This window comes from Carassius carassius, chromosome 17, assembly GCF_963082965.1.
Source record: "Carassius carassius chromosome 17, fCarCar2.1, whole genome shotgun sequence".
In the NCBI taxonomy this organism is placed as follows: Eukaryota; Metazoa; Chordata; class Actinopteri; order Cypriniformes; family Cyprinidae; genus Carassius; species Carassius carassius.
The window spans coordinates 17,876,124-17,948,212 of NC_081771.1; the positions used below are offsets into that span (position 1 = coordinate 17,876,124).

Genomic DNA, 72,089 nt, shown 5'->3' on the forward strand with positions numbered 1-72,089 from the left:
GGGCCGAATTGGCGCGAAAATTCACAGAATGTGACGTCATGCTCGTTCTCGTCTACTTGGGCTTACAACCGTACGGCACGCCAGCCATTATAGTAAGCAGTGGCAATAGTGTTTTCAAATGGACTCTGCGGATGGAAAGAAGCGACCAGCCTCCAGCACAATTCAGACACCCACGAACACTCCTCGTAAGTAAAAAAAAAAAAGAGCGTGCGCACTGAGAACAAGCATGAGACTGGCTGCAGTTCCTCTAACCGCCACTGGTGTCAGTAACGGTTAGAAATTTCAGAACCTACGCAGTGCTCCTTTAAATATAACTGAAATTTTATTCGTCTGAAAAAAGAAAGTCACATACACCTAGGATGGCTTGAGGGTGAGTAAATCATGGGGTAATATTCATTTTTTGGGTGAACCATCCCTTTAAGGCTACATATTTCATTTTATTATACTGTAGCTGCAACACCATTTATCTACTGGTCGAGAGACTTTTTTAAATGAATAAAAACATGATATTAAAGGAGGTGCAAGCTATAGAGAATTGTGAAAAGAATCCTCTCGTTGTGTCTTGCAGCAGTATGAAGAACATGTGCTCCATAGGAATCAAGAGCATCTGGCAGTTCTGCTCACTTCATTAATTAACTTTCCATTGATCTGGCATTCTGTGCTTTCAAGTCATTGTTTTCATGCACACTGTTTGCAGTGTCTTTCCTTTGCCATGGTCAAGTTCAGCATCACCATGGTTACAGCACTATATGGACATGAATGCATTCACCAATTCACAACTGACATTTGAATTATGCAATTGATGTATAAAATATAAGGTAGTATACATATATAAAATGTTTTAAATAAAATCATTTTTATTGTTTTAAGAATAAAGTTGTATGCATCTTTAATCAAATCTGTTGACAACAAATGAGGAAATTCAGGCCAGTTGGCCTCATCATATTCCTGTCCCACCAAACTTTCAACCACCTGCAAAAACTTCTAATGAAACCATCGCCAGTCTGGCAGAGTTTATGAGGGAGGGGAGGAATTGGGGGGGAAATGTTAACACAGATGTCCAAATAAGAGCGTGAATGATTCATTCTGCCGAGATTAGCCTCTGTCTCCAACAGCAACTTTCCCAGGACTCAGGAACTCTCTGCCTTTCAGTGCAGCACACAGGATTGTCATCAGAAATTGATTTTCCTCCTGAAAGACAAATTGAATCGTATATGAAATTCAACAGAAAGAACAAGAAAGTGCCTGTCTCCACGTCCTGTCCCCCCGTCCCCCTATGCCTCATTCCCAGTATACCTCTCACCTCCTCTCGCGCCCTTGTTCCTTTCTGTCCATCCCCCTCGTTTCTTGTATCTAAGTGATCTGGAGTGTTCAAACCTAAATTAAGATCTGCGGCGAGATACACGGTTCCCATAGCTACCTCTCAAACAGTGTTGTGATTGCATTATAATCCGACAGTAATCAAATCTAAATGAAACAGGGATGATAAGGATGCTATTTTCAGTCTGTGTTTGTGAGAGCGAGTGTGTGCATTGCCTTTTCACTTTGTCCTTTTTCACTTTTTATTACCTTCCAATCAGCTCAGCCTCGCAGCGGCTTTTTTCATTACTTTGGGCCATTGTTTTGGACAAACATAGTTGTAATGAGCTGTAAGAAGTGGAGATTAGCCTGGTCAAATGATACGGTCTGACTGAAGGGATTTCACACAAAAACACACCAAACGCACCACATCCTCTGAAATCCAACTCTTCTACTAGAACTTTACCACATTAACTGCACATTTCATACTGGCACCCAGGAAAACTTTGGGATATGTGAAAATATAACCTTTCAAATGTTTGCTTCACTGAATAGTGTTGTTGGGGATGGCAAACGAATATTCAGAAAAAAAAAGACAAAAGTAAAAATGAAACTGAATTTAAACCGTTAAAATTTGTAGTTTTGTTTATCATTTGTGTAGTTACTAAACATTGCCTTTACTGTAGGCAAACAGCAGTATCAGTTTCGTGGATTCATCCCTAGCCCGGCCTTGACAGAGCTACCTTGTAACTGGAGTCCTTTGAGCTCTGACTGCATTGTTTCTCATGAATTCATTTTTTCAAACCATTCATCTCATCAACTCTGTCCTCTTTTTCTCTGTTGTTCATGCACAAAATGTAATATACACATTATACTTTTTAAAAGTACACTCAACAGGCCTAAGTTTTTATTTATGTTTCCCAGGCGTTCCTTATGCCCATCATTTGGACTTTATGCTGACACCTACTGGTGTGGATATATGAAGTTAGTTCATGCTGCCACATGACACAACCTGTTTGTTTTGTAATATACAGGTTCATCTCAATAAATTAGAATGTTTTGGAAAAGTTCATTTATTTCAGTAATTCAACTCAAATTGTGGAACTTGTGCATTAAATAAATTCAATGCACATAGACTGAAGTAGTTTAAGTCTTTGATTCTTTAAATTGTGATGATTTTGGCTCACATTTAACAAAAACCCACCAATTTACTATCTCAACAAATTAGAATATGGTGACATGCCAATCAGCTAATCAACTCAAAACACCTGCAAATGTTTCCCGAGCCTTCAAAATGGTCTTTTTTAGTTTGGTCAATCATGGGGAAGTCTCCCGATCTGACAGTTGTCCACAAGACAATTATTGACATCTTTCACAAGGAATGGTAAGCCACAAACATTTATTGCCAAAGAAGCTGGCTGTTCACAGAGTGCTGTATCCAAGCATGTTAACAGAAAGTTGAGTGGAAGGAAAAAGTGTGGAAGAAAAAGATGCACAACCAACCAAGAGAACCGCAGCGCTTATGAGGATTGTCAAGCAAAATCGATTCAAGAATTTGAGTGAACTCCACAAGGAATGCCACTCAGGCTGGGGTCAAGGCATCAATAGCCACCACACACAGACGTGTCAAAGAATTTGTTGAACCACAGACAAGATCAGAGGCATCTTACCTGGGCTAAGGAGAAGAAGAACTGGACTGTTGCCCAGTGGTCCAAAGTCCTCTTTTCAGATGAAAGCAAGTTTTGTATTTCATTTGGAAACCAAGGTTCTAGAGTCTGGAGGAAGGGTGGAGAAGCTCATAGTCCAAGTTTCTTGAAGTCCAGTATTAAGTTTCCACAGTCTGCGGTGATTTGGAGTGCAATGTCATCTGCTGATGTTGGTTCATTGTGTTTTTTGAAAACCAAAGTCACTGCTCCCATTTACCAAGAAATTATGGAGCACTTCATGCTTTCTTCTGCTGGCCAGCTTTTTAAAGATGCAGACTTCATTTTCCAGCAGGCTTTGAAACTATTTAGGAGCCCCTACCAAGTACTGAGTACATGTACAGTAAATTAACATATTTTTTAGAAGGCCAGCAATTCACTAAAATTTTTTTATTTTTTAATTTTTTTATTGCTCTTATGAAGTATTCTAATTTGTTTAGTTAGTGAATTGGTGGGTTTTTGTTAAATGTGAAAATGTGAAAATGTGAAAAATCAGAATCAGAATGAGAATCAGAAAGAGCTTTATTGCCAAGTATGCTTGCGCATACAAGGAATTTGTTTTAGTGGCATAAGCTTCCAGTACAGAGAGACAACAACACAGACACACACACACACACACACACACACACACACACACACACACACACACACACACACACAAAAAAAACTTGCAAATAAATAAGTGTATAAACAATTGTGCTATAAATGATAATGGAATAGGATTAAGTAAGATGCAGGGATGTACTAGGATGAAGGGGTAACAAATAAATATAAGGATATTGCACATTATTATTGCATAAGTGGGGAACATTTAACTGTTTGTGAAGTAGATTGCCTGTGGGAAGAAACTGTTCTTGTGCCTGACTGTTCTGGTATTTGCAGCTCTGAAGCGCCGGCCATATCGCAAAAGTTCAAAGATGGGGTAACTTGGATGTGAGGGATCCAGAGTGATTCCACTGCAGCCACAGTGCTGTTCATGATGGTGAGTGGGCAGAGTGCAGGGGGGTTTCTTCTAAAGTCCACGATCATCTCCACTGTTTTGAGCGTATTCAGCTCCAGGTTGTTAAGACTGCACCAGACAGCCAGCTGCTCAACCTCCTGTCTGTAAGCAGACTCGTCACCATCCTGGATGAGGCCGATGACTGTAGTATCGTCTGCAAACTTCAGGAGCTTGACAGAAGGGTCTTTAGAGGCGCAGTCGTTGGTGTACAGGGAGAAGAGCAGTGGGGAGAGAACACATCCCTGAGGGGCACCAGTGTTGGTGGAGCAGCTGTTTGACATGAATTTCCCCAGTCTCACTAACTGTTGCCTATCTGTCAGAAAGCTGGTGATCCACTGACAGATAGATCTAGGAACAGAGAGCTGGGTCAGTTTGGTCTGCAGGGCTGTTGGGATGATGTTGTTAAAAGCCGAACTAAAGTCCACAAATAGGATTCTCACATAAGTCCCTGTTTTGTCCAGATGTTGCAGGATGAAGTGCAATCCCATATTGATTGCATCATCCCCGGACCTGTTTGCTCGGTAAGCAACCTGCAGGGGGTCCAGTAAGGGTCCAGTGATGTCCTTCAGATAAGCCAGAACCAATTTTTCAAATGACTTCATGACGACAGACGTTAGAGCCACAAATCATCACATTTAAAAGAACCAAAGACTTAAACTACTTCAGTCTGTGTGCATTCAATTTATTTAATACACGATTTTCACAATTTTAGTTGAATTATTGAAATAAATGAACTTTTCCACAACATTCTAATTTAATGAGAAGCTGTATATAAACATAATATATGTATTTGTAATATATATAAATGGTTTATTTTGAACTGTAATAATATTTTTACTGTATTTTTGTTCAAATAAATGCAGTCTTGGTGAGCATAAGAGATTCCTTTTTAAAAACGTTTTAAAAAGTTGTTAAGCACCTTAAGCATTTAAAAACATGTTAACTGGTTTTCATTATTACAATAAGTAGGTGTGTCAGTTGCGTCACAAATTCATGTGATATCACCATGGATGGCACCCGTTTAGTGTACACTAAAACAGCATTTTCAAGACCTCTAGAGTCTTCATCTCATTCGAGTGCACATCATGTTAATCATATTTACCAAAAGTATTTTTTCACACCTGAATGAACAACATGGTAGTGCTGATTCTGAAAGGCCCTTTTTTTGTAAATATGAGCTCTAGTGGTTTATGGACTAATGTGTGAGTGACTCAGTAAGTCGGGTTCTGTTCATTTGACATGTCTGCAGGTTGTGTGCATGAGTGGGAGAGGAATCCCGCCGAGCACACGCCCTTAGGCAGTCAAAGAACAAACAAGGCTGGTGTGTGTGAGGGGCGCCCTAATGTCCATCATCCTGGCAAAATTATCCCTCCTGTTGCAGCCACTGATCTACAGACACATGCGCTTGCAGCTAAACCCCCCTCACCCCACACGCACACAATGAGACAATACCCTCTTTCATACTGTCCTCGTTTTAATCAGCATTAGAGAACTGGGGAGATCACATTTTCTCATCTTTTCCTGAGGTAGAAGCTCCTAATGACAGAAAGAATGGTAATTAGAGTGGATGAGAGGTGAAGCCTGTTGAAGATGTCTTACATGAAAAGGAAGAGAATAGTCATGAATAATACTTGATACTTGATACTTTGAGCTTGTTTTAGATTATTATTATTTTTAATCACCCTAATGTTCTGTTGTGATTGACTGTGACTTTTGAGAATGAATTTACTTGAATCCACTTTTTTTGTTTTATCTTTTTAAATATTAAAATATTACAATTAATAGTGTTATAATTTGTAAAGCATGCCCCCAAAAACAAAATTAGTGTTTTCAATCGATTAAAAAAATGTTATTAATGAAATTAATTATGATTAATTGCAATTAATCCCACCATACATTAATGTTTTTAAATATACTTTTATATTGCAATAATTTCAAATTCAATCTTCAGATTAATGTAGAAACAACATAAAGATTAATATTTGTTCAATTGTATCTTTTTATGATTTCATTCATAATTCATAATGCAACCTTATACTTTAATGACACACCATTTTTGTTTTTAAATGAGTACTATTTATTTATCTTTGGGCTACTCAATCCCAAACAAAGGAAAATTATATAATTATTTTATTTACTTACTTTTATTTATAATTTATTTCTTATTAGAAATGTATTGTTGATTTTAAATCATTGTATTTACCTTGCATTTTAAACCCTTAAAAAACTGTACAGTACATATCAGAAAACATTGTACTGATCTGAACTTTATTGTTTTTTAATACATATGTACATTTCAGACGCTTGATTTAGGTCTTTCTATGCCAGCCTATAAGTACGATGGGAACATGACAAAAATGTGATAACCAAGTAAGGTTTCAGAAGTAACCCTGCTGATATACAAGCTTTGACTGCTTTTCTCCTCTTAAAAACTGTGAAATACTCAGATTCTTGCAGGTATGAGCTGCAAAACATTTTAGAAAGGGAGTCCGCGTAAATAAAAAGATAAAAGCAGTCCTTGAATGAAGTGGGGCTACAGCCAAGTGAAATATCCTCCCAATTACTGCGATGGCTGTAGAGGCCTAATAAAGTGAACGTCTCTACAAGACGCTGCACTATAATGGAGCCGGGCTAATTTGCTTTGACTGATGAATTTTCGTCTCCCGTCGTGCTGGGTTGAATAATTATGAAATTTATCACAAGACATAGCGACTCATTAAGGATTAGCGAGCTTTCATTAGAGTGATGTTGTTTGAGGGCCGTGGCTGTTCTGATCAGCATAATTATGGGTCCTACAGAGGGAGGGCCAGGCAATGTGTCATTGTGTGTGTGGTCAAGAGGACGTGAAAAAGGTGCACCTATACTACACTGTATGGCTCATAATAAAATATTTTCCAAATAGTAATTAAACATCCTAAAATTATCTTCATTTGTTCGTTTTGTGAGAGGAGTACCTTTTCTCTGCTCACTTCTCATGATGTCTGTCATCCAAAGCACACTCATAAAGGATTTTGCATTACATGATCCTGGTAAATATATACTGTACGTTTACACAGAATTACAGTTTTAAGTATTCACGCAAAGATAATCTGTTATGCCTTAAAGGAATAGTTCACCAAAAATGAAAAATCAGCCATCAGTTACTTACCTTTATGTTGTTCCAATCCTGTAAGGCCTTTGTTCATCTTCGGAACACAAATTAAGATATTTTCGAAGAAACCCAAGAGCTCTCAGACCCTCAATTGACAGGAACACAACTGCAATGTTCGCAGGTCCAGAAACATAATACAATAAGGACATTGGTAAAACTGTCCATGTCACATCAGGGGTTCAACTGTAATTTTACAGAGCTATGAGAATACTTTTTTTGTGTGCAAAAAAAAACAGAAATAATGACCTTATTCAACAATTCTTTTCTCCTCATCCCATCTGCAGCGGTGCACAGCCATTGCGGAAAGAGTATCACATTGCATACGCTTGCTTCTGCTTCATGAAAACAACGCATGCGACATAGGTACAAATACAGCAATCTGTAATACAGAAAGAAAAAATTTTTTAACTGTAATTTACCTCAATATATATTTAATAGATATTTTGGTAAATAGAAATGTGTTATAGATATGTGGGAAAATGTAACTTATAGACTTACCTCATGTCAAATTTGGTTCTCAAAATGGCAATGGTACTCTTATCAATCAACCTTTTGTATACACATACTATGTCATAGCAAAATACACCATTATTTACACCATTTAAAACAATGAAAATATGGTAGATCTGTGTCCCAGTGTTGCCAAATCTGTGGTTTTTCTGCAGAATTGGGCTACTACTAGGCACTTTTCCATTACAGATTTTCACAAAACTTGTTTTATAAATAATATATTTTATAAATGTCAATAAAAAAGTATTGCGAAATTACGGCATTTCCATTAACCAATGTTATGTCACTAAAATGTAACCTTTTGCCTCTCACGATAAGTCATGGCAACAGATTTTGGCTATATTTATTGAAAGGAGGCATATGCGTGTATCTTTACAGAAGCAGCACAGAAAGCCACTTCAGAAACTTGCGTGGTGCGCCTAGATTCTGGAATAAACACAAACATTGACTAGAGTGGCCGCAATCACCTTCAGTGGCCGTGTCAGAGCCACACTGCACCGCAGACGTGTGCAGTGCAAATTGTCTAAGCATTTATGGCAGGGAAAGCCCCTTAAACTGGAGAGCAGCCATGTATGAAGTGTTTCTTGGAGATATAGTACACTGAAGAATGATCATATGATTTTTTACATATGCTATGTGACCTGTAAATGCTAAAAAAAAAAAAAAAATTATTTCTTTTTCGCATTGCCTGAAAAACCACCTCATGCAATATATGGGCATTTTTGCGAAATTGACGCGTTTCCATTAGGCGTATTTTCAGTTAGCAATTTCAATTTAGGTAGGTAAAGGGTAATGGAAACATGCCGACTGGTACCGCGGGTTGTTTTTCATGTCCATGGGTTGAAGCAACCCCATTAATGTGATATTTAACCCCTGAAATGCAAATTTTACCAGGGGAACCCCACCAAAAAACTTGTATTTTAACCACCCCGCCATCCATTTTACAAAAGGACCTCCCTTGAAACGTGATTGGGCTTATTTTGAGTAGCAATTGGGTGGGTTTTGTTATGAAAACCTGGCAACCCTGCTGTGGCCTAGCAGTTAGCAACACTAGTTAAGCTGTTGTGCTCATACGGGAGTTTGAGTCTCGGGCCCCTGAATTTCCTGTCTGTGCAAATAAAAAAGAATAAAATTAAAACCCACACACACACTACATTATAAATCACCCATAAGTATGTGTTTCTCCATTGCATCAGCTACCAATGACTGGAAATTAAGACACAGTGGGCATCTTACAGCCAGTTTCCCAGATATGATTGTATAATAGTTTTAGTCTAATCTACTAAATGTGTTGTGAGTAGCCAATTATCCAATTGCATGCATGAGGACACAGTTTTATCATTGTTTACAACAATGTAATTACAAAAAAGCTTTGCCAAATAAATTAAAGAGATTAACATATTAGGACCTCTAATTGCATTTAAATGACATGCATAATGTATAAATGTTCACCAAAGATGGAGAGCTGAATTCTTGATGAAGTTTCCCAAACGTTTAGCTACACAAATGCTCCCCAATTAATTCAGCTGGGTCTGTTTCTCAAGTCCACGCCATTTGTTAAGGAATTATCGATTTGTATTTAATTAAGCTCACTTACTTGCTCGCTGCTGAAACAAGATTGATCAAAGCAGTCAATAACAGCATATTAAAGAAATGACTTTGAGATTTGTTTTCTCCATGTTTATGAGCGTATAGAGCAAACAATCTGTCTTGAAATATGCAATTCAATATTTCTCAGTGTCACGCCACCCATTTAGGTGCTGCAGGCATGCTACACTCACCTGGGTAAAGTACACATAATGGAAAACGGAGAAGGGTTAGCAACATATCCTCACATTGAAGATATAAGAGCAAAGACCTCAGGCACCACTGAATTCACATTTTAAAAAACCTTTTCTAGCCAATTGACTTTTCATTTCATTTGGCCGTAGATCAGCCCTCAGGAACTCAGTGCTGTAATGCTGAATTCACTGAAAAGTATCAATGTTCAGCCACTACTTTCCAACATTTTATAAAAGACATTTGTATTAACCAATCAATAATCCATTATCTCTGTATTAATGCAAGGCCTTGACACGAACACGGCTATATTGTAACAGCCGCATGTGTGGGAATGTTGTCTTAGAACGGGAATTACACAGTGTTTTGTCCTATTCCGGTTCCTGTTTCATATCTGAATCATATCATGTTGTGTTTTATGGATCTAAAATTTCTTTAAGGCCTTTTTTAGCCTTTTCCCATTGCTGCATGATGGAGAGCCACTCGGTTTAACAGCATAATAATGTAATATCTTGAGGAGTAAATTTCTTATTTGAAATGAAGCATCATGGTGAATACTCTATATCTCTTACCGGCTTCAATTGGTTTCCCCCAGAGGACACAAACTTCATTATGAGCTCTTTTCTCTTCCTCTATGGGGGTATCAGTACTTTATACCATCACTTCCTCTCTCTTGCTGCTGTTTAAACAGTGCTGTTCATCTATTCTATTTGTGCTGTTTGTAATCACAACATAGATGCGGAGGATTCGCAACAGGACATCAGGGGATCAGAAAAAGGGGCTTGGTGTTGCTCTTTTTCATGGGATCCCCTAATCACCTCCTCCTCATTATTGTGTGTGACTATCATATTGCAAAAGGAGACGAGAAAGAAGTATTTTTTCTTGGTCATTTGTGAAAAGCTCATTAAAACAGCCCAAGAACAAACAAAGCTTTTCCTCTGAGGCCCCCATTCAGAGTCATCCCATAATTTCCCACTAGTTTTAATAGTTGAGATAAATTAATTATTCCTTCGTGGAAAATACATTCTTTGCCATCTTTGGCTCATTGTTCTTGTTGGAGAGAATTGAGCCCAATCCTGGGAGAAATAGAGTTGCCTTTCCTGCAGGGAAATCAAATTGCTCGCTGCAATCAGGACCAACGACAATTAAACCATTAGTATCCGGTATAGGAGACTCTTTACACAATGTACATCTTACTAATGAATCCAGAGGCAACTCATAATTACACAGTTTTGTCTCGTAAAGATTAGCTGCCCACTGAAACTCAGTCGAACATCACATAATGTTTCACTTCTTGCTCCTTCCGACTGGGACGTTGAACGAATTTTCAGAGTGACAAACGAAAACCAATTGGAAGCTATTATGAAGATATCATTAAAAAAAATAAAAAATAAAAAACGAATGGCAGTGCGGTTATTTTCTTAAATTATTAAATGTGTTCATTTCATGACAGAAAAACAATGACACATTGCCTTTACACACTGAGAGTTACTGTGAAATTAAGTAAGTAAATATTAAATAATTTTAGTCTCGCTGAGATGAATAAGCCATTTTGCAAAAAAATAAAATAAATAATTAATTAAAAAAAGGCTGTTATGGGGTTTCAGGTTCTTTAATTGTGAAATGACAAACATTTAATCACTTCTATGCAGGAACAAGAGCAATATTCAGCCAAAGATGAGTAATTGCCTTAGAAAACAATTAATCTCTGGGTATCTGTGCCTACAGAAATATACAAACAGTCATTTCTCTTATATGCCTTACTTGAAAATATTTTTTTATTTTACTTTTTTATTTTTATTTTTATGGTAAATCTGTGGATGTTGGTGAATTTAGGAAAACTGTAGTAGCCCAAACAGAATATCTCTTTTGTGTTTTAAAATATTGTGACATATTGCGATGTCTTATCAATCAGTTAAATTAATGACATTCTTGTAGATTATTTTCAGAATTTATTCTCTTTATGTGCATCAAGTCTCAGTGCAGGAGAAAAATCTATTAGTTGTACCAACAAAATCTATTATTGTAGTTCATCTTTCTACCAGTGGATGGCGCCACTGTAATAAGGAACATAAGCGTGACTTGGTATACGGAAATTTTACCTTGTCTATGAAACCAAACAGACTTTTGTACAGTTAGTGCAATCACTGTAGTCAGTAGTATAGTTTTTGCACCATAGTAAATATAGAGGGTTATAATTATTATTATTAGTAGTAGTATTTCCCAATGGAAAATCTTTGCCATTTTCAGAAAAATTTACGGAATGCTGCTTACTTGTAATACATAAACAGTTTGTGCCATTTCCTTATTTCAATAATTCTGTGGCCCCCCACTTTTACACATACACAGCCTTGGTTTTTTTCCTCCTGTACATCTGCTGTTATGATAATAAAAACCACAAGCTTGTTTTCATACTTGTATTAACAGAGCCAAGGACTGTCAGTACATAAAAATAAATAAATAAATAAAACAAAAAGATAACCCCTCAGGACCTGTCCACTTAATATAAAGTGTAACATTCTGGACACCAACCACAATTTATATGTAAAGCCTAACTTACTGGCCGCTGCTGTATAACAGAGTAATTACATGATAAATCTAATATAAAGTGTAACACTTTCTATACCAAAAAAAAGTGTTAGTCCTGCTACACATTTGTATTTCATAACCAAAAAGTGTTGCCAATGTCCTGTTACACATTTGTACTTACACATACCATTCAGTGGGTTGTTACATATGTGTAGTTACACAGACATTATAATGCTGTTGATACTATGTAACAATGTGTACTTACACTGTGGTTACATACTATGTACACATCTAGTTACTATGTAAGTACACAGGTATTAGGGACAATATAAAGTGGGACATACAAATCATATTTACTCTCAAGATTTCCCTGTAATATGAGACAACAATGTCAGTAACAAATCTGTTTTTTAGATACTAGAGAAATTCTCCAGATGCAGAATTTGTTTCTGCAGAAATTCTTCATTATCTGCTCAAATAGCTTACAGTTTAAAGTTGCTTTTTATCCAAAGTGAGAAATATGACGAACATATATTTCTAGCAGATTTTGCGTTTAATTGCGTTATTTTTCTTTGTAGTAATAAAGGCATTTAGTGATCTTTTGAAAGTTTACTGAGGCCCCCTAGTTGGTCCCGGCCCTCCGGGTTGAGAACCACGGTCCTGTCTAACCATAAAAAATAAAAAAAAATGCAAAAAGAGCCCACTCAACCTCAATCTTTCTTCCTTTGAACAGTGTGTGTCTAAGTCAATCTCGCCTTTTTCTGATTGGCTGGACTTGTCATTCCGCTTGAATGGGCTGCTTCGTGATTGGCCGCAGCCTGATTGACGTCATCCTGTGAGAGGAGGTTTACTCTGGGCTTTTTCTGTCACCGACACATGTAGAGCACAAGCGACGAGCGACGGCGAGACATCAGCGCGGAGGACGGTGACGAACAGAGGCGCTCTCCTTCATCTATGGAAATTACGGAAGACATTCCCGAACGCTTGTTTAACAAAACCGCTGCCCATCTTTCCAGTGAAAACCAGAACATCTGAAAAGGTGACGGCAAACGTGGAAATACAATCTGAAAACTCCATTTGCTCCACTCTTTCGCAGCAGTGAGAAGTAACGCACGCGCTCCGTCTGTGAGTTTGTTGGACTGTGCGCGTTATTTTTATTGTCTACTGACAAAACAGACTGCTATAAATTTTTCATTAACCTTTCAACCATTGCATTTCAAATAGGTAAGTAAATTTCTCAACAACACTTTTTACTTTATGAGTAATAGTAGTTTCATGTCGCGAGAAGGAGAAGCATTTGAGACGGATCGACACTATGTTCCAGATTAGTGAAATGCATGCATAAATATGTCAGTTATTATTTTGTAGAAGTTTTTATTCTAAATGTGATTTGTGTTGCATGTCACGAGCTTAATAAATAACGTCATAACTAGAGATCGTAATGTCGTGTATCTGTTTGTGTGTTTACGTTATTCGTATCAAGACCACAAAAATAGAGGCTCGATGGTAATAGCAGGCGTTTTGAGTTTATAGTATCAAAATCGTTTAGCAGAAGTGCTCGCGTGCTGTACAGATGATCAACGAACCATAACATAAGTGCTATTCTGTATCTTTTGCTGTGCTTTGTGCATTGTAGTAGGAGCAGCTGTATTTAGGTTCCAGGACTGCGATCTGTATTACTGGCCATGGGCTGCTGATCTGTTTTATATTTCTGCACATCCCCTCGCTTAAATTGCTTGTCCGTGTAATTACTTGACTTTGCCCATTTGACTTAAAAGCCACCCCCTCCCTCTCTTCAAATCTCCCCTCTTTCCTCTTACTGGGAATGAAACTTGACGATGGTCCGATCTTATTTATCTGGGGGAGTCACTTTCAGTCTCTGATTCATCTCCCTTTAGATTTAATCGGCACTAAGGTATTGCTTGTCCCTAAGAGCCTCCACTAATGGGGTTACTGAATGCCTCTCTCTCTCTCTCAATGCAATGTTTTCTGCCCCCCGCCTCCCTCTTCTCCTCTAATTACCTTTCAACAAAGATTTGGCTTACAGCCTTCCACGAATATATCTTAAATTTTAATCTTTCCCACTTCGGTCCAGCAATCCTCCTTATGAAACCTGGGAAAGATTAAAATTTCAGATGTATTAGTAGAAGGATGGAGCAGAAGTGCACGCATGCGGTACTGATGGATCAACAGACCAAAGTACAGAACTGCAACCGTAAATGAGGGTTTGTGGTTAATGTGATTTCTGTCGGAAGCAGATATTTCTGTGGGTCGGCATTAACTGATTCTCGCATATGCTGAATGATCCAGCATACCCGGGGTAATTTCACGCGGCAGTGACCAGTCTCCAAAGAAAACGCTGCTGAATGTTCTTCATGATGTTGGCTGGAAATCCGTCATCTGATAACCTTAGTGAAAGCAAGTGGAATATGTCGACCTTTGAATGGTTCTCACAACTTCAAGGTTCCCCAATTAACTGCCCCAGTTCTGGCCACAGTAGCGCTTTGGCTTCTCATGTTAGCCATCATGAAGGTTGAGGTAAATATAGTTTAAAAGCAATGTAGACAACCTAACAAAAGCCAGCACCTCTTTAATTGTTCCAGAGACTCTAATGTTATCAGCGAACAGACATTTATCACAAATGGACCAAAGGAGCTGACTGCAGCACTTAGATTAAGATCAAGGACAGCCTGCCACTTAAAACAATTCTCAGACTTGCTTGGAGGCATTATATGCATTTCAATTATTTCAAAAGAGCTTTTAGGAAGCGTGCCTCTGAAAACATTCAATGTTTTGGGTCACTGTTCAAGCTCCAGGTGTTTTAGATATTGCAAGGACAAAACTCCTGTCAGAGAAATTGTAATGTAATGCTGATAGTATCTGAATACTTTTAGGAACACTGTTCTTATTTGTTTTCATTTTATATATGCAGTTTATAGTTATATAATTTATTTTTGAAGGGGTTTTTCCAAAGAAAAGAATAAACACCTTAACTCCCGATTGACCATCAGTTCTAACCATGTATCCTGGCTGTCTCTTTATGTTTCTGCAGACACAATGGTGAATCCTGGAGGAAGTGCCCAGCCCCCACCTGTTGGAGCGGGATCTCTGTCGTGGAAGCGCTGTGCGGGATGTGGGGGAAAGATCGCTGACCGTTTTCTCCTGTATGCCATGGACAGCTATTGGCACAGCCGCTGTCTGAAATGTTCCTGCTGCCAGGCCCAGCTCGGAGAGATCGGCACATCCTGCTACACCAAGAGTGGCATGATCCTATGTAGAAACGACTACATCAGGTTAGCTGCATTTATTATTTTGAAAGTCACAATCGGAACCACATTGACATGTTTAAGGGATGTCTTTTTATGATTATAAAGACATTCTTTGACGTTCCTTCAGATTTCTGTTGCGCTTGTGAAATTCATTTTAAAAGGGGTCTTCAGTAATGTGTTTTGAGGATAGTGAAGTTTTGCTCAGCTCCTTTTTCATGGTCTTTGAAGCCAAACTTCAGATATTTCATACATCTGGATATTATGACAGTCCGAAGACCACATGAAATTACATTAGGCATGTAATGATTAGATGAAGTGATGGTTGTCAAGAAAAAATAAAAAGACATTAAGGAAAAAGTTACAAGCCATCAAGCTTCTCACGGAGCGGAGCGTATTTTCCATTGAGAACATGTGTCTCAGATTGTACCGTCAGCGGCCCTCGTTAAAGCTCGCTGGTTAAACCCTCAACGGGACACTCTTAAAAAAGAGGTCAAGCCACTGACATGTTGACAGAGCAGAAGACGAAGGAGATTCTTTCTCCAGAACATCTGCAAGTCTGTGGCTCTCTCCATATTTCATCCTTAAGCAAAAGAAGCCGCGCTGCTAGGACTGTGTGTGTGTTTTCTTTACGAGATGCTAGAAAACTCGATTGGTAAGGCAGAGCTGACCTTCGACTCTGCAGGAATTTAAAAGAGTTTTCACATCCTCTCCAGCATGTTTTGTTTATCACAAAGAGACCATTTAATTAGCAAAAAGACCCTTTTTAAATATTTATGCAAGTAAGTCTGACACCCAAAGCGGTGGCGGGGTGACGGCACGGCAGTCACACTCAGCTGATGTGGATGGCCTGATTTGACAGGCTGATCCTTCAACGCCTTGATTTCTGCAAGGGCAAACAGAAAGCCCTCCAGAACTTCTTGCATTGAGAAGTTTGCAGTCTTCTTGCATTATTTTGTTTGGTTTTGAGGAATGGAAAAACACTATGTGAGGGCCACCGATAATGGAACAACTGTATTTATCTTATTAAATCAGGCAGAGCAATTTAAAAATTCATTCATAAAATGAAGTATCCATGATATATTCAGCTCTTCCTGCCGGAAAAAAAAAGTTTTTTGGCAGAAGTGCAGTTGTTAGTGAGCATTTACCTTGGCATGTGCTTCGCCCTGGATAATTCAGCAAAGCCTCGCACTGACACTGCTGCTGGCAGGCTGGATCAACAGGTGTCAACCAGAGCAAACCTGAGACGACCAGTCCAAATGTGAAGAGTGCCTTCACTCTTTCCACTCCACCTGATCTGAAGGGATCAAGTCTACAAGACTGGCCTCTAGAATCAGGCCTGTAAGCCTAATTAAAACGAGCGGGGAGGGAAAAGTAGCTACACCTTTCTCCATGTAATGAGAGCACGTCGGGCTGGAGAACGGAGCTAAAACACAGCTCGCGCGAGCCTGTGATCTGAGGAGAGATAAGAGAGAGGGGAAAAATAACATCTGACAGTGAGTCCACACAATTAAAAGCTTTAATTAGAGTCCCCCTCCATTTTCCTTTAGTCCTGATGGGTTTTATCTAATGAGATCTAGTGGCTGGCTCCTATCCGCTTCCAATGACGTGTCCGAAATGAATGAGAGCCACATTGCAAACAAAACATTTAATTAACCAAATTGGCTTTTGAGAGAGCGGGAGAGCAAAGGAGAGAGAGAGAGAGAGAGAAGAGGGGATTATTGCGAAGGCCAGTCCCCTTAGGGGATTTTCAAGGGGCCTCCCTTATTTTTGTAATGGATTATTAAATTGCCCTTGCTGTGTAAATAATGAAGTTACATATCCAGAATTATATTAATACCACTGATGCAAAAAGGCTTAGCGATTGATTGGGATGGCGCGAGCGAAAACGCATCCCATTTTCCCTAATGGCAGATGGGGGAAATGACATGGGATGATAGGCTTCTGATACTACTCTGCTCGAGGCCACCAGCGCCGAGGGCGACCGCCCCGAGTTGTAGATAGAGGGACTCATTGGAAATCATGGTGTCCCTAAGCCATCGCTGATATTTGTGTGAGCCGGAGAGAACCGAGACCGAGAGAGAGAGAGGGGGAATTAATTTGGGGAGAGAGCAATCATGTGACCATTAGGTCGGGGGAAAAAACACTGTCATTTTAATTGAATAGAGCCAGGTAATTAAATGGCACTTTTCCAATAGAATGTGCTAGGTAAATCTAATAGTTGGTTATTTAATATCACTTTGAAGTCTGCCCACTCAAGCACTATGACAGCGCGGGAGCATGTGAACTATTAAGCCAGGAAATACTTGGATCTCAGAAATTAATTAAATCGCATGCAATTTAGGGGAAACGTTTATCTTGATTTGTCATAACAGAATTAATTCAAGGCCTTCAATCCACTTGGGACTAGATCTGTTACTCTGAATTAACCGAGTGTCATTTGGCTGCTCTCAGCCCCCTCCGCCCGCTCTCCCGCCGCTCTCTTTCCCGTGAAATCTCCCCCTACTCTCGCCTTCCACCCCACCCACCTTCTCTCTCTCCCTCTCTCTCTCTCCCTAATGTAACATTGCCATTATGCAAAGCCCTGCTTAAGTATCAATATGGCTCGGTGCTTTTAAGGTGCTTTGGCTGCTAATGTTGAGAGGCATTTTTCTAATGGACTGTGTTGCAGAAATCATTGTTGTACCAACTTACATCACTCCACTCAAAAGGTTCCGCTTAAGAGGCCGAGCTTCTGCCAGATGGCCTAAAACAGCCCTGCTAGGTTGTATTTTACCTCACAGCCGGTATCCAAATTAAATCCTCTAGACATCGCCTATGGAGCACAGACAGATTTCTTGTCTTACTTTCGTAATGAAAGACAGCCGTAGATTGTAGCCCCTCTTTATTCAGCTTGTTCCAAAATGGAGCAAGTCAATAAATCAGCATTCCGCGAAGTTTCCGCTGACAAAATCCTCCTCCTCTGATTGATCAAAGGGCTGAATACCGTATTTTTCGGACTGTAAGTCGCACCTGAGTATAAGTCGCATCAGTCCAAAAATACGTCATGATGAGGGGAAAAAACATATATAAGTCGCACTGGACTATAAGTCGCATTTATTTAGAACCAGGAACCAAAAGGAAACATTACCGTCTACAGCCGCGAGAGGTAATGTTTTCTCTTGGATCATGTCTCTTAGTTCATCATGTCAAATTAATTTTGATAAATAAGTCGCACCTGACTATAAGTCGCAGGACCAGCCAAACTATGAAACTATGACTTATAGTCCGGAAAATACGGTACCTAGAAAGTGAGAAAACAACAAAAGAGAGGGCTGGTTTAAGCAGAAGGAAGCCAAAACTGTTGGTGTCATTTCAATTTAAGAGTCCCTTGGCCTTAATTACGGTGACCCGTGATTACACTCCTCTACACTCCCCTCGTCAGCACAGAAGTTCAATGGCGATAGAGACCATTAAAGGTAAGGGAGAAGACTGATAGCAATTTAATTGAGCACCTAAAGTCTTCAGGCCTTTAAATCAAATGCTATCAGCAGCCATGCCCTGCTCAAATAATTAACCTGCTATGCTTCGTATAGAGAGGCAAGAAAATAAAAAGATTTTGCCTGGAGATTCTTCATGCTTTTCCTCTGAAAGACACCGGGACAATTAAAAGGGGAGCACACTCTGAGCCCAGATTCAAAATAATGTGCGCTTGTAAGCGAATTTAGGTGCGAGTGCTCAGGGATTGTCGAATCAAGCGCATGTTGTGGCGAGGCAGATTGCTTTCTCAAGGCCGGGGCAAGATGTCATTTTACAGGTGAATCAAACTGCAGCGTTTAAAGACCTTCCCCCCTGACATTTGCCTAGCATGACTGGCCCATCGACGCCATTGAAGCTGCACTGTTGTCACAAGCCTACAGCTAATTACGTTTGAAATTGAGTTTTGATTGAGCTGCTCCAATCGATGCCACAGCCAAATTTGTTTTCCCCTCCTCCCCCTACCTCACCCTGCAGCCGCCGCCGCTGAAGAGAAACTCTAAAGCTTCACTCGCTCGTCATGTAGCTCCCTCTATAAACACCACACGTGTATGCAAAATGTCGCAGGTGACAGCTGTTTCGATGTCAGAACGCAGAACTTCACATGCATCCCATGATGTTATATCAGAATCTGCACAATGCGCGTTTATCGTTTTACGAGTTGGAAATATCTTGGTGGACGAAATTAATCCGTGAACTCTGGAGTTAATCTGTTACTGTGTACACGAGGAACACCCAACGTATCCTTCATCACTTTCCTCTATATCCTTTTGTGGTCATTCCCCATTTCCCTCCCTCTATCCTTCTGACGGTCTCTTTCTTTCTTGCTTTCTTCCTCATATTTCCCTCTCTCTCTCTCTCTCTCTCTCTCTGGAGCTTGTCAGATGCTGTGGTCTTATTTGATTGCATAGGAAAAGTGCAGTGATAGAGCAAACAGCCAGTGAGATATGATGACAAATGGGTCCAGATCCCAGTAAATTACTTTCTGCTCAAATCGAAATTTCATTCAGTTTGTTGCTCGGCAAGATGAAGTAATCTAAATTGTGGACTCAGAAGGCAGATAGAAAGGAAGCAGGAGCAAGCATTTCATTATCAAGAGACTGAGAGAGCGAGGGAGAGAGAGGGAAGGTTAGAGACGAAAGAGATGAGCAGAAGCAAATCTAAAATGTTGACACCATGATTGAAAAGGTTAACCCATGCACATTATATATCAACCCGGGTAGCCAGGGGTTTCTAATGGAAAGGCGGCAGTGACTGAGCACTCGCTTGAGTCCTAATGGCAAAAGCGCTGTGTCTCCGCCTAGATGTACAATCAAATATTCTTAGTCTCTGATTGCTTATGTTCTAGGTTATTATTAGGTTGCAAAAAATGAACACCAAAGGTAATACTTAGTCCCAGTGGTAGAGGCTTTTGGAGGACAGGATGCAGGATTTTTTCATTTTGGTTTGCCGATATTACTGTGATTTTATTTTTCCTACATCAGAATATTGAAGATGTAATTTGTTCTGCATGTGTGCACTTGAGAGAAAGAGAGAGAGAGAGAGAGGGACTGCGAGAGGGAGAAAAGGAGTCCCGGGCATGGGATTGAAATTATTTAACCTGTCCTTGCAAGGATTTCATTGTTACAGTAAAACAAGACCAAACAGGTTAACGAACCTTTTTAATGCACACAGAAGTATTCGTTAGTGTCAGTGTTGATAAGGACCTGGTGTTATTCATGTCTCAAACTCATTTACTGGCATTTACTCACCCCTAGTTCTAAACCTTTACTTTCAAACCTAGAACACAAATTGAGTTTGAAGTTTTGAAAAATGTTAAGGCTGCTCACTTCCATACAATGAGATTGGATGGTGACCATGACTGTCAAGCTCCAGAAAGTGCAATAAAGTGCTACAAAGTATTTTAATGTCTCTGTATCTTAATGAATAATTTTCTTTGTAGCTGATATTTTATATTTTTGTTCATGATATTTTCGGCCGCTTTTCACTGATGGTAATTTCTGTCATGCTGTGGCATTCACAATGTTCTGTTTTAGGCTTTGCCTTAGATTCAGCTCTCACACTTTATCTCTTATTTTGACAATACTAACATGCCTCTGTTTCTTTTCACAGGTTATTTGGGAACAGTGGGGCGTGCAGCGCATGTGGTCAGTCCATCCCAGCCAGTGAACTGGTTATGAGGGCACAGGGAAACGTGTACCATCTCAAGGTAACCTTTAATCTTCAAGTGACCACGGCTGCTCTAGAATTAAATGCTTCATTGCACTACAGAATCCTTTCACACTCCATAGAGTCTGCTTTTCAATGATTGTTTGATGGGGTTCTCTATAAAAATAGTCTATTATTGATACCAAATTCAGTACCAGAAATATTGCGTTTCAATTTTAGTTAGTCTTTTCATCTGTGTTAAATGCCCATGTAGAATCTCTGTATGAAATAAAGATATTGGATATTAATGATTCAACTTGTCCAAAGATTGATCAGACATGGGATGTAATGTGCTGAGAACTGTGGGTAATTGAGTCCTTTTCATTGTCTCCTGCAGTGTTTCACATGTTCTACCTGCCGGAACCGGCTGGTCCCTGGTGACAGGTTTCACTACATCAACGGCAGCTTGTTCTGCGAACACGACAGACCCACAGCACTCATCAACGGCCATTTGAGTTCACTGCAGACCAATCCTCTACTGCCTGACCAGAAAGTGAGAGCCGCTATCTGTCTGCTATCAAAACATCTCACTTAAAATACTCTACTATAGGTTCAGGATCACTTATGTATCTTTTTATTTCTATTTTATTTATTTATTTAAGCAATAAACACCATTCAGTGTTCCTAACACATAACATGGTGTAGAGGACAAGTGTAATTCTTCCTGGCTGGAAGCTATATATCACAATTAATCTTAACTTCAATCACAACTATCGCAAGCTTTTAAGTTACAGGATGGGTAAGGAACGTGAAAATGATTTCCTTCTTCCAAACCCTGACACATTCACATTCAATACTGATTATGTATAGTTCATTCGCCATCCATAAGATCACAAAACAGGAAACCCTGGCATCCACTTTGCTCAACAACAAAAGGCATGTTTTCATTTCTTAGTCTGGTTTGGTTTAAAATTTAGTTTTTTATAAAATGAGTCAAGCATTCTGTCCCATTTTCATCTCTGTTTTCACTGCCACAGTTCTGTCTGACTATTTGCTCCTCCGACGCTGCGCAGCGAGCTTTAAATAAACAAAACCAGATGCCAAGCAGGCAAATTATTTACCTAATTCCCCTTCTCGCCTTTGGGACCGTCTGCAATAAGACTTCATTGTGTAGTCAGCCTCCAGCCGATTGTATCACTCGGCAGCACTGGAAATAACAGCTCAGTGACACATAATCAGTATTGATATGGAGACGATATACGAGAGAGATCGGACAGTTGTCGGGTTCCTAGTGAACATTTATTTCGCCTTCAATGGGAAAAAATAGTTCGAGGAGAGACGTAGTGAGCGGGGAAACAGCTCCATTAAGCTCTGTGCTCCGTTAGAGGCCTTTTAAGGCATCGTCACTTTTACAAATTAGCTCCAAGAGCATGTTGCGTTTCAAATTGAAAGCCTTTGCATTATCAAGCTTAATTTTAAATGTCTGTTTAAGCCATTCCTCCTCCTTCCTCTCCCCTGCTCTCGCTCGGCGGCTGCCGCTGTGTAAATATGAGGCCTCATTGTTTATTTATATGCCGACATCAATTGTAGTGAAAACAGCTGAATTATTAATGCTAAAATGCAATCTGAATATTGGCCTCGCTGCTTTAATTATAGCGGAGAGAGTTCTTAAATACACCCAGAGACCCCTCTCCACCAGCAGGAACAGAGAAGGTCCACGTGTCCTCAGGAGATACTTAAACAGTCATGTTTTCGCTTGGTACAGAGAGAATCAGATCTAATCAGATTATTAAATAATTATGAGATTGCGGTGCATTTTCTTTGCTCAAATTTGGAAGTTTGCTGTTATTCTGAACCTTTAGAAATAAGCTGGGAGCTGAAACAAGCTAGTAGAGAAAGGAGAAATGAGCGAGAGAGAGAGAACCGACTGAGCGCTTCCCTAGACAGATAGGAGGCCTCGTCCGGCAGCCATTGTTTTTATTATGTGCAATTTCATGGTGACATAATTGGTGCTGTCCGTGTCCACGGCTGAGGACATTTGATGCTCATTTATTAAGTAGCTCCCCGGCTTCTCCCTAATCTCTTTGTTCAGGACAGACAAATTACCTTTCTCATGCTGAGCCTGAACCCAGGGGATCCAAACCTTCACAGCCTCCATCTCTTTAATTAGCCCTCCAATGTGGGGTGGCGTGGGGGGCTCGCAATTACTATTACAGTAGCCTGAAACCCCTTAGTAACTTGAGGTAAGACGGGAAAAGCAAATTGCCCCCTAGAATGTTTAAAAAACAAAAGGAAGGAGAATGTTAGGGGGTAAAAAGTTTGCCGTGACTGTCTGTGAAAGCGGAATGCTGCGCTTGGATATTGGGATAATTGTCTCTGCTGCGCAAGAACTTAGCTCCCTGGGGACTGTGGCACATCATTGTTAAAAATGAGACAAAAAGAGACTAACTTTACAATATGCACTTAAAATGCAGAGGAAATAGGGCGGCAGATGGATTTGAAAGCTTTACTGATCAATAAGTTAAGCAGGGGGCTTTAGCAGAGCTGGCGGTCTTCATTTGACAATAGAAATGGAGTATGCTATTTAAGAGAACGTGCAATTTTTATGACTCCCATTGGAAGACGTTACTATATTAAATGACAAGTTGTTAGAGTTACTACTACTACAGTTTATTTTAATCGCTTTTATGTTTAAGAATTTGATTTTCAAAACTTGCTGACTGTAGTTTATAGCAAAATGGACATTTAGTTAATTTGGGTCAATGACATTCATACTTCCAGTTATTTGAATACACCTCTGTAGAAGCTGAACATGATTAAGGTCTGTAATTAGATTCATTTATCTATTTCATGTATTAATACTCGTCGTGTGACCAGAGTGCAAAGAGAAAAAAAAAATATATATTTGGATATGAAACCATAGACGGAACCAAAAAGGTCAATAAGTCTCTTAAAATATCAGCTAATTAGACCTTTTCAAGACAGGGCAAGTGAGAATATATATTGTATTATATTTATATTTGTAAAAAAAAAAAACTGATATGAAACCATAGACAGAACCAAAAAGGTCAATACGTCTCTGAAAATATCATATAATTAGACATTTTCAAGACAGGGCAAGTAAGAATATACATCGTATTATATTTATATTCGTACATTTTTTTTTTATTAGATAAGGTTTGATAGTTAAACCACATGACTTTTTCAATAATTGTAGTCAATAAATGTTTTTTCTTTAAATAGTGTATAAATGTTTTAAAAGCCATTTCATAATCATATATAATATAATTGACTTTTTATGTTTTAAAGTATATTTGTAAAAGATTTTTAAAAAATTCAGCTTTGTCAATTTTGGATGTAATTCTCTTTTTCTGTTTAAGTGTGTCTAACCGGTTTTCTCTCTTTGCCCTCCAGGTGTGTTAGGATGCCGGTGTTGCTCAAAACAGGATGTGTGCCTTCATTTCAGCCCCTCGCTCATTGTCACCGAAAACCTTTTCAGAACGGACCCCCATCCCACTCCTTTTCTTGAAGTTCCACCACCCCGAACCAGAGCGCCAATCTCAGGCTTGAGCTCCACCTTGACCTGCAATAGCCAGAGCCCCCCTTTCCCGCCCTTCACTCCAAACTCCTGAATCATGGATGGAAAATACCCATGAGGCCCTGGAGGGGGAATACTGAGGACTCTATGAACTGACCCAGTTGAGACCTCTGATCGTGAGGGACTCAAAGACTGACACAGAGAGAGACCAGCTGGAGGACGTTGTTTTGCGAAAAAACAACAACAAAAGAGACAGAAAGGGTGAAATTAAAATGACAAATGAAGCTGATCCACTGCAGCGATTTTTGAAACTGCTTTCATAACACTTGTTTGAAAATGTAGTGGGGAATACTGACTTTCTTTTTTCCTTTATATTTTTGTCCTACCTTGTCTATTCTCCTTTTCTTCACAACATGGTATCTTCTCTTTCTATATTTTAGATGTTGTAAAGGGAATGTGTTTCATTTCGGATGATATAAAGATCCCGAAGACTGGGTTCAAAGAAGTATCCGTGGCTTTTTTGTGGAAATCAAATCATGAACACTCTTGGTGTATTTGTAAAACTACCATGTACAGTATGTATGCATGTAAATGTTTTTGTCCCGTTGTGGCTACCGTACATACTACACACAGCAGCTAACCCTGTTCCCTTTTCCCTCCAACCTGAAATCACGCAACAAACAAAAAATGAAGCTCATAGCTGTCAACCTATAAATGCAGAATGAGAGAGAATTCTATTTGTGATATTTTCAGAGACGTTTGCTCCAATATGGTGTATTTAATTAATAAAAAATGAGATTAAAAACATCCCTTTTTTTAATCCAACTGAAGTCTTTCAATGCATTTTTGTGTCAATATGAAATTTGGCTGGCAGCTGAATTGAAAGTATGTTTTTATGCTCAATGAAGTATGTGGACTGTGTTTCAAGCGCCATGAATTTACCTTGGGTTAGTCCTAAACCTCTCGCAGGTGTTCTTCTCTGAAATCACTCAATATGAATTATGTACAGTATCTGAAAGAACTGATTTTCCATCAGGAGACCAAAGGATTTGTATGATCTCAGTAACTCCTCTCGTTGAGTTTCTCTTGAGAACGGAGCTCATTAGCAAAACTCAGCTTTTTTTTATGAACCTTCCTAAATGCGGTGCCATCTCTGTCTTATGTCGTAATTATGAATGCGGATGGTGGCTAATTGAACGTGGATAAACATGTATACTTTCTTCTCTTTTCATATGAACGTGCTATTCATTCCATGGTCCTTGTAGCGGACAAAGATGGGGTGGAAATGCCCCTTTGAAGATTCAATTACCGCAGGGGGAGAGAAAGGTGTTGCAGCTTTTTGGGCCCACACTGAATGGGCTATTTGCAGAACAAATCGGCGTTTGAAGCTGTTGCTCGACTTAATGGGTATGAAGTGGGCCTGATTTGCATTTCCAGAATGCTCTGCTATAATCCGCACTCAGATGTCAGACAGGTGGACAGGGAGCATGGAGACAATCTTTCATCATATCCATCATTTTTTATAGCATTTTATTAAAGCCTGTGGTAAGCTCTAAAACTACATCTCTATTCAATTTTATTTAGCTCACACACTCTTAAAAAAAAAAAATATATATATATAGCCTATATATATATATATATATATATTTTTTGGTAGTAATGCCATTTTGGGTTCAAATGTATGCATTTAACATACACTTTTATCCAAATCGACTTACAGTGCATTCAGGCTAACATTTTTTACCTAACGTGTTCCCTGGGAATCGAACCCGCAACCAACTGCTAACCCAATGCTCTACCACTTGTGCCTTAATAAATACTTTTTTATTTATTGGCAGTGTGGAGATAATTTTATAATCTAAATTCTTGCAATAGAAAGTTTCACTTACACTTTATATTAAGGTCCAATTCTCATTAAGTATTACTTTTGCCCCAATAAACTCATAATTTGCTGCTTATTAATAGTTAGCAAGGTAGTTGTTAAGTCTATAGGTATTGGGTAGGATTATGAATATGGTCATGCAGATTAAGTACTAATAAACAGATAATATGTTAACAATGCACAGTGTTTTTAATCCATATACTTACTGACCTCAAATATAAATATATATATATATATATATATATATATATATATATAGAGAGAGAGAGAGAGAGAGAGAGAGAGAGATAGATTATTTATATATTTTTTATATATTTTTTTGCATATTTTGGTGAAATATTCAGCTGGGTGTTCATATATATAGTATGTTCATGCTGAGAGACACTTTTATATATATTTCTGCCAATTTTCTGCCATCTGTTGCTCAGAACATGTTGAGGGAGATGTTTAAGAACACCAGAGCTACGGTGTGAGAGCACAACACATCTCAATGCATCATGTACAGTTGTTATCTGGAAATACACTTTGAATGCCTTTATTAAAGCAACATGGAAAGTGTAGTCATAACAGGTGCAAGGGTTTGCTTTTTTTTCCTCAGTGCATCAGGAATTCAAATTAGCCAGTCTAAATACACAGCCATCTCCTAAGTGCTTTAGCAGAGTTTGCCTCAGTTGTAAAACTCAAGGAATGTCTTTTGGTCTCTTTTGTAGAGAGAATCGAGCTAAAGTACATTTAAATAACTCTCAACAAAGTGATTCCAGAGAAATATCATAGAGCTCCAATGGCCCTTTTCTGTGCGAGTTAAAATGTCATGTGGTCCTGTTGTGAAAGAGTAACAGTTGTCTGCTGATCGGTACAAAGCTTAAAAGTGTCCCCTTAGTTATTTTTACCACGTGCTGCCGGTATAATGTGTAACGGATACAGGATCTCCAAAATACTTTTATTATCAACAGGTGATTGTAGTCCAACAACAGCTGGTATTGGACAACAGCTCTCCCAATATCAGCAGTTATAGGAACAGTTATAATGTTATAACATTTTGTCATTATTTTTAAGTTAAATTTAGACACGTCAGTATAGTGTGCATTACATCGCTTAGATACTTAAAAGCAGCTAGCTTGTTTCAGTGGAACAAAGGTCAGGCTCACATCTGTTGAAGCAATTTAGGGTTTTAACTGCAAACACCAGGGCCATGTATGTGACAATTATCTGCTAATGTTAAAGCAATTACCGGAGTAAATTGATCCTAATAAACGGAAATGAATTCAAGATTTCTTCAGCATTCATGTTTTTCTAATAAAAATATTCTCATATAAAAGGGCTTTTTTGTTTTATGCAGTATGGTTTATTAGATTTTTAGCTCTGCATCAATTGCTATACTTACAATGTGGTATGAATGTAGAATGTTAACATGAAACATTAATATTGTCCACTCCCAGAGCAAAACTCAGTGAATGATAGATAGTGAGTGATATATTTAAAAAATGTCATTTTTACACTCATAATCCATATGTCAGACGTGGCTTTGATGTGGGGCAGAAGGCGGCGAGTTAATGGAGCTAAGCCACCACAATGGAGCCACACAAATGGCTTGCTGCTCAGGGAGAAACAGGTCATTGAAAGCTTCTCTTTGATTCAAAATGTGTGTTCTGTAAAACAGAAGGTTAGTAAAGAGCTAAATAACTTAATAAGCATATAACGTCACGTTTTTGGTCAAGGAAAAGATTGTTTCATATATGTAGATGTTTGAAGAACGGTATAGTTGGAGACAATAAAATACATTATTTTCTTGTTGAAAAGATGTATGAATGAGAGCAAGTGATAGGAAGAGAATCTCTTAGCAGCGAATGAATAGGCTTTGGCATGTTTGGGCCTGTAATGCTGTGATATTTGAACAGGTCACAGCTTGCTAGCTGAAGACAGGGTGCATACAGAATAAAAGAGAAAGGATTAAGTGCAGGAAGTTAAAAAAATCACAGCAGGCCTTTCCTCTGATAGGTGCTGGGAGTGTGATATATTGTTCTGCGAATAGAGGTGTGTAGAAGTTTGGAAATGGAGCGTCTGTGTTGTGCGTCCTTTTTGTACCTGCTGCATGGTCATATAAAAGACTTTTATAGAAAACTGTTCAGAAAATATATTTTAATCAGTAAGCTTAAAGTTTACATAAACAGCAGACAGAGTGTATATACCTACTTTAATAAGATTTTTGTTTCTTGCTCAGCTTTCTAAAAATATTTCACACGTCACAATTATATTGTATATTTGCCTTTCTCTATTTGTGATTTATGAAAAAATAAGCTAATAATATTTGTTTGAAGCAACAAGGTGACTAAAATAAAGACAGAATATACATTTATAGGTGTTCTAACCTGAGAAATTATTGTGTGCTTAATAGTGATTTTATTTTATTTCACCAAACATGCAAATACCCTTTAAAATAATATATATATATATATATATATATATATATGATGTTTTTAACATCGACAATAATAATAATAATAATAATAGTTTATTGAGCACCAAATCTGCTTAAAATATATTAAAATAAAAACAATTATCCTAACTGATGGTTATTTTAGATTGGAATAATGTTTTAAAATAGTACAGTTTTACTGTATTGTTAATCAAATAAATGCAGAAAGCATAAGATGCTTCTTCCAAAACCATAAACAAATCTTACTGACACCAAAAGCATACTTTTAAAGTGTCTGTTTTAAAGAAAAATGAAAAAAAAAAGAGACTCACAACATCAGCGTCTATACAGAAAGGATTGATTTGTATAATAGTTGGTAATTAAAGACACTTGTAAAGATTACCAAAGTGGAAAAAAATACAGCCTTTTGCCATATGGGATGTTTGGTCAGGTGCCGAGGTTGATGTGTAAATGTGTCAGGATGGGTGTAAACTATGTGCACTTAGCTCTGTCATTATGTAAGTTAACATTTCAGCGCTATCAGTGCACTCATCAGGAAGGAATGTGGCACATTTCTAGCCCATTTCAATGATGCACTCAACGTCTTTACGATCACGCAGAGGTTTTTTTTCCTGCGGCGTCTTGAACTAACAAGATTGTGCCTTCTCGGTTTGACAAAATACACATACCCTGTTAGAGCAAAACCAGTCTAAAATGGTAACATAATAATTGAAAACTTTCCAGTAATAAGAGAGCCAGCGTAAAAAAGAAAGTCCTCAAATAGCAAAAGTATGCAATAGTTCAGACGGCTGGGATCCAAGTTTCTCATTAGGCGCAGAAGAGCATCATGGTACTTGAGTGGAGCTGTGTTAAAACAGCCCATATTGCTCTAAAAGGCCTCTTTTTTTTCCCCCAGTCACTCTCTGGGCCCGAGCTCTTTGCGAATCGTACATGCATTTACCATTATGCCCATCCTCATACAACCGAGCTCTCTCAGTCATTAATACAGCTCCAGCCAGCTGGCTGCAATACTCCGGTATGTCCTTTTAAAGACATTCTCTGGAAAATATTATGTCTTCCACTCCAGACACATACTCATATTATGGACATAAATAATTAACCCATAGGTTCAATAATTAAACACGCGGGAACATTGTCTTCTCTTTCGACCGTGTTTAAACACGTAACCCTCCGCAAGGTATCGATGTCCGGTCTGTCAAAAGGTCAACACTAATCAAGGATGCCACCTTGTGAAATATTGTATCAGGTAGACATGTGGACCAATGAAGGGACCTGCGTGTGAAACCGAGACGTCTGCAAGACGTGTGAAATCTGGTTAGTAATTGTACTGTTTCAACTGCCTTTCCATGGCATCTGCAAACAACTTAAAATAGAGCAGGGGCAGAGGTGCTCAGTTACTTAGCGGGGTGTTCGATAACATGAAGAGGGACATGCAAATATTGGTAAGGCAATTAAGGCTAGTCTTGTTTGCCCTAAAGTAAAGGGGTAACCCAATCCCAGCCATTATGGGTGTGCTGCTAACGCACTTGTGAACGGCTCCAGAAGGGCATGGTTTCTCTCAGCTAAAAGGGTTAGCTCCTGATGACGAGAGGGCTCACTTTTCGTAAACGGCCTTCCTGTCCGTCATGTAAATGCTCATGTAATGCGATGAGATTGAAAGCACCACCCTTTCGCTCTGTCCTCCTATCCCCCAGGGGCAGACAATGGACTCCTGGAGAAGCACATTTAAAGGATACTTCATTTTTCCGCTACACAAAAAGAAGAGACTTGCCTCCATTAGTAACTCTGCTCCCTTTTACTCTCTACTCACCTTGACGAGAGCTGCACTAAACACGCGGAGCTGCGCACAAACAAGCACACACATATACACGCTATTAGGTTTTATCTTCCAAAGTGCAAAAGCATTTAACCAAAAGGTTAATGGTGTCATCTGAAAATGATTCAACCATATATTTTTGGATTGAATTTGCCATCTGCTGCAGCGTTATGTGGTTTCTCGTTCTTTTAAAAGTTTACTCTAAAATATTCTGAATATTTACTCAAAATTGTGCTTCCAAGGAGAAAATTTTAATAATGTACTCATCGCTTATTTACGTGTAACTACAAATGAATTGATACTTACTTAAGAAATTAAGAAAATAATTAAGCAATTATGTGAAATTTGGGTTACACTTTATTTTAAGGTGTCCTTGTTGTAGTGTAATTATACATTTAAGAACTGAGTAATATTAATTAACTACATGTACTTACTATGTATGGTTTGGGTTAGGATTAGGGTTTGGTTTAGGATTACTTGCTTGTAATTATGCATAATTTATTGTTGTTATAATAGTACATAAAAGTACGTCACATGTGTAACAAGGATACCTTAAAATAAAGTGTAACCGAAATTTGTTTAAAGTGTCTGATTGAAATAGATTGAAATTGACATTTTTTTTTTTTTTTTTAGTTCAACTCACTGATTCAATGATCTGGTCACAGTGGTTAATAGTTCACTGGAGGGAATGGTCATTATTTATTTTGCCTTAAGTTTTGAACTGTTTCCTGTAACAGTATTAAAACTATAGTAAAATATAACACATGAACCACTTTTATGAAATTATGATACTTCTTATGTCAATTTGCATCCTTGTTGAAGCTCACAAGGCAACACTGATAATAATAAAAATTGAATTTTGACACTGAAGACGTAATTTAGTAATCGTGGCTAAAATTGAGACATGCCATCATAAATTATATTCTATATATTAAATAGAAAACAATTATTTTGTTGTATTTTACTGTCTTAATTATATATCTGTAAATATATATATATATATATATATATACATAGATAGATAGATAGATATCTACCTCTTTCCCACTTCAGGGGGGAATTAGCCCAAAAAAAAGAAAACCATGACCAATCCATACCCAGGCCCAATTCAGCTATTTATGGCAGTGTGTTTTCTCAGACTGGGCTTCTGAAAAGCCTTTTTGAGCCTTCACTCCCTTTGGAGCATTCAGTGAGGGAATGTGGTAACAATAATAATGCATTAAGCCAGTCGTGGCTCGCGACAACACTCAGTGCGCCATCTCTTAAGTGCTGGGCTGGTCGGTCAGCCCCTGAAAGCATGGCCGACTGCAGACAGACTCCTACAGCGAGACCAAAGACACACTCACAATACGTTCACAATGAAAAGGTTTCATAACCACCATCGCTATGCAGGGACTAAACCGAAAATGCCAGTGTAAAGTGGGAACATTTGAAGTTTAAACTTCCTCTGGGTGTTTTTTTTCTGTGTGTGTGTGTTTTTGTGTGTTTATGTGGGTGTGTTCATCAATCAGATCCCCACTGAGGGAAATAAATACACTGGTGTTTCTGATAGATTTTTCACTGCGCTTCGGTGGGTAACTGCATGTGTATGTCTCCCTGATGAAGTGCAAGAAAGGCCCAGGCTGAGAGGCCCAATCTGAAAACCTCAGCAGCAGGGCTGACAGGCAACACATTTACCCAGGATCTTTTCATTTGCTGCTAATTCCACCAATTAGCAAACACCACCCGGAAAATTAAAATATCAAGCATCTGCAGGATCACATAGCAGTTGTATTAGCATTAGAGGAACTAATTTAAGCACAGTGCAACAGAATGTTTCTTGTTTTTAAATAGTTTTAAACTCGTTATGGAACAGGGAAAATATTGTGAAGAACATTCAATTAAACAAAATTCAAGAGATAAAAATAAACAATGTTTAGAGGAAGTAAAGTGAAAATAAAATTATTATTTTCTTATTGTGGCTGACCAAGATGGAGGTCTCTCTTCTGAGCTAAGAGAGGACGGACGGGGCCAGAGCCCCTGAACAGAGGGCTGAACCTTCCATAAGAACAGCAAAAGGTCACCAAATGCTTTCATTAATCAACCAGAGTCATCCTAGATGTCGAAAACACCCATCATTAGAAATTCTGTAAGTCTTCTTGACTCTCTGAGGGCACCAGCGAATTTTCTTACAGTGATTCAACTCCCAGTTCAGGGCTAATGCTATAGGGTCCACATTAAGAGCAAATGGGCTATAAATGTACAATGTATGTCTCGTGACTGTTTTATTTGATCTGAATGTACGGTACACTCTTTATAAAATGTTCCAAAATGATTTTTGCAGTAATGCCATAGAATAATTATTTTTGGTTCCCCAAAAAACCTGTGAAGAACATTTTAAAGAACCTTTTGTGAAAGGGCAGTGTTCCATGAATGTAAATATCCATATCAATATGCCAAAAAGTGTTGAAACAAAGGTATTTACATGTAGGTGTTTGTGCTTTGGAATGGTTACACAAGGTAATTCAGATAAATAAGCCAATAAATAAATAAGAAGGTCCACCCCTTAATCTATCTGGGCTACAAGCAGAGAGTATAAATGTAAAAATTAGAATTTATACAAATTAGCCACTAATTCACCAAAACGTAAACTAGTTACAAACTGAGTGTGTGGAAACAGGTCGTTATTGGGGAGTAAGAAAGGGGAACTGGACTCATACATTACTCATATGATCACCACAACATGCTAGCAAATAGATGCTACAGTACAGCTTCAGGATGGGCTGGCTTTAAGTAGGCAGAAAGTGTAAGGAAGAGCTAAAGTGAGTGAAAACATATGGGAAAGAGAATGGGAGATCATATAGTAAATTAATTCTCTGCTTCAACAAGCAAATTAATGCTGCGCCTCACAAGGTATTATTTTAGCCAGCTTTTTCAAGCTTGTATAAAAAGGAAGAGTGGAGGAAAGGAGAGATAAAAGGAGAGAAAAAAAAGAATAATTATCTCTTTACCTATTAATAAAGCATTTGAAATCAGTTCTTTTGGGTTTCTTTCTGAAACACAGCAGCTGAGAGAATGTGTTAGCAATGACTAATGCTTCACATTGTTAAATATATCTATTAATGATTTTTTTCTAGAAGGCTTTGAAGTTGAGACCATTAAAGAGCTGTAAATCACCAAACTGTCTGCCCAAGAGGCTGCATGAGTTTCCTTATCTCTGCAATTACATGAAGGGGAGTGGGATCTGCTTAGGATCTATCTGTCCATTCCCATCTCATCCCACACACACCTACCGACCTGTAACTTATATTCATTTCTCTTTGGACCCTTCCTGAATTCCTTAACCCATAATGGTTTTACCCAGTGATTAGTGATGACATAGTGGAGCATATAATGCCCTGGAAACTACCATCTTTTTCTGTTTGGTCTAAGAGACTATATAAACATAATTTATTGTTTCCTGAGATATGTATGGTGCCAGTCAAATGTTTGGACACACCTACCGGTTTCACCTACCTGTTTTTCAAAACTCAAAACAAAAACAAAATTCCATTCCTCAGACTGCTTGTAAAAAAAATATGAATGAATGTCATCATCAACATTTCTGCATAACAAATTTCTTACTTTTAGGCAAAAGTCTTTTATATCAAAAGGCTGTGATCGTTAGAAACGTGAATAAAGTCAAGTATTTCCAGACCTTTGTTTTTTGATCTATGTTTATGTGTTTTAGGAGTTTAAAATGTGGAGTTGTTGTACGTCAGTACAAGTCACAGGTTAAGACATGACCTAATTTTAAGGTGCTTCTGTGCAGCAAATATTCATCATTTCCTTCAACAGATCCTAAGGAAAGAGTGGATCTAGTCTAGCCAAGAGTCTCTTACTGAGGAGAAACCTTAAATTAAGGGTGAACATCTTATAAAATATTTGTCATATTCATAAGCACAGCTGTTCGTGTCTGAATGTTTCTTACCAATTTTATCAAAAGTTGAGTTGAGTGTCTTTTCAGCACTACTAGCATCACCAGACAGACTTGCTAAATGTAAAGTCTTTAAGCTGATTTTCCTGAGAGACTCCTTTGTGTCTAATTGGCCAACAAACCAATGTTGCTATGTTGCACTGGTCAAGATAGTAATACAATAGAGTTCTGCAGGGATGATTTTTTTTTTCAGGCCAAAACCTGAAAACGAGTTAGCATTCTAGCTTCATCTTTCATAAGTCAATAGGTTTTTTGAATGAGTTTTTGTTGAAATGCCCACCAAAAAGTCAGTGGTTATCATAAGCTCAATTTATGTCAATGCTTTATTACTGTACATTATGGCCGCCACGTACACCTTTAAGGTGGAGTGAGTTAACCCCGCAGAGAGCCTAGCTTGTAGAAACTCAAGAACTGTACCAACTGGGCAGTTAACAGGGTCAAGCTGGCGATCTCTGCACCATGAGGTGAAGAGTTTCCACCTCAGGGCGTACAGTTTCCTCGTAGAGGGAGCTCTGGATTGGAGGAGGGTCTCAACAACCTCAGTTGAGAGACCGGAAGCTATGAACTGTGCCCCCTCAGGGGCCACACCCACAACTTCCACAGCTCCGGGCTAGGGTGGATTATTTTGCCCTGCGCCTGAGAGAGTAGATCTGTCCTGATCGGAATCTCCCATGGAGAGCCGTCGAGGAGAGAAACCAGATCTGCGAACCATACTCGGCACGGCTAGAACGGGGCTACTAGGAACAGACGGACCCCGTCCTGGCGTACTCTTGCAAGAAGGAAAGGCGTACAGACGTAGCCTCGGCCAGGTCTGTGGCATGGCATCTAGTCCCAGTGGAGCTGGGTGAACTAGAGAGAACCAGAGGGGACATTGCGATGTCTCTTGAGTCGCGAAGAGGTCCACCTGAGCTTTGCCAAATATCTGCCATATCTGCTTCACCACCTCGGGGTGAAGCATCCATTCCCCTGTCTCGACAGCATGTCTGCTCCCACATTCAATCTCCCAGGAATATATACTGCTCTTAACTAGAGGAGTTTGCCCTGGGACCACAGGAGGATCTGGTATACCAGCTTGTATAAGGGGCGTGAACGCAGACCTCCCTGGTGATTGATATAAGAGACCTCTCTTTGTACCTGTCGACGACAGTATTGACTGTGTCGCCGAACAGGCCCGAGGCTTGAAGCAGGGCGTCCAGGAGACAGACCCTGTCACGCTCTCTTATCTGAGACAGGGTCAGCCATAAATGCCTCTCCGCGGCCACCAAGGCTGCCATAGACCGCCCAATCCGGTCTCTTTGGTGGTGCGGAGGGAGAGATCAGCGGTCCGTCTAAGCTCTGCAATATCGTCGGACTTGATCCCCTCTCCCTCGTCTACGTCTCTCAGGAGGTCAGCTTGATATGCCTGGAGGACGGCCATAGTGTGAAGGCACGCCCCCGCCTGACCTGCTGCCACATAGCCCTTGCCCATTAACATAGATGTCTTTTTTAACGGTTTTGTGGGCAAGGCCGGAGCCTTCAGAGACGACGCCGAACCGGGTGACAGATAGCTCGCAAGCGTCTGCTCAACCCGGGGCATCGCTCTTTACCCTCGCTCATCGAGCCCCGCGACATTGCCGTAATATTGAGAGTCGGGGCCGTAGAGACGGGTCAAATAAGGGTGGTTCCACGATCTCGCTATTTCTTCGTGGAGATCGGGAAAAAAGGGAAGGCTCCGGGATGGAGGTGGCTGCCTTGGCCGCAGAAACCGCTCATCTAATTTACTTTTCTGCGGTTCAGATTTTTTCTCTGTAGACCACTCGATTTTTAATTTATCAACTGCACGAGTAACCACGTCCAACAGCTCCTCATACTGGGGCGATAGGGGTGGCGAATCCCTACTAATAGTCTCCACATCCACCTCATCAGACGAAGAGAGTTGGAGTGTCGACCCCTCGCCCTGGAGGGAAGAAACCGACAAGCGTGCTTCTGAATCCAGGGTTTGGGCGCCGGATCTGGCAGATGAGGAAGGAGACAAGGACTGGCCTGTCTCCAAACCCTCCGCCAGATCCACCTGCGAACCCCACGAGTGCAACAGCGGCTTTGCCTCGGCAGAGGCGGGGCCGGCACCGCGGGGGACGCTGGTGAAGGCTCCCCCCTCAAAGAGAGCCCAGGCAAACCACGCATAAATCGTGTGTATCCCCACCCGTGATGTAGCGTGGGCAGGGATGAACACACAATTTATAGCGCGATCTGGATTCGCCCTTCATATGTCTTGTCTTAGCTTTGCTCTTAGGCATTATGTTGCTTTATTGGGACAGACAACAATAAATAAGACTCACAAGACAGACTTTTTGACATGCACACACAGAGCGCTTGCTGAAAGACGCAAAGCTGAAGCCAGCTGCGTGGCACGTGCCTTTATAGCTTCCTGGTTGCTAGGTCACCCAGCCTGTGACGTCACGCTCTTCCATTGGACAGATTGCACACGATATTCAGAGTTGATCTTGCCAAAGGTGTTTCCCCCAAAGCGCTTGACGCAGCTCGAGTTCCTGAAGAGGAAACTGAGTTGTTGAAACTTTAGGGATGGTGACTTTGAAATCATCTGAGCACGGTGTAATAGACTATGTGGTTTATAGCTTATGTTATGCCTATGTATGTCTTTTTACTTTGTGTTTTTGTTGAGGGAACCAAGGTTATGCTTACTTCCGGGTTGGCCTACAAAAATACATCATCACTGCAGTGCCCTGGGACACGGAGCCACATTGTCCACAATTCTAAGGGAAAATGGCTTATAGGCATCTCTGCATATTAAAGATGGATAAAAAAAATAATAACACACTACTTTTAAGGACTTTCAGGCTCTAAATGCACAAGGTGCTTTCTCGGGTTGATTGTCTGTCTGAGTTACCAAGTGCTTTTAATTCTGTGGGATGCAGCTGTGGGTGATGGATGTTAGCTGAGTGTGCACTAAAAGAAGAGACCATCATTAGGCGGAAAACAGAGCCTTAACCACAGCCCTCTGTCTGGCATTTCTTCCCTTTCACTCCTTCTGACCTTTACATATAATTAAACATGTAGTTCAAGCAGCCTCAAATGGGCCCCAAAGAGGTTTCTCTTTTGCCTGTGGCTTATCCCCTTAGAGCTCATGCTTATATATTTATTTTCTTCTGTGAGAGTTTGCAAGCTGCAGTATATTTTGCAGAGGAGTCAGAACGGCAGAATGTGAGCTGGAAGCAGGTTTGTTTAGGTGCACAAAGGCAGACTGCATCCTCTCTCTTTTAATGGACGCAGTCATAAATTTATGCATGCCTCTAATTAGCCACTATGTCATAGAGGGGCTGGCGATGCCGCCGGTGGTGGGAGGAGAGGAGGAGGGGGAGGCAGAATTAGCAAGAGGCCCAGGATGGAGCTTCCATGCCGGGGTTTGGGAGGCAGCGCTGGCCCTGGGTGGAGGGAGATGGCCTTTGAGCAGATGCTACTCCTGGTGTCAACTGGCTGGGCCCTGATCGGCAGCCTTCTGTTAGTTAATCTATTAAGCCCTGTCTTGCTGAGAACTGCTGGGCACGGGATCGTCAGGGTTGGCCTAAAAAATAATAATTAGCAAACTTCACAGAGACATGATATTATTAGCCGTCTGTTTTTGAACTGTATTTAACAGGAACATTAATGCATTTATTTAATACTTATATAACTTATTTTGAGCCCTGGTAAGTCTTTGGGGTCAAAAGTGAGCTGTTTTGTTATACAGTTAAAGCATAGTATAATGGATTGTGTGGGTTTTTCTCGACTTAGGTTTTGGCCGGCCGTCCGCCCCGGCCACTGGTACCCCCGGGACGCCGGAGGGGGTGTCGAACCGAGGTCGCACCGGTTGGGCCTCCTCCTCGGTTCGACAAAAACTTGGAAATGTTTGTGCTTTTAACCCTATAGATGTTCGGAAATAAACTTTCGCAAAACACTTTTCACATTCTCAATTATTTATATTAATTAAATTGTCCACTAACATATGAACATCATTTCTACCACAGTGTTATCTACTACTGCTTAACTACTTTTATTCATGTATTTGTTTGATAACATTCTCTGAAGTAATATTAGTAGGTAATAATAGGTATGACATATTTGGAATAAAAACACATTTATTGTTGTTCTCCAAATTTTTATGGGCGAAATCTAGTCAATTCAAATTGGTCACGCAAATTCTCTGTGTTTACCTTTGAAAGTGACATTTGTAAAATGTGCTCCAGACATCACTGCATTCTTGACAATAAACAATCAAAAAACAATGAAAAAAAACAATGGACCTTTTCTTGCTGACTGAATTTTGATAAAAGGTTGTTAATGTGACAGCAAATTTTAGGTTAGTTCACCCAAAAATGAAAATTCTGTCATTCATTTCTCACCCTGATGTTGTTTCAAACAAGTAAGATCTTCATTCATCTTAGGAACACAAGTTAAGATTTTTTTATGAAATCCAAGAGCTTTCTGACCCTGCATAGATAGCAACGCAACAGACAGATTTAAGGCCCAAGAAACATAGTAAGGGCACAAAAAGTATCCCCATAGCTTCATAACATTATGGGTGGACTGCTGATGTCACATGGAATATTTTAGTGATTTCTTTACTACCTTTCTTGGCCTTTCTGCTAGTTGTGTTGCTGTCAATGCAAAGTCAGAGAGCTCTCGGATTTCATTAAAAATATCTGCATTTGTGTTCCAAAGATGAACGAAGTTTGGAATGACATGAGGGTGCATAATTAATGACAGAATTTTTATTTTTGGGTGAACTATCCCTTTAAGGAAAAGGTTAAATGAAGGCAATTTAAAAGCTAACATTTTATGTATCCTATAAATGCAAACACTTAGCAGTTATGTAATTTGTGTATATTCACAATAAATGGAAAGCAATTATTTTACTCTTATCAGTTCAGATTATAAAAGCTTTTAAATGTAATATTAGGAATTTTAAGGGTTTGATGTTGAACATCTGGCTGCAAAAAGGGAGAATCAACAAAATCTATACACTAAAGGCATTGAAAAAATAATAGAAATAAAAAGTTTCGTACAGAGTGTAAATATAACCTTCATGTAACCAAAATATATTTATATAATATATACCAATATATATATAATATATATTTTATTTTTTGGGTCATTTTAATTAAAATTAACCCCAGGGACTTAAAGTGCCTGGATTTGAAGAAACACATATGTGCTATATTACAGAAACACCTACATAGATATTTATATGCAAAATAATACTTTTAAATAATGCAGTGTTCAGTTGCACCTTGATCGTGCAACTGCTAAAATGTGACCTTGACAAAACCCAGGATAAGTTCTCAAGCATACTGTAATGCATACCATGGTGTGCACACATACAGTACATAGTTCCCCAGGTGTAAATTCAGCATTAACTGCCTAATACGTCTGTGACGAGTGGGGCGGGACCGAGGGACGTGGGAGCAAGGCCGGTGGAGTGATTGGAGATGAGCTACACCTGTTCGACCCGCCGGTCTCGAGGCCCACGGAGGAGATAGAAGGATATAAAACTGGAGCGACGACAGTGAAGGATGAGAGAAGACCAGGCCTGGGCTTTTAGTTGTGTTTTGGTTTTTATTTGAGCGCACCAGTTGTCCGTGAGGGGCTGGTGCGCTGTTTTGTGTTTATTTTGTATTATTAAAATGTTATTTGATTGTCCGCCGGTTCCCGCCTCCTTCTTCTCGATTATTATTAAGGTTGAAATCATTACAACGTCCATCACATAGAGTTCTGATAGACAGGACGCAGTGCTGCTGGACCGTCTTCTTCCCTCTGGCTTCATGCCAGAGCACAACTCAATCTCGTCCTGCCCAACTCACACCAAACTACACAGCCAACACTTACATAGATGAGAGGCAATTACAATGATTACCAAATATCTCACACAGGTATAATAGTCCCAAACTTGTTATTAAATCTGAAAATGTGCCTGATTATGATTTAGATTTTCTAGTATTACAGTAGAGAAAAAAAATCACTGGTTATGGATACGAGTGAGACTGTGACTACATTAGTGACAGTAATTAACTACTTTAGCCATTAGTTGGGATCATCTGATGGTGGCCGACCCAGTGAGGTCACATTTTTTTTAGATGAAATTATAAAGTGCTTCCCCCTTAATCAAATGATACACAACACATACTGCCCATGCCTCGTGGCAAAAGGATTTATTTATAGTCCCCCAAACCCAAATGACCAGTTGGTTTAATTTAATAGCAGCCAACAGGATTATACACAGAAACAAATTACCTAAGTGGTGCTATTGGGCAACCAAAATCTTTAACAATAATGGAAACCATGGACATGATGTCTGGCTGCATTATTTCATTACTGCACTTGGCCTCTGCATCTGTTGGGCGGTTACCAAGCGGATATGATGTGTAGCTCAACATGCAGCTGTTGGCCCAGAGGGACAAATGGCTCTTCCCAGAAGCAAACAGGCCTGTGAAGATCCTCAATTAGCCAGTCAGATCCGGGTCCTGATGGGGGGTGGAAGTGAGGGTGGACATTCGGACCCCCCTGAGGGACTCCAGACGTCTGTTTGTTGGCAGCTTCTGTTGAGGAATTTGCTGGCACTTGGTTCTCTGACACCAAAAATGCCAAAGTGCTCAAAACCAGCAGGGCGGTCGAGTCTTGAACTTTTCCTCTGTTGACGTATTACACAAATTGATGAAAAATGCCAGTCTACTACATTAGAACGTGAGATCGGAGCACTTTCTTCTGCTAAGGAGACATGTGATATGGCACGACCAAGAGAGAAAGCACAGAGGAGGGTAAACATACCTTTCGGAGAGCGCCGCCCAGACATACATGACTGAATTTAATAACGTTTAATCTCAAAACTGCGTGTGTGTCATTACCCGAGCGACCGATCGCTGGTTTGAGAGTGTGGTCAGCGGGTCGGGGGGAGAGAAAGGGGCTCCCCTCACTTGAGCGATTCTGCAGCATTTAATCAGATATCGGCGAGAGGGCCACTGAATGCTAATAGACATAGCTCTAAATTATTTTCCTCTTTAAAAGAGTTGTGCTTGTGACATGTTGTTTTTATCAAGGAATGCAATTATACTTCAGCCTTAATATCTCAGCGCTTGTCACCGCCCGGCAATGCTTGCCAACTGCAATCAGAAATAACTCTGTCCCTTCAACTTAATGAATAACAAGTACTAGGCCATAAACTTGTAGTCATCCTCTATCCAATCACATTGTCTTGAGTAATTAAAATGATTAGCTTAATTAGCTTAATTAACTAAATTTGACTACAGGACATGGCCATATGGTGGAGCAAAACAAAGATGGGAGCTAATTAAAGTTAAAATAATGCAGGTTTTAATTAACTCAACCCTTAGGCATCAACATTTTCAAATTTATCCAAGCTGATAATTAAAAAGTCCTCTTGCCCAAGCAGCATTTCTTCTCTGAGCTAATTAAATCTGGAAATGAATTAGCAACATGACGCTCCAAATATTAATTCCTGCTAGAAGATGACTTCACTTTCTAATGAAATTAATTAGGTGCACTGGACTTTCAATCCAACTCAGGCTGTGTCCATGAGCGCAGACCCCATGTAATCAAGTACTGGGCTACGGGCCCCAGGGCAGAAATTTACAATTGTAATGAACACTCTTTAACTGTGTGCCTCTCTTAATATACCAAATGAACATGTAGATCTATTTATGCCAAGGGCATCCTCGTGTTGTGCCAGAGTGGTGGTAGCAGTTCGTTAAAATTGCTTTTTTAAAAAGCTTTTCTCTTTCCTCTCGCGTCGTGAATGTGCATGTGCACCAGATGTACCAATGAGTTTGCTACAGTGTCACGTCTGTGTATACGAGAGGCCCGTCGGAATGCTAAAAAACACACACGACAAGGCAATAAAAAGGTGTTTCATAAAATCTCCTTTATCTGTCTGTCGTTTCCGTGCGCTAAATTTATATACTCTGGCATATCAGTAAAACAAACTTCATTAGCTCACCAATAAAGGAGCTAATTAAACACAATGCATTATACTCTGGGCTCTTCATATCTTAAAAAAAAAATGCAGCATGCGAATAAGCCATCAAGCTCGATACGTCTCCTTTGGAAGGGCATCATCAAATGCAAATGCTCCTGTTTGCGAAGGGGTGACTTTTACAAGCGCGGGCATGAATAAACTATTTGATGGCGCAATATTCCAGCGCAAGGCATCAGCTGCTCTGTTTCTTGCCTCTTTCACAGCTTCAGACCACAGATTTGCATAGATACAATCTCCAGATTCAAATTACAATTTAGACTCATTCCGGAAAGCCGTCACTGTATCTGGCATTGCTTATCTCTGCGCCGAGGCTCAGAGAGGACAAAGTGGATGTCTCTCAAGGATTCCTTTGAATTTATCACCCTTTTTTGAGTGTTGTTTTATTACATTTGCCATCAGTTGAACCGTGAATCAATTTAGCGACACAATGCACACACCCAGCTGCTAAGCAAATAGCTAGATGACAAGACAATATTTACCTGAGATTGTGTATGATTTATGAAAGGCCTTTGTGTTTTTCACCTAAGCTTATGTCTAATAATTGTCTGCATTCTTGGCCAATTGTGAACCAGCTCATCTAGGTGTTATCCATCACTGTGTCAGACACACAATTGCAGTGCCCAACACAAAGAGCGTGACCCCCTTAATGTGCTTTGTCAAAGCAATCAGCCACGAAATAATGGAGACCTGCTTATCCATCCTTTGAAATGTTATCTAGGGACAACCTACTGGGAGACCTTGATTTGTAGTCCTACTGACCACAGGAGCTGTATGTCTTAGAAACATGATTTGGTATTTGTGTTTAATATATATATATATATATATATATATATATATATATATATATATATATATATATATATATATATATATATATATATCAGAAAGGTACAATATTTTCCCCATCTGTTGCTCATGGACCTTTAAGGGGTTAATGACGTGATGCAGATTTTCTTGTCCTATCTATTAATTTATTTGATTATTTTTTTATATATTTTTTGATTTGACAAAATGTAAAATTTATATCTGTAATCAGAGCAGCAAAACATTTGAACATTAATATGAACTGTAAACCGTATAATGGTTTATTAATATTGGAACCAACATTAACCCCGCAGATCCGTATGACTTGTGTCAATAAGTCTCTTAAAATATCAAATAATTTGACCTTTTTATGAGGTGTGACGCCCCAAAAACTTTGATATTAATGAATTAATAACTGTAAAAGGAACTTAATAAAAAATAATTAAGAAGTGTACACACATTATATTCAAGGTGTGGGAAATAAACACTTTTGACTTGAAAAATACACCACATCACATTTTTAGATTCATGACATTGGAACATTTTAGTTTCAAAGTTTTCTAAACTGTACGTAACCAACATGATTATGAAGAGTACATGGCACATATGTTTTAACTTGATGTTAAAATTTATTTTTCCTTTTCTTTATCGTGGATGAGTCGTCATTGACCCTAAGACATTTACAAAATTGAAATAATTGTGTTTACAGGATCTTCCACCACTGCTCAATCAACACAAACATCAAACATTTTTGAAGAGCGACCGCTGTTGGATTTTGTGATTTTTAATTTTTAATGCATTCTGTAGGCAAATTTGATCCGCTCTGCAAATAATTTCAAATACCATTATGCTGCGTGTTGACAAGCGTAGCGACAATCTGAGAACTTGTGTTCACGCTGAGCACTGTGAAGCCAAGAACATGCTTTGAGAGCAAAAAAAAAAAAAAATCGGATGAGACTTACAACAAGCTAATAAGATCACCCTTAATGTTATCTAGTTCAAGACATTAGTGAATTTCAAATTAAAGGTACAGCTGGCGCAACTTGCCATGTGCCCTACACAAATAGAATACTTTCATCAATCAGGCTGCATGTGAAGTGCCATTGGAAGCGAGTTTGATGCTTGTTAGGCCCTACATCAAAGACATATCGCATGCCCAAAAGCCATTTAGGTCCCAGGGAGCCAGTCCCTCTAACATCTCCTCTGCTCACTCTCATGTAGTTTTCCCTGCTTAAAAACCATTAAAATGGAAAATATCATTTAGATGCCCTCTCTGTTCAGTTTTCATTATTTAAAAGACTCGCACACCAAAACCAGAGAGGGATGGTTTGCTGGTCTCAGAACTCAGTAAACAAGAGCTTCACTTTACTTGAGAAAACAAGTGTCTCCAGCATAATTATCGGGGCCAAATGGGGTCTGAATGTCAACAAGGTGTTTTTTTAGACTTCCAGACAAAAGCCTTGAAAAAGCAAAAGGGCTTTTGATTATGTTTCTGTTTACAGTGTGACATTTGCATTGATCTTTGGTCATCACTCAGGGTATGTTTAGGCCTCTGCAGATCTGTGTCAACTCCACAAAGGCACAAAGGATTAATCAGAACCAATGTCAGTGTACGCAGATTCCTGCTGCGAGTGAACTGAGGCTACTTGCACATTAATGCAATGTTAGAGAAAGAAAAATAGATTAGAGGCATCACAGTCCAGCTCGTTCAATCAAATATTTAGCTTGGCTCAAGTTAAAGGGGGTGGAGGGCGAGAAACAACTCGTGAAATTATGGAGTCCAAATTAAAAGCCTGATTCATACGCACTGTTTGTGTGGCTGTCTTCTGTGTTGATGTTTAGATCTGAGGGTTGATCGTGCCGTTCCTTTGTGATGTTCTCTGCCCTAACACTTTTAAGTCTGACTAAGATCAGGTGGAATGGATCACGGTAGTGCATTTCTCCAGCAATTCCTTTTAAGACAGTTCAATAGAGCATGTGCTTGCGTTGAACTTTAAAAGGGCATTAAAAATGGCTTGGGGCTCTCCTATGGTGAAGCCTTGTTGAATATTTCTAAGTGATGCTTTTGGAAATGGAAGATCTACATCAGCTCTTGCTCACTATAGCCCCATGAAACCATCCTTTTGCTTTAATAAGTTTGGATAGCACAAAGCGATCATTCTCCAGAACCATCATCGCACATACCTGATGGGAGACAGGTTCCTGATGCAGCTCTTCGGGGCGTAGGCTAAATGAATATTAGCATTAGTCTTTCGGTGAAACCTTCCCACCCTCAGGCAGCAAAGGTCAGTACATGACAGGGTTAAAAAGCCTCTCTTCCTATTCCAACCTCGCACCCTATAATTACTAAAGGAGTGACTGTACAAATGGAGCGAGAATGTGGTGTGAGAAAATATATGGCATATAAAAAAGTCTTTCTCAAAGCAGAAGATAAGTTCTTATCGTAATCTACCGACTCCACTAGCATAATTCATCAGACTGGACTTGCTGAGGAGGAGAGAAAAACAGGTTACTGGTTGCCAGTGTTAATAGGGAAATCTTAGAGATGGTTCATGAGGGTAATGGTTAGGAGGAGGCGAGGTACGTTGGTCCTTCGAACTTTTGGACACAACGCCAATGAGAGTTGCGTTCCTCGCAAGTGGTATTCCTGCTAAGAGCTACTAATTAGCACTTTATCACCCGCCAAATAGCTGCGTGCCACAGACAGAACCGGCCAGTTAGAGTATTTAGTATAGTGTGGGTCCTGTGACTGAACATTAAGAGTCTTCAGAAAGTGTTCAGCCTGTGCCATGTTTTGTGGGGTAATGAGAATTGTCAAGAATCATTACCTTATAAAAAAAAAATAATGAATAAAACACACACACACACACACACACACACACACACACATACAATTACAGTGAGGCACTTAGAATGGAATTAAATATGGCCACTTTTTGGTGGCTTTAAATGCAGAAATGTGAAGCTTGCATATATGTAATATATGTCTGTCAACTCTCATATGTATTGGCATGGTAATGTATGACAATTTTAATGTACTGTATTTTGTCTTGATGGAGTACCAAGACTTGCTATTGCCAATACATCCACAACATGCTACTGTGAGCATTTAAGAATTATTGCTGCTGCAAATATAACATTCATGAAACTAGGGGTGTAAATCAGATGGTTCGTCACAATACGATACGATATCGATGCTCATACCCAGCAATAAGATTTTTTTTCTCGATACCTCAAAAAATTCTATGATACGATTATGATTTGATCCGATACAGGAGTATATTGATCAATATATCGATATGTTGATATTATATATCTATTTTAAACAACCATCTTCATTTTTTATTTACTCGCAAATGAAATCAAAATATATAACGAACATTTATATGAAATTTTTACATTCTGTACCTCAGTTGGGATATTCACAAAAATAAATAAATGAATAGGCCTACACATTATTTTTATAATAAAGAAAATAAACAATTGGAAAAACTATTTTGGCTGCTACTATGGGCTCAGTGCTAAAAATCTTTTCTACAGAAAACCAAATTACAAGCAATAGCAGAAAATAAATACAATACAACAAAGACATAAACAGTGCTTTTCAGGGTTTTCAGTTCAGTCAGAATTTATTTAGTCAGAAATAAATTTCCAGGTATGCTACAGAAATGTAAGGCTAATCACAAGTAAAAAAAAAACTGCACAGTCATAACCTCAATATAGCACACATGAATCACCTCGTAGCAGATCTGTAAAGGGAAGCTGGGGAAGGTGGAGGGTTTCTGAAGCAAGCTGCAACTGCTATGGTAAGCCGTAGTCATATATTTAAATGCTGAGCTGTGAGCTCATTGGCTACCAATACAGGAGAGTATCAGCTGTGACATGTGATGAAGTCATTAGGTCAGATTGAGTTAGACCTATTGAACCGCGCCATCCAGAGTTTCATGCCAGATCTCTGTATGTGTGTGTATATATATATATATATATATATATAGAAGATATTTGCAGTAAAATATCCAAAAACCACTAGGCTAGTGCTATATATTTTGACCAGCTGATTACTAACAGTATCTATAATGTTTTCAATTACTTGTAAATCATGAGAAAATTCCCATTCTAAACAGTAACACGGGCAGTGCAGTCGCCTGTCAATGACGCTAGTTACCCTTTACTGATGTAGAAACCACATGACAACAGTGTCGTGGACAAATGCGGAAGTAGCTTCACGACAAACTTCAACTAGAAAGAGATGGCGATCTAGCTTGTGTTTTACTCGAGAGGTGAGTTGTTTTGATTCGTATCTTTACAGAAAATGTATGCTATCATAACGATCAACAAGATTAGTATTATGGGGCATACACGCCAAACGCGGGGCATCGCGTCTCTAGACCCGCGCGAGGAAGCATCTGATCCATAGTCTGATTGCGTCTTTGCATTGACTTTGCATGTAATCTACTCGCATAAATCGTTGAACTCGGGTTAAATCCATGATTTATCTTTCCGTCTGATTGATGGCCGTCAGCGGTTGGGTAGAAGACAACAAATCCCATCATTCCACGCTCCTTCTTAGTGTCATCAAACCACCTGATTGTTATTGTTTTGATAGTTCGCCTTCTAGTGGCAGATCCTACAACCTGTACCTTTAAGTAAATTTGGATAGAACTTTATACGGAAAAGGTTAGCTAGCAATTTTTTACATAAAAAATCATGTTGACATGCATTGTTTGCACGTTGTGGCTATATTATAAAGTAAGAATGTTTATAGATAGGCCGCTTCCATAACTGCATCTTAGACTTTGCTTTTTTAAGAAAAAGAGAGAACAGTCAAAATAATAATAATACTAATAATAATAATAATAATAATAATAATAATAATAATAATAATTATTATTATTAATATTTTTTAGTAAACAATATTATGCCATAAGTCCCGTTGATTGAGCTTAATTTGTATTTAACCCTGGAATATCCCTTTGAAAACAATGAGTGAAAACATGTTTAAAGGTACTGTTGCATTATTGCTACAGACGAGACAATGAAGTGCTCTGCCATATTAAAATGCACATAAAAAACAAAAACAAAATCTTCACAAGAAGACTACATAATTAAAAGAAGATTTCAGTCAAATACTCAACAAATTCAAGGATCTTATTCTTCTCAATCTCTAATGAGAATCACTGTTTTAAGGGAGAGCAGATTTGCTTTGACCTCCCTCACCTCTCAGCATTTGCTCTACACCAGAGCCAATTAAAATCACACCAAAGACACACTTTCTCATAGCACCTTCCCCCTTAGCAACAATTACTTCCTGAAAGTAAATAATACAACTCTGTTCACACCCTGAAGCATGGCCAAACAAATGTTCCTCTGTCTGTCCAACTATTTAGCTCATGGTAGGGTTGTTATTTTTCTAAACGCGCTGACTAACTGAGCTTAAGATCTCGCACACACAGTCTGTCTAATTTGCAGCACTATGAATTACATTGGTGACATAATGAGACCAGCTGCATCTCTGTCAGTCCAGAATGTCCACAAACACACAGTCCAAAGCCATTGCTGGACCAATACTGAAGAGATTAAATGAGGAAGAATTTCGAAAGAAGAAAAAGAACTGAGAAAAATTCTGCTTCAGTTGACAAAAGAGGTGAAAAATCTCTTAAGATTAATTTGAAGCTTGCTGGATTGTGATTTGGTTTTTTAAATTAATTTTAGATTTTTTTTAACTGCTTTGTTAAAGCATTCCTAAAGGAATTGAGCTGCTAGCTATTTTTCTTTTCTCTTTTCTTCCTTTTTTCCCCCCAAGCAGTGAACAAAAGCTCTACACATCTCTCTTGACATTCACACAACTCTAAATTTGCTGGTGTCGGCGTGCAATCGTTCATGTCGGGTGAAATTTGTCTCGCAAGAACACCGTGTTACTTGGAGATGATTTCTGTGTTCGGGTGAGACAACTTGACAGAAAATCTTTAAGATTTCGGGAATAATAATGATGGAAGCAGAATTAAGTGAGGGGTGTTGGAGACTACATCCCAGCACTTTGAGATACTTTTAACATATAAATTGCTCTTCATCCATCCACCCGCTCTGTTAAATCCATCAAAGCTGCCTGCAAAATGACACTGAGTTTGTGAAGACATAAAAAATATAGAAAAAAAAAAAATCTAAGAAATCACAATTTTACCATCACCTCCACTTTTTAAAGGATTCATCCAGAAGGTGCAGCACCCTGCAGTGGTCCGACTCATTGTTGTTTCAGATGTGATATTATAGCAGATGAGAAATATCGCCACTCAAAGTCAGCGTAAAAGCATTTTTCAGGGTTTAAGCCCATCATGTGTCTGTGTTAGTGACTATATAGGGGTAGGAGCCGTAGGACCAATAGGCTGATCCTCTTTCCCTCTAATTTGTTTTGAAAGGGCAGTTGAGCTCCATGCTGGAATGAGAGTGACATTTAGTTTCAGTCCCTCAGACACATGTTTTTGTCAGATGGCCCACACAGCGAAGCTCCTAAAAAACTAGACCATGCTGCTAAAGGTACAAAAATCCAAATAAAACAGGCTGGATGCTTTTAAGGTGCTTCCGAATCCAGCCCTCTGGATTTGTGGAACCCGGAAATTAAAATAAAAATGCCTATAAATGAAAAAGGACCCCCTACAAGTATAAAAATGATTGCACAAAAGAATACATAAGACCACTGTAAATGTGAAGAGCTTTTGTAAGAGAAATTACAAAAAGCAATAATATCAACTTTTATCTTAATTCATTCAATTTTTAACACTATTTTTCACACATCCACACACCTACAATGATTTTTATGTTGTCAAAAATGTTGTAAAATATTTAATATTGTAAAATATACAATGATTTTTATATTGTAGAAAATATACTCTGTCCCTTACACCTAAACATATGTATGATATATGATACTACTACACACACACACACACACAAACACAACCCCCCCCCCCACACACACACACACATTTATTTTATTTTAATTTATTTTATTTTGTAGTCATTCCTTTTATTAAATGAATGAATGGTGACTGCACATGGTGATATTATGTAACATTAACTATCTCCACAATGCAAAATCTCTATGAAATCATAATTAACACAAAAATATAATTAAATAATATAAAACTATAATTGAAAAAAAAAAAGTCTTCTGATATAATATATTAAAAAAAATTATTAGAAAAAAAAAACCAAAACGTGTGTACGTCGACTGAGGCTATATATGATATCTTTGTGTGAGGAACTGACCCAAAAGAAAGTTTCACATATTTCATGTTTCAGTCTGTGTGTATGTGCGTGTGTGTGTGTGTTATATATTAAGGGATGAATCTTAGGTTATAATGTGCTTATTAATTATGGCCCAGCCCTGGGTGTTAGTCTGCTTCAGCTATGAGTTAAAGACAAGACATCACCATCCATGGAGTGTAAACCAAAGAAAAAACACACATGGTTTTAAAATGGGATAATGGAGCGATCTTAGAGCATCACATTACCAGCATATAGCGATTCCCCATCCAGGCCTGTCCTGCATGATGTACGTAACATGGCCGTATCTTCCCCCAGCAGAGCTCTGATTGTTTTGATACTTTTATTAACGTGTCCTCAATCATAAATCACTAGCAGGGGCCGCAGCCAACTGCAGCTCTCTGCATCAGATTACAGGTGAAAGACAAAGTTCTCTTCTTTGGCTCATGCAGCCATGCCTAACCCACAACACCCAAGAGCTGACTTGATAATATTTAACGTACAAATATGCAGTGCAAAACTGTATTGAATTGTAATCCATCAAGTTTTTATTTATTTAGATACAAATATATAAAAATGCGCTGAGCTGAGGAGGTTTTTTGCTTCTGCAATGATTCAATGACATGCTTGCCTCTGAGCCTCATCTGTTGTTGTTGTTTTTTTATTTTTTTATTTTTTTTTATCAAACTCAGAGACAAAACCAAGGGGACAGGCTGCAAGGACTTTCTGCAATGTCAGGCCTCAGTGTCATATTGCTTTAAATGACCTCTATGGACATTATCAGCCCCTGTTACTGTGGATCTCCTGATGGTATCTGGGCAAGCCTCGCATCATTTTAGAGCTGTTTAAATCACAATGGCGCATCTACATTATTTACATTACATTTACATTTAGTCATTTAGCAGAAGCTTTTATCCAAGGCGACTTACAAATGAGGACAATGGAAGCATCAATATCAACAAAAGAGCAATGATATACAAATGCTATAACAAGTCTCAGTTATCTTAACGCAGTACACATAGCAAGGGCTTTTAAATAATATAATAAATAAAAAGAAAACAGATAGAATAGAAAAAGACTAGAGCACAATATATATATATATATATATATATATATATATATATATATATATATACACACAGTATATATATATATATATATATATAGTAAAAAGTAATGTTTATTCCTTTTTTATTTTTAAATATAAAAGCTAAACACCATTCTGGATCATTACAACCTTATCTAACCCAGTGCTCAGCCATGCTCGCTTTCATATTACAGCAAGTCAATCCAATAAGCTAATCTGACCACATATTTCATAGTGCTCAGATAAAATCTGTAATTCCTTTAACACTGGGCCGTGCAGACATGCTATCATTGTAGTAATAGCATGGCCACACAACCTCATATGCCTCTTTACTCAAACAGACACTGGGTAATTTGTTTAATTTACTCATACTGGACAGAGGGCCGAGAACAGACTGCTGGAAATATCACGTTGTCTTCCATTTGCATATATCACGCAACAATATGCCATGCACGTCACAGTAAAAGGTCAATAATGATGATTTTGTGACCACTCATACATGCACACATTAACAGAGATAATGATACACATTTAACTCTATTACAGTAAATAGTTTTGGATGGCAAGCCCAGTTATAGCAGCGATCAACTTCGTAGTGCTGGAGAATTTTTTTTTTTTCTTTTTTTTTTATAAAGAGAACTTATATTAGAGAAAATTACACATATATTTATTTTTATTTATTTATTTTTTTCGTAATCATCTTCTAAAGCTTTAAATAACATTTCTAATATCACCATATTTTGGTAATAGTATTTTTGACTGTGGCAAGATATGGTTTATATATAATACAGTACATATAATATAATAATTATTAAATTATATGTTTATAAATTATTATTGTTATTAGTAGTATTATATTTCTTTCAAAAATAAATCTGCGCCGAGAAATATTAATCACAATAAAAAAATCATAACTAGACCTGGTTCTTCTCTATAAGGACTGTATTGAAAAGGTGTGTTCATTTGTCATGTGTCAATAAAACCCTATCATTCATCATCCCGTGAAACTTAATTATCCAAACCTTTGTCAAATGACATTGTAAACAGAGGGCATAGACAGACTTTAAAAAAAAAAAAAAAATATATATATATATATATATATATATATATATATATATATATATATATATATATATATATATATATATATATATATATATAAACCATTGTGTGGGTTTCACGGATACCTTAGCAGATCTTTTTATCCTTCCTACTTTGTTTTTTGGAGATCTGGGAGAGCTTGTCTGAGAGGATCTTCAAACACGTCAAACAGAATGATGGGATGCTCTTTAGAAAATCACTCACTTTATTTTAGTGCTGTGAGGAGGTTTTTGCTGTCAAGCCAAGCAGCAGGTCATTTCACTGAGATAGCCACAGGGTTTTACACATCAAATGCAAATGCTATCTGGCTTTTGTTTAATCCGCCTCATCAGGTGGCTGAGCACAGTGCAGATCAAAACTCCCCCACTGCCCTGGACATTTGGCACCAAGGACCCCTCTGCCAAATCTGCACTGGAGCTTCAAAGCGACCTGAGATGTCACCTGTGGTTTAAACACAGTGTGTTTGTCCACCTGGACCTCACAGGCTGTGCCGAGGTGGCCCTATCTGTTTATCACTGATAAACCCAGCTAATTAGTCTTAAAAGACTAAAGTTTGTCCACTGCTAAGAGCTAAGTTACTTTGAGTAGTTTAGCTTTTTCTATATCAGTGATCTTCTTTTAAATAACAAATTAGGCTTCAGTAATTGTTGATGATTCTGTTTTTTGTTTGCTATATTTTAGACATTAAATAGATGTAAGTGACTCATCAGAATCCTAAAAGTTAGCTTAAAATGGTGCTTACAAGCTATTTTACTTCAATAATGTGAAACAGGATAGTGTAAAATAAATAAATAAATAAATAAATGGCTCAATAAATGGTTAATAAAATGAAATGGCTCAATAAAAAAATGGCTGAATATTTATTTTAATTTATATTTAATTAATTAAGTGTGAATATATATATATATATATATATATATATATATATATATATATATATATATATATATATATATCAGGGGCGTAGCCATCTTTTCAGAAGTGAGGGGGACAGAAATCACACACACACACACACACACACACACACACACATATATATATATATATATATTATATATATTATATATTTTTATTTCATGTGAAATAAAAAGCTTTCACAATATTATACACGATATCATTCAAAAGCTTAGTATACTGTATATATATATATATATATATATATATTGTTAAATAAATTATAGAAATTAAATCTTTTATTTATCAAGGATTCTTTAAATTGATCAAAAGTGATGATAAAGACATAATTTTACAGGAGATTTCTATTTCAGATTGTGACGAGTGGGGCGGGGCCGAGGGATGTGGGAACACGAGCGGGCCGGTGGAGTGATTGGGAAATCCGCGACACCTGCAACCCACCGCCGGTCTCGAGTCCCACAGAGGAGATGGAAGGATATAAAACTGGAGCGACGACAGTGAAGGACGAGAGAGGACCAGGCCTGGGCTTTATTTTATGTTTTGCTTTTATTTTGTGCGCATCAGTCGTCCGTGAGGGGCTGATGCGCTGTTTTGTGTTTCGTGTTTATTTCATTTGATTGTCCGTCGGTTCCCGCCTCCTTCTTCCCAACGATTACAAAAGTTGTTATTATTACACAGATAAATGCTGCTCTTCTGAACTGTTTATTCATCAAAGAAACCTGAAAAAATTCTACTCAGCTGTTTTCAACATTATCATAATAATATTTTTTTTTTAGCAGCAAATTAGTATATCAGAATTATTTCTGAAGGATCGTGTGACTGGAGTTATGATGCAAAATAAATCAGTTTTGAAATCTGAATAAAAAACATTTTTAAATATATTCAAATAGAAAACAGCTATTTTAAATAGGCTAGTAAATATATTTCAAAATTTCACTGATTTGCAGTACTTGGATCAAATAAATGCAGGCTTGGTGAACAGAAGAGAATTAAAAAAAACATTAACAAGCTTACTGTTCAAAAACGTTTGACTGGTAGCAGGCACGTGCACACAGAGACATGAAAGGGGGCTTGAGCACCTGCCCTTTTTATTCCTGGAGAGAAAGTGCCCTTTTTACTGGGATGCCTTTTTTTTTATTTTTGAAAAATAATATATATTTCTGTTTGCACAAAGCTTCCCTGTCAAACAAATATATTTATTGAAATATAGTATCTAAATATCAGGTCAGGAGTTCTGAAGCGCTCCCTCTCCCTCTCCCCCGATTGTTAAACCCGATTGTATTGCTTCCGCTAAAGAAAATAGTCCGCTCCGTCTCTACGGTTAGAATCCTGTGAGTCCATAGCAACGCTCTGTTTTTCATGGCAACGGTCTGTTATACTCCGCACAGCGGTCTGTTGGTTATAACAGAGCGCATTCTACATTGGAATTCAACCAAGCCATGTAATAAAATAAGTTAATAAAATAAGCATATATCACCACCAGGTGATATGCTTTAGTTATTTTGTTTATTCTATTTACCTGCATTTCCCTGTCAATTAGATGAAAATGTGCCCATTTTAACTACGCCTAATTTGCATACAGAACGTCCCCAGTTATTGACTTACATCAAGAGTCTTTCCCCCTGAAATTTAGAAATCTAAATTGGTGAATTTAGAAGAAATCTACAGATGCAAACAGATGGAGGATACACTCTAAAAAATTTAGTAAATCTGAGTAACTGCATCTGGTACATTAATAAATAAAACTGAGTAGAAATAAGTTAACATTAAACTTTAAAAATAACAATATTTATAAATTAACTATTTAAGTAATTTAACTTTTTTTATTTCCTCGAAACCTTTATAAAATAGTATACCATACCACCACAAATACATACATGACATTGGCTTTTAATGAATTATTTTGGTAAGTTTAATTTTAAAGTGTTATGTGTTCTGATAACACCAAAATAATTAAAACGATGTAGTGCCTTGTGCAAAAATAAACAAATTATTAGTAAAACACGCCCCTCTGTTTGATGCAGTTATTTAGGTTATTCTAAATATGAAGAGTTCAGATGAAAAATCCTCTAAGTGCCATCTGAAATTTCCTTCAATAATGATCATTTTTATCAAGCTTGTATGTTTATGTTCACTTATTTCACATTACTGGCAATGAAAATTACCTATTAATTGTCATTTAAGTTAAATTACTGAACTTAAATACGAGCTTGAAAAAAAAAGCTCATAAGAAAATTTCAGATGGCACTTAGAGGCTTTTGCATCTGAACTCTTCATATATACTCTAAACTAGTAGCATAGAAAATGTTTTCAAAACATGCACATTGTGGAATGGTTTCCTTTGCTGCTCTATAAACCTAGTGAATACTAAGGAGACCATGGTTTCTGTGAACTGATTATTTTGTAGACATCTTTTGAAAATGAAACAATTGCGTGAGTTTGAGGAAGATAAAATTAATTAACTTTTTAAATTATTTTTTTTTTTAAAGGAAGTCAGAGTTGCATTAATATATATATATTTATATACTTTTTTGTTTAAAAAAAAAAAAAAAAAACTAATTATGAGAAGTGCCCTTTATTTCACTTGAGCCCCTGCCCCTCAAAATGTCTGTGCACGTCCCTGACTGGTAGTGGATACTAAACGCAACTAATTTTTCTCTAATTTCTAGCTTTTTGTTTGTTTGTTTTTTGGCTTAGAAATCTATTAATTATCAATAATTATCAATAATTATTTAATAATAATGATTATTATTATTAATAATCTATTATGAGGACTTTTCTCCATGTAATGGACCTCTGTGATGCCAGCAAGTTTGAAATTCCAAAATGCAGTTTAAATACAGCTTTAGGGGCCGTTCACATATCGCGCCTAAAAACGCGTGGAAAACGTTAGGCGCGCCGCTTTCTCCTTCTTTCCAATGCGCTCCGGAAGAAGCGTTCCTGAGGCGTCTGCCGTTGCTAAGCAACAATGATGCGCTCTCTCCATGAAGACGCGGAAATTTCAGCAAAGGATAAATGGATTTGTAGCACAAAAAATCGCTTTCAGTAGCTCTGCTACTAAATTTATTTCAAAATGGCAATATATAAACAGCTATGATCAGCTGTTCCTTCATCTTGGCTGAGCTTTCAACGTTGTTACGGGAAAGGATGAAGCTGAATGTTTAGTTCTTGTCACATGACCCGCGGTGCGTTTGCGGCATTCTGAAAAGTTGAGATGTTTTAACTCGAAGCAGTGCGGACGCGCCTGGAAAAAACGGGCACGTCGCACGGCGTGCGCATCGCGACCGCATCGCTTCCATTATGGTATGAATTTCAAAACTTGCTGGCATCACAGAGGTCCATTATATGGAGAAAAGTCCTGAAATGTTTTCCTCAAAAGAATTAATTTCTTTACGACTGAAGAAAGAAAGACATGGACATCTCGGATGACATGGGGCGAATTCATTGTCTGTACATTTTTGTTCAGGAAGTAGCTACTCCTTTAACTGCTCTTACAAGCTGTTATTAAAACTAAAAATAGCTTATGTTTCAGTCTCTTTCAATATAAAAGTCTTGTCACAATGTAATGGTGGAACAATCTCACAAAAATCACCATCACAAACACACACACTGTTTCCCAATACTAAATACTACTATAAAAAGCCGTGCTCTAATATACTTTAGTGACCAGTAATTTTATCAAGAATTCTTATTATGTGTTTTATGAAAAAAGTTAATGACATTTTCTTTTTGAGTAGAGTCAGTGGAATATTCCTATAATCAGAATTTTTCTTATAATAACTAAGTTCTTAATTTGACTGAGTTGGGGAGACATGAAAGATAAGAAAATAAAGAGAGGAAGAGAGGAAGAAAAACAAGAGGTTCTCTTCTTGTCACACAAGAGATTGTCATCTGCAGGTTAACAGCTAGTTATGATGTCTAAGCCCATCCAACATCCAAGCTGATTACATATTTGACCTGCAGTTTAATGGTGAGAGCATTTTTGTTACATTTCCAAGAGGAGAGTCTGCACTCCATGGAAATTGAAAAGCACTTGAGCCACATGACCAGTTTATCTCACCAGTTATGGATGGGAATGACAATGCAGGTCATCCCGCAGAATTGGCCAAGAGACAATACATATCATGCATGCTCTATCCTGGACACAAACAAGCTGTATGCTGCACATGTTCTATTTAATTATGATTTCTACAAATCACGTTATCTGTTGTAGTACACACTTCACCAGAGACAGTGTGTTGGGGTATATTTATTGTTTTGAGTTCGGAAATTGAAAATTTGCTCATGGTTATATATGTATATATATATGATTACTCGTGATTATATTTTAACCGTGATTAATCATTTATCAGCACCAATATATATATATACATAAATAAAAGCACATTTTCACATTCCGAACTCTAAACAACTATAATTTCACTTGAAATGACATTCTGTAATGCAACAAATTTGAGTTGGTTTGCTCCTTCTCCTTGATTCTGCAAGCGGAAACCGTTCCCATGCTGATACTCGTAGAATATTGCATGGTTGTAAGTCTTCTTAGCCAATCAAATTCAAGTACCAGAAATAACTGTGTATGTTTGGATATATTTCTTAAACCATAGCTCATAGTTTCTGTTTCAAAGTTCTATTACACAAAACAGAATCTAAATCTTTCCAAATATCCTCTGGAGTACACATAACCCGGATTAGAATTTAAATTTTCAGGGCATTGAAAAAGGAAAGTGCCCGTAATCTCAGAAATTAACACATCACTTCAAAAGAAACATGAAAATAACTCAAAAATAGTTAGGTTACCTCTATATAAATGGCATAGTGCTTTGCAACGGTCCTGCGGCTGTAGTGGGGGCATGTGACCTTTTCATTTGGCATTTGTGCCAGTGCCCTGCTGTAGAACACGGCTGTCACATAGGCATCCTTGAAGAGGGGGTGACAGTGCCCGCCCGCCTGCCTCTCTCTCCCACCGTAGTCTGCTGTGCCATGTGGAGACCCAGATGTAGCAGGCAGAGTAATCCACGCTCACACACTCATGAAAGTGCCCATCTGGCCCTGTACGTGCACACTAAGCCCTGGGAGTACACACACACAAAGCATGGGCGGACGGGAGACCACCATGATATTAGTGGGTATCCTGTGGCATTTACTGACCTCTGAAGATGACTTTCTGATGCATGTCTACATATAAAACAAGACACATACATACATAAGTGCATTATTACATACAAAATAAGACCAAAAATGTGTAGGCCCCTCCCTAGCAGATTCCATGCTTTTAGAAAGGCTTTTCACTGGATGCTGGAATATTAATGTGGAGAAATGCTCCAGACATAAAGATCAGTGAGGTCAGGCGATGGGGTCTGGCTTGCATTCGGCATTCCAATTCATCCCAAAGGTGTTCAGGTCTGGGCTTCATCTACATTAGGTCAAGTCCCACACCAGCTGCAGTAACGCGAGGAGACAATGTTGCCACAAACTTAAAAGTTAAAAGCACAACATTTTTAAGAACATTACAGTTTGCAGCTGAATTGAAGTTTGTTATTATGGGAAGTCTAGATAAACCTGATAAATAGGAGGGAACATGAGCTTATAATATGACAATACTATTTGAATTTGAATTGTGTAAATTTGAATTGTTGAAAATGTCATTTAACACTGAATTTTATGTGACATTTAAACAGTTTTGAATTTTATTAATTTTAACTTATATTTAACATTTGAAATTTAACACAATAGATTTTTTTTGGCAGTTTTTTTATAGACATGTATTTTCAAACAGCAGACTTTTTGTTCTGAATTGTTTGACTTCAAATATCCAGTTTTAAAAAATACAGCTTCAAGAAATTTGGAACATCAAATTCAATATTCAAAATTCAATACGTAGAAATTTAGTTTGTACAGAAAGTAGGTCAGAGGTTATCCACAGGGAATAGTAGATGATCTCCAAAAAGTCGAACGAAGCATTTAGGGTGACACTTGCACACCGCCTCTGCATCGACAGCAAAAAATTTTTACCTACTTTCCTGCAGTTTCACCATTTAAACATAGGTTTTAATAAGCGAGTTTTGTCTACCTCATGTAGGAGAATACGTGTGTGGTTCGGGTCGGGTATGGAAATGTAGTCTTGCTGTCAGATAATGGGTCGATTATTCTGTCAATTACTGTGGGAGCGAGTTTATAAGACAGGACTATAGACTGTATAAAAACAGGACTGCCACGACTTCTTATGTTGAGGGAACAAAATTTTTTTTTCCCCTTGTTGCCACAAATTTAATCATGCGTAAACAACCTGCGTGATCACATAACCTGGGATTATCAGACACAAGGGGCTTTTTTTAATGGAGATTGTCAGATTTCAATTGTCAGCTTTCCATTGATGTATGGTTTGTAAGGATAGGACAATATTTGACTGAGATACTAAAATCTGGAATCTGAGGGTGCAAAAAAAAAAAAAAAAACAAAAAAAAAAAAAAACAGTAATAATAACTGGGAAATCAAATTTAAAGTTGTCCAAAATGAAGTCCTTAGCAATGCATATTACCAATTAAAATTAAGTTTTGATACTGTATATTTACAGTAGGTAATTTACAGAATATCATCATGGATCACAAACTTTACTTAATATCCTAATTTTTTTTGGCATAAGAGAAAAATCTAATTTTTTTTTACAAATATACCTGTGCGACTTAAGACTGGTTTTGGGGTCCAGAGTCACATATTAATGATTTCTGAAGTATCATGTGACACTGTAGACTGAAGTAATGTCTGCTGAAAATGCAGCTTTGGCATCACAGGTATAAAGTATGTCTTGAAATATATTGAACTGTAATTATTTGCATCATTATTATTTTTTACAGTATTACTGTAATTTTTATCAAACACATGCATTCATGGTGAGCATTCGAAAAATAAAACATACTGACCCCAAACTTTTGAATGGTAGCATATCAGTCATGCTAATAAAGCACTAAGTACAGAAACATGCTGGAACTTTGGGAGGTCAGATTACACTGGTCTTTCGGGGCAAAGCGCAGGAGAAAGCCCTGTGTGATATGGGACGTACTGAAAGATATCAAATAAAGAGCATCCATTTAAATTACACACTCTGTGATACATGTACACACTCCACAGATACAGAACAGAGCTCCCACTGAGCTTTCAGCACTTTTATTAACATGCAGGATTACAGTAAGTGAAGTACAGTGCTCCACCTTTCCTTTTATGAACAAGCTCAACACCTGTTACCATGGTCTCAATCCTCATTAGTCATGTCATTAGAATATTGCTACATTATTCAGTGCTGCAGGCGTAGTTAAAAAAATGTTACACTTGCAAAATGCAAAGATAAAGAACAGACAAGAAAAAAAATCTTTATACATTTCATAAAAATGTCATAGAAAAATCTAATTTATCATGAGCATAAATTAATTTTTTTATGAGGAATTTTTGACTGGATCATTAAGTTTGTTTCTGGAAAGGTGTAAAAAAAAGAAGAAGAAGATTTTGAAATACAAAAGCAATCAAAAAAAAAACAAAACAAGAATTGTATTACTTAAGTGTAAAAATGTTTACGAAGTAAAAACGTACTTTTTATATTTAGATTGTATCAGCACTGTTTCTGAAAGTCCTTAACAAATGGGCTCAGAAGTTCTGAAAATCCTTTGAAAAAGTCAGACCATTAAAAAGTGACATGTGCAATGATTTATATAAAATTATTATATTGCAAAGGTGCTTTAGGATATTGATAAAGTAAATTGATAAAGCTTTTTACCAACTCAACTTTACTGATTAAACACTGTTTTGATCATAACATCAAAATCCATACAAAAGCAATAGAGCATCTATTCATTTTCAACCCAAAAAAACAGAGCGCCGGCACCATTCATTTCAGTTTTTTTGCCCCTTACGCTGGATGTCGGCAGCAGGATCTCTCCAGACGTTTAAATAAGTCAGTCTTTTTACTTTCTTATTCTTCTTCTTGCACCACAGGTCTTATTCCCTCTGGTCATATTGAATGGTGGAAGCCCTTATCCTGTCCTCTCAGAGCTTACATTACAACCAAGTGGTTCTGCTCTCCCGCCAATGTCTGTGAGTCCTAACCTTTGACCCCTGCCATGACGCACTGCCTCAGATTAGTTTGGACTTCATGCTCCTCAGATCTGCGAGGCTGGAGGCTAAAGGAGCTTTGCTCTGCTCGCTGGAGTCGGTGGCTGAAGTAACTGAACAAGCACCTTAGGAAAAACAAGAATAACAAGAGTGAAGCATGTGGAAGATCACTTAGTAACAAGTTAACTAGATATCCAAAAGTCAAACAGGCACTACTGTTTAAAAGTTTGGAAGTGGTAAGGCATCTCTTATGCTTAATAATGCTGCATGTATTAGATCAAAAATACAGAAAAACCAGCAATACTGTGAAATGTTTACAATTTAAAATACCCTCTTTCTAATACGTATATATATATATATATATATATATATATATATATATATATATATATTTTTTTTTTTTTACATTTCAGTCTTCAGTGTCACATGATCCTTCAGAAATCCTTCTAATTTGGCTCTCAAAAACCAAACAACAACAACAACAACAAAACACTTCTTATCATCAATTATACAGAATTTTTTACATTTTATTTAATTTTATTTTTTTTGTGGAAAATAACATGATAAGTTCAGAAGAAAGGCATTTATTTGAAATATAAATCTTTTTTAACATTTTAAATGTATTTACTGTCACTTTTGCTCAATTTAATGAATCCTTTGTAAGTATGAATTTATATTAAAAAAAAAATAATAATAATAATACCGTAATAATATTGCTATATTCCAGTGTCCTTTGTTTTACAGATATTGCTGCAACAGTTTTGTGGTAATTTAAAAAAAAATAAAATTATTATTAATATTGTTATTATTATTTATTTATTTTATGTTTTTTTTGTGTTGTATAAACTTTTTCAGATAAAAGCACAAGCAAAATGGCATGTAAAAATAAAATTAGTTGATTGCTTTACACGTCAGTTAGATGGTCTCATTCTTCCTCCAGCGGTTCTAAACCAAATTTGTTGCAATGAGCATTAGACTTTGGTCGCTTAGTTAAAAGTCTGACTTGACTCGACTAGGGCCATGTAGAAGATGTAGAAATAAATGTTCATACTGATTGCATGAAGTTAAAACTAGTAATAATGCAGAAAGGACGTGGTGTCTTGAATGTTTGAACAACCTTAATCACATTATTACCCAATTTGCCTTCCCTCTCGCTTACAGGTCCCATGGGAGCCATGAAAAATCCTCTTAAGATCCACAAATGACCAGATATGCTTCTCAGCAACAATTTATTCTCTCATTTTTTACCTCAGGCAGAACGTAGCATATTGGATTTAGGCAAGCAATCATCTTCAAAAGACATATCACAGACCTTTAAGTGAAATATCACCAAAACTGTCGATCTGCCACATTTAAGTAGCTGTATAATTACAGAAACAGTTTAGAAAGTGTTGAGGAGAGATAATAAGAAAGGTAGCAACGCTGAAAGAATCTGCTCAGAACACCTTCAAAGTAAGACGAACATTTATGAAGTGCTATCAAAGTGCCAATTACTACAATGCTTGGATGACCTCAGTTACCCTGCAAACTCAAATATTTGAAAGTACGATAAGTGAACGGTACGTGCGAGGCTGTTTCTTTTTTGATGTTATACTTCTCGTATTTTCAATGTGATCTGATCAATCTAACTTTTTGGTAAAATAATAACTAAAGCAGTAAACATATAGAATTGCCGTGTCACGAATCGTCATAAAACGACTCACCTTGAAGTCTCTAAGGCCTCAAGGGTGGTGACAAGTAAAAAACATTCAGAGAAGCATTCTGAAATTCATTTCAACAGTCATTCAGCTCAACAATCAAGGGCCTCTCCATCTGAAGAGCCGGGCCACTCACATGTTGCCAGGCAACCTCAAAGAAGGAGTGAAAGTGTCACAATTCGAGAAGAGTCATTTAGACACGATCACTCCCAGGTTACAATGCACTTTAAAAGCTTTGATAAAGTGTTTACTTCATCTGAAATTGTAATTAATGGAGTGTCGATTTGTTATTCGATCACTCTCGACCCTGTAAAACATTGCCAGTGCATTAGAATGTCTCTTTTCCCGTACCCGGCCCTTGAGTAATGAATTTCCCAGGCAATTCACAAATGGCAAACCACATTTGAATAGAATCTACAGATGTCAGATCATAATTAGCGCAAATTAATTCATCCTAGCAAAATAAGATAAAAAACGAAGCAATATGTTGCTGCATTTGAACGTCCATCTGTGTATGCGGATATTTGTCCTTTAAAAAGCGACATTGAAGCTCAGGAAGGGAACTTTAATTGTTTCGCACATTTCTGTTGAAAAGTACCCGGCAAACTTTGTAGCCAATAAATAATCCGAATCACAGACCAAATCAAGCGTTCTTCCAAACTCATTTTCAAGGCCAGTTATTTGAGAGTTATCAGGTCCGATCGCACAATCCCGTAATGCAGGTCTATGGGGACAAAGAAGAGCTCCATTCTCAGTGAATTGAAAAACACATTTCTTGTTCTTAACGGTAACTAAGCTGTCAACAGATAAGGAAGTTCACAGTATCACCTCCCTGGTAATCCATCTCGTGATCACTCCCCTTGTATTTTCTTTCTAAACAGCTTGGAAATATGGTTTGAGGCCTTTGCCAAATGTCACTCCAAATGCTTCCTCCAAATGCTCCCACAATGAAAGATTTAAAATTGTGGAATGAAAACTAGAGCACACAGAAGGAGCAAAGGAACACAATGTAACTACATGCTAATGGCTACCATGCCCATGTTGTCACATTTGTCCTAAAAATATCTCAACTGCTCCCAGCAAAATGCTCCTACTGTATATATAATCCCAACTGCTTGATTATTTATATAGTCACAGAATGTAAATGTAAACTATATTATCAACCAGCAACATATATAAATTTGGTTTCTGTAGGACTACGTAACATTATCTGCATACAGTATACCCACATCAAGAAAGAATAGGCTGCATAAATTGTTTATATAAATCGCAAAATATAAACCATATTATTGCACAGGTCTCTATATTCAATTCAATTCAATTCAATTCAAGTTTATTTGTATAGCGCTTTTTACAATACAAATCGTTACAAAGCAACTTTACAGAAAATTATGTTTCTACAATATTTAGTAGTAGCTAGTAGTTTGTGCACGTTTGACAGGATTTTAGAAAAATAAAAATAATAATAATAATACAAGACGTAGTCAGCTAGATGATGAACTATCAATATTATTAATTAATAGTAATTATATGATGCAGTCACACATGTAGCAATAATTGTTAGTTCTAAAGTTGGATATCTAACTTTATCTACATACAGTACACACAGATATATGCAATATAATAAATCTTAGCAACAGTACATGACTGTTAATATAATCACAAGATGTAAACTATATTATTGCACTGCTGCATTTATAAAGTTTGATACTGTATATAGTACATCCAACTTTATCTGCATATACTCACATATAAACATATTTTATAACAAATTTCAGCTGTGTGATTGTTTATGCTGTTGCAAAATGTACACAATATTATTGAAAAGCTCTGTATATAAAATTGGATAGATAGTACATCAAACTTCATCATACATACATACAAATACATATGCATAGTATACTTTCAAAAAAAGATATTGTACTATATACAGTAGCAAAATCTGTAAACTATAGTATCACCCAGGTTTGTTCTGCTAAATTTGACTGCAAGGTATGATGATAATAAGATACTTTAAACATTAAAGGGATAGTTTACCCAAAAATGAATATTATGTCATTATTTCATTTAATTTCCTCAGCAGCACGACATGCACACATGGCACACTCCTAAACATGCATCGAAGACTGACACAGAAGACTGTTTTCTTCACACAAAAAATTTTCTCGTAACATTACGGGTGAACCACAGATGTCATATGGACTATTTTAACAATGACCTTACTACCTTTCTGGGCCTTAAACGTGTCAGTTCCGTTGCTGTCTATGCAGGGTCAGACAGTTTTCATCCAAATTATCTTAATTTGTGTTTTGAAGATGAACAAATGTATTACGGGTTTGGAACAACATGATGGTGAGTATTTAATGACATAATTTTCATTTTTAGGTAAAATATCCATTTTACATCATGTTTTCCTGTAAATCTGTGATATTGTGTATTGTCAAATGATTATATAAAATATTCACAAGCTTTAGGGAAGACATATACTATGCCTAGCTTGTTTCTGTCCACATGGCTTGCATGATCAATAGTGGTATACTTGGAATAAACTGAAAATAAATGTCTGTATATTCTGTATATCAGACACCATGCTGTCAAAAATAATACCTTAAGAGTAATTTATTCAATAAACCACATTAATTCCCCCCATTCCCAGCACACATGCTTGCACACACGCAGATCCGACACCAACCCTCCCCCTAGTTTGTCAGCTGCCCCCTCCAAACCACAAATGTTCACCGTATTATCTGTCAATGCTGATTAAATAATGTAATTAATGACTTAATTAACATTTCTATAATCTATTTTAATAAATCTCAGGCGGCGTAATGAGCGATTTTAACCTCCAGGCTCTTAGTATGAAAATGTGCAGCGCCAGTTTGGAGCGGTCTGGGAAATTTTCCTGCATGACAGTGAGACATTGGGACTGAGAGCGGGGCACATGAGCAGAGCTCAAGGCCAGTGTCATCAGACTTGCTGTCTGTGCAAGATGAGAAACCTGTGGCAGCACACTGTCCTCACTCATCACGGCTGACACAGAGGCCTCCTTCATGTGAAGTAAAACCTGCATCACCACACCTCAAGCACCATCATTTCTGTCTTGGTGTAATAGTATTTGAGCTCATCTAAAGAGTTTGTGCTGAATTATCTATATTTTCCACTGTGGAGGACTGACAGATGTCAGAAACACTCCCATACATTTACAACTGTCAACAAACATTCTGTACAAATGTATTTGCAACAGATAACAAAAAACAAAACAAAAATAAAATAAAAATAAAAACTAATCTACTATGCTTGGTTGCTTTTAATTTATTTTGAACAGACAGTAGTACAAATAAAAAAATCTGCCCTGATCTGAAAATACTAAATATTATTACATTATGTGTTATATATAAAATCTGCAGTACATATAGACATACAAGGACTAATTTGTTGAAATATATTTGATTTAGTTTAAAGATAAACAAGGGGGAAAAAAACAGTGCAACAAGTAACATAGCCTATAACATATATATGCTGAGTTTCATTTCTTTTTTGTGACAGGCTTAATTTGTTCACAGAAAATAAACTCATATAGCAGTGTAACGAACCTGGTTTGTAGTCTTCTGTTCGATCGCCACCAGAGTTTGCCTGTGCTTTGCATTGACTCTTGCACCACACAGACTGTCACAGATCACACTGGACTACAGTTCCCACAATGCATCTCGCTGATTACATGCACATCTGAGGCCAATACACATGCTCTACAAAAGGCTCTCTCTCTTGCTCATCTGGGCCGAGTGTTGTTAGCGTTTAGCGATTGAGAGCGTTAGCTACTTTGTAGAGCCATTTACCTTTCTGAGTTTCATTCTGTTTCTTAGCTTTAGTTCTATCATTCTAGATCCGTTCTTAGTTCCAAGTCTTAGTTCTACTATTCTAGTTATCTCTTGTCTAAGCTTCTAGTTCTCTTACGAGAGCTCTCTCGTACTGCGTCTTAGCTAAGACGCTACGGGAAAAGTCTCTTTTCACGAAATACTGAAGCAAAAAATTATCCTTAATTTTGTATTTTTGTAAAGCGCATTTGCAGCAGTACACAGCCATAGGCGAGACGGCTCGTTCGCTCATTGGCTTGTTCTGCGGCAACTGCACAGCCTATCGAGCGCGGGCTGATGCAACATCAGACCAATAAGGGCGCTTCGCGCCCTTCTTGCCACTTCCCGCCGAAACGTGTGTTTTGCCCAACCTATAAAAGGAGCTCGAAAAGGCTGACTCACCTGATTTTTCATCTCTTCAGCGAAGCTCACGCATCGCTGGATCACGGAGGAAGCAAGCGCCGTCTGAGAAAGCACATCAGCAGGACGAGCCATTCTGAAGCTGCTGGCATCGCCGCCTTCCATTGCCATTCCTGCTGCGCTATCCGGCGCCTATATCCTTTCAATCCTGTTATATACAAGCTGTTCTTTATGTGTGTGTGTGTGTTCGCCCTGTGACACACACTCGTAAAAGAGCTCGCGTCTTTTTTAAGATGCCTTCCTGCGGCTCGTCAGAACCCCACTCAGCGAGGGAGACCGGTACGTCATCTGTGTCTCCTGCCTGGGTGAAGATCATGCAGCGCTCGCTCGCTGACGGCGGATGCCCCCACTGCGAGCTGTTGCCATGGTGACTCTGAGGACTCGCCTGGCCTTTTTCTCTGAGCCTGCATTCTCCGCTGCGCTGAGGCGCCGTAAAAGCATCGCTTCCAGCGGATTCTGGAACCGTCTTCAGCTCAACCGAGCTCGCCGGTTCGCCCTGCTTCACCGCCCCCCCCTGCATCGCTTCCCGGTGGGCAGCGCCCGCTGTTTGCCGGCGCGTCGTCCGAGGAAGTCGATCTCAGGGCCGCGTCGGGGGAAGAGGACACGCGCTCTCTGCTAGCTTCGGGCAGTGAGGGCTGGGCGAGCTCCGAGGATCTCGCGCCTTCTGCTCAGAAGCCCAGCAGACGAGCTGACATCGTGAAGGAGCCGGGGCGAAGGCTCGTGTTGGCCGCGATGAGTCTCGGCCGCGAGTGGTTTGCACCAGCGCCCCCCCCCCTCTCGTTCCCGGCTGGATGGTATTTCCCTTTCGGATGAGCGTACTTCTCAAAGCCCGCCTCATTTCTTCCTGAGCTTCACGAAGAGGTGGCGAAGGCTTGGAACGCTCCATATTCAGCACAAACTCGTTCGTCTGTCTCACTAGCATTCTCCACACTGATGATGCTAAAAACAGGAACTACCACTCACTTCCGCCGGTGGAACAGGCGATAGCGACGCACCTTTGTCCGCCCTCTGCTGGACGGCGGCAAAAGCGGTGTTGCCATCTAAAGCCTCCTGTGTGACGCTGCGTCGGCACTACTAACGATGGCTGCTTCATCGAAGCGCAGGTGTACGAGTTCCGCTGTGGCCGAGCTCTCACCCAAGCGCACCGCTGTTTCAGTTCCAGGAATTGTGACTGTCTCAGCGTTTTCTGCAATGCGCAAGCCTGCACAGTTGCCCGCTTGCCTGCACACAAAAGCCGTTATCACAACAGCTTCAGCAACGCAGCTCGAGACCCCCGTTTTCGCTCTACTGGCCGTCGCCCCGCGCCGCGGGGACCGCGGCAGAGGATTACGGTGAGGCCGGGAGCCCCGAAGCCATCCTGGGAAAGCCATCTACGCATGCTGCATGACGCTGCGTCGGCACTACACACGATGGCTGCTTCATCGAAGCGCCGGTGTACGAGTTCCGCTGCGGCCGGGCTCTCACCTAAGCGCGCCGCTGTTTCAGTTTCCAGAGATTGTGACTGTTTCAGCGTTGTTTGCAATGCGCAAGCCTGTACGGTTGCCCGCTTGCCTGCACACGAAAACCGTTATCACGGCTACCCAGATATTTCCCGAAAAAGGTGTAATTCCTGGTGTCCCGGCCACGGCCGAAGGTGCTATAAATGTAGTGACGATGCCCACTGCTCAGTGCCCATCTCCGCATATAAGCACAGCCCTTCACACAGGGCTCGCGCCTATAAAAGCGACTCAAGTCGATCACGCGCACTACATAGTAGACGTGCCCACTCCTCAGTGCCCACAATCACTATGTCACACGCGTCATGTGGTTTCTGTAAAAACGAAACCCGTGCACGTTCGTCCGGCCACGGCCGATGGTGCTATAAATGTAGTGACGATGCCCACTCCTCAGTGCCCATCTCCACATGTAAGCACAGCCCTGCACACAGGGCCTGCGCCCATAATGTCGACTCAAGTCGGTCGCGCACACTGCATAGTAAACGTGCCCACCCCTCAGTGCCCACAATTACTATGTCACACGCGTCATGTGGTTTCTGTAAAAACGAAACCCGTGCATGCTCGTCCGGCCACGGCCGATGGTGCTATAAATGCAGTGACGATGCCCACTACCCAGTGCCCATCTCCACATGTAAGCACAGCCCTGCACACAGGGCTAGCGCACATAAGATCGACACAGATCGGTCGAGCGCGCCGCATAGTAAACGTGCCCACTTCCCAGTGCCCACATACACTATGTCACATACGGCGCGGGGCTTCTGTAAAAACGAGGCCCGTGCACGTACATTCTGCACAGGCAGACAGCGAGTTGAAAGTGGTAAAAGTGCACACATGCAGCCCACGGTTACTCGCAGATATATCGAGTCCCACGGGACCCGCTCAGCCTCCCTCCAGTCGGTTAAGCGCCGGAACGGGGTCGAGGAAGAGCGATCTGCCCGCTGTGATCAGCGCGCTCCCCGCCTCAGATGCGCAGCACACTCGAGCGCCGCCGTTGCCCAGTCAACAGAGCGCGTTTCGCATCCAGCCCTTAGCCATTCATGCAGATGCATGGTCAGTGCTTCCAGGGGTTTCGGATTGGGTGCTAGGCATTATAAAGAGAGGCTACTCGCTACAGTTTTCTCGACGCCCACCGTGCTTTTCAGCGCGCGTCGAAACTACGGTCAAAACAGAAGTAGCACACATACTTCGGGCCGATATATCAAAACTGTTGAGCAAAGGGGCTGTAGAGCCTGTGTCTCAAAGCGAGGGGGGGCTGTACAGCAGATACTTTCTGGTGCCCAAGAGAGATGGGGGTCTCCGGCCCATACTGGATCTAAGACAGCTGAACAGGCATTGATGAAACGCAGTTGGATAAATGATAAAATTATAGATAGTGAATTGTCCAGTTTGATTATCTGCATTGCTCCTCCCGAAATTTGTTTATAAAACATCACTACATGTACAGTTCCATTAGGTGACAAAAATCCAGATTACACACTTCAACTAAGGTTTTGCAATGCAAACAATTATTTTTGCCAGTAACTGATTGTTACCAGCCTTGTTTTTTTGCTTTTTTTTTTCAAGATAGATGTGGGTTCAAAGATTGAAGAGAGGGTTGGAAAATCCTTGGCCCCTTCAACCAGACCCTGATCATAACCCTGAGTAATTGGTCATGATAAAGATCTGACTCTACTTGTTCACGGCCTGGGGACTCAGAAGAACCTTATTGTTTATCTCTCAGTGATGCCTGATCCTAAAAGACCATCAGCAAATGCATTACAACTTCAGGCCTTACTCAAACAACATTTAGATACAGTGCAATGCAGCCTGTATTGTTTAGCTTTATGAGGTGGAATTTAATCACCCAGATCTCTGGATATTTTCTTTTATCATATGTAAAGGCTTTATTACTTGTTGGAGGATCAAACAGACAGAGTGGCCTCAAGCCTGTTTCTGTATCAGTTAGGACAATAGAATCAAACAACCTTTGTTATTCCGAAAGCTCACGACACCATTGATCCTTGACAAGATTACAGTAGATCATTCATTATTTTCAACCTGAAGTACCTGAACATAAGTATGAGGGACAAACAATCCTGACATGTCATGTCCCCATATATCTTTCTAGATGATTTTAATGTCTTTAATTCTGCCTTGGGACAAAAATGTGCATATTACTTCTACATCCCCCTACATGAATAAGCTATTGTGATAAATAAATAAGCCGTTTCCTAAAATGAAATGAACATAACAGGGAAAGGTCAAGAGACATGCAGAGAAGAGGGTGTTTTTTTTTTTTTGTTTTCCTAAATGGTTGTCTCCGAGTGCTTTTCCAAAGGTTAAGATGAGAGAAGCTCAGATGAGATGATGAGGTTGGGCAGGAGGGGCCGGTCCCTAAGCGGGGCCTCCAGTACCCCAAGGGTCCTCGGTGACTGAGACGCACCCTGACAGCAGGCAGCAGGACACTAGCACACCGGGGGCACCATGGGGCAAATCCCCTTTCTTTGTGCCTCTCTTGCACACACACACACATGCACAACACATCTCCCAACTGTAGACATAGTGCAGAAAAACAAATGAGAGGATAATTGTAGGGGAATGGCATAAAAATCCAAAATCACCAAGACAGGAAGAGTGCCAATGAATGAAAGTTGAGGATAGAAACAGATTGTGACAGTGTATCATAACCCACTAAAAGAGTGCCATTACACAGCCACCAGGAACATTATGAGGCCTGTTCCAGTGCCTTCCTGCTTGCAGCACCCATTCTGATGTCTATAACTCGATTGTTTGATGATGATTAGGTGACTGG

The 72,089-nt window shown here is 38.8% G+C and overlaps 1 protein-coding gene across 2 annotated transcripts; it reads left to right on the forward strand.

The window, feature by feature from the left end:
• Positions 1-12,843: 12,843 nt before the first annotated feature.
• lmo4b (LIM domain only 4b) lies at positions 12,844-25,264 on the forward strand. Of its 2 annotated transcripts, none has more exons than XM_059571194.1 (5): positions 12,844-13,010; positions 15,024-15,264; positions 20,866-20,962; positions 21,299-21,454; positions 24,316-25,264. In XM_059571194.1, the coding sequence occupies exons 2-5, from the start codon at positions 15,029-15,031 to the stop codon at positions 24,322-24,324; spliced, it is 498 nt and encodes a 165-aa protein (XP_059427177.1). In that variant the 5' UTR covers positions 12,844-13,010; positions 15,024-15,028; the 3' UTR covers positions 24,325-25,264. The 2 variants fall into 2 exon arrangements, with proteins under 2 accessions (XP_059427177.1, XP_059427176.1); XM_059571193.1 differs by having other exon boundaries at positions 12,845-13,195.
• Positions 25,265-72,089: the final 46,825 nt, after the last annotated feature.

What these genes read in the sequence shown, in the direction of transcription:
- lmo4b (XM_059571194.1), top strand. Translation starts at nt 15,029, where the DNA reads ATGGTGAATCCTGGAGGAAGTGCCCAGCCCCCACCTGTTGGAGCGGGA. An exon ending in TGTAGAAACGACTACATCAG is followed by an intron (nt 15,265 to 20,865) that starts GTTAGCTGCATT and finishes TTCTTTTCACAG; the next exon opens with GTTATTTGGGAACAGTGGGG. An exon ending in GAAACGTGTACCATCTCAAG is followed by an intron (nt 20,963 to 21,298) that starts GTAACCTTTAAT and finishes TGTCTCCTGCAG; the next exon opens with TGTTTCACATGTTCTACCTG.